At 42.2% G+C, this 72,089-nt stretch overlaps 2 protein-coding genes across 2 annotated transcripts; one reads left to right on the top strand and one right to left on the bottom strand.

The window, feature by feature from the left end:
• Nucleotides 1-1,179: 1,179 nt before the first annotated feature.
• On the bottom strand, nucleotides 1,180-10,573 carry LOC310860871 (pre-rRNA 2'-O-ribose RNA methyltransferase FTSJ3-like; the record flags this gene model as incomplete). The annotated part of the gene is made up of 15 exons (XM_083768060.1): nucleotides 1,180-1,578; nucleotides 2,157-2,251; nucleotides 3,131-3,314; nucleotides 4,781-4,883; nucleotides 5,117-5,205; nucleotides 5,706-5,832; nucleotides 6,188-6,272; nucleotides 6,759-6,879; nucleotides 7,933-8,132; nucleotides 8,270-8,405; nucleotides 8,913-9,098; nucleotides 9,601-9,687; nucleotides 9,851-9,951; nucleotides 10,237-10,341; nucleotides 10,562-10,573. The coding sequence occupies 15 exons, from the start codon at nucleotides 10,571-10,573 to the stop codon at nucleotides 1,305-1,307; spliced, it is 1,905 nt and encodes a 634-aa protein (XP_083624186.1). The 3' UTR covers nucleotides 1,180-1,304.
• Nucleotides 10,574-10,624: 51 nt separating this feature from the next.
• LOC310860872 (vitellogenin-like) lies at nucleotides 10,625-38,084 on the top strand (the record flags this gene model as incomplete). Its single annotated transcript, XM_083768061.1, has 23 exons — nucleotides 10,625-10,846; nucleotides 13,491-13,745; nucleotides 14,372-14,557; nucleotides 14,767-14,915; nucleotides 15,286-15,439; nucleotides 19,312-19,469; nucleotides 22,012-22,177; nucleotides 22,758-22,907; nucleotides 25,973-26,191; nucleotides 26,848-27,065; nucleotides 28,376-28,473; nucleotides 28,590-28,714; nucleotides 28,816-28,917; nucleotides 30,270-30,480; nucleotides 30,575-30,662; nucleotides 31,429-31,614; nucleotides 31,971-32,103; nucleotides 32,236-32,404; nucleotides 32,822-32,952; nucleotides 35,834-36,046; nucleotides 36,844-36,992; nucleotides 37,509-37,653; nucleotides 38,034-38,084. 23 exons carry the CDS (start codon nucleotides 10,625-10,627, stop codon nucleotides 38,082-38,084), a joined length of 3,678 nt encoding a protein of 1,225 aa, XP_083624187.1.
• Nucleotides 38,085-72,089: the final 34,005 nt, after the last annotated feature.

The raw sequence follows: 72,089 nt of genomic DNA on the forward strand, positions 1-72,089 counted from the left end.
AACAATATTATACCATAATATATCATGGTGTAGCACAGCACAGTAGATTCATATTTCAATCGATCTGGGATGTTAAAATTGTGCAAAACTCTGTTCAATGAATTGTCCGTGTGTGTCTGTGACGTTAATGAGCACGAGAATGAGTACCAGTAGGGGGCGGGGCGCTGTTGTGCCAGAAACGGAGAGAGAGAGAGAGAGAGAGAGAGAGAGAGAGAGAGGGAGGGAGGGAGGGAGGGAGGGAGGGAGGGAGGGAGGGAGGGAGGGAGGGAGGGAGGGAGAGAGAGAGAGAGAGAGAGAGAGAGAGAGAGAGAGAGAGAGAGAGAGAGAGAGAGAGAGAGCTGCACTGTTGCCTGCCAATGAGAGAGAGAGGAGGGGGTTGCACCACTCGGTTCACACGGGTGTGATTTTAATTAAACATTTAACAAAGAGAACATTATTTTAAACATATTCCCATGGACCACACTTTAGTATGCCACAGACTGGACCACTGGTTGAGAAACGTGTATGACCTAGAAATGACTGTCACACTTATAAAATGAAGAAAGAAAGTCACAACAAAATGCATTTATTAACAACAAAATGCATTTATTAACAAACATGCAGCTGATATATGTTCAAGGTGAATTAGCATTTCTAGAAAAAAGAAATGGATGACAGAAGTAGTTACAGTATATACTGTATTACTGCTGGGGTTAAATGCATATTGCATTAGTTAAATGCATATTGCATCTTGCATCTGCACAAGACTATGAATACCCAGGGTCTTGCACACAGTGAAGCTGAGCAGAGCCACTACACACCAACAACGTGCCGACTGGAAAAGCTTTATTTGAGAATAGCGAAAAGGGCAAATTGTACAAGAGACAAACCGACTAAGAGAAGATTCAACTTTCCAAGAAGATACTCCTGAAGTATGCATGGTTGTAGGACAGTTCAGGGACCATCATCCATGAATGATACAAGGGGGGAAATCAATGAACCTCCCTCATATTCACACCCCTGGCCTGTTCCAACGATGGCAGGTGACATTCACCGCTTTGACGGAAGGGCAGGGATGTATCGCTAGAAGTTCTTACACTTAAGGCCTATTCATAGTCTGGATTTTCGGTGGTGAGGTGACCACCGCTCCGGTGGTGAGCTGACCACCGGAGCTGAAATAACGTTGAGCGGTGGTGAGTAAAAACAGAGAGAAGGGCTGGAGCGGTGGCGGTGGTTTGCTCTTCACAGCGGCTCGTGACGTCATGTTGTAGTTCGGTGGTCACCCCACCACCGTAAATCCAGACTATGTATGAGCCTTTATTCATTTATGTCCTTTTATGCCCTTTTCCGCCCTTCATGGTCCCTTTCCCGGCCGGCCGGCCTTTCCCCCCCTTCTTCCCACCTTTTCCTTTACCTCCCTTCTTCTTCTTCTGTTCTTTCCTTGCACTGGCACGGACTTCTTTCTTCATGCGGTTGTCCACCACCTTGAAGATACCCTTCACCCCGGGGGGGCGGCGCACCTTCTTCCCAGCACCCCTCTTGGACACCACGTAGGTCACCTCCCTCTTCTCCTTACCCACACCTGCTTTTTTGTAGATGCTGCAAGAAGAGACAGAGGAAGACACAAGGGATTCAAACGCCTAGACTCTGCGGTGGTTGGCAGGTACTGTACCCATGTACAAGCAGTCCCAAAATAGCTGTCGACAGTGTTAAATGATTTAGCATTATGCCACTACAAATCCTACAAAATGTATGGCAAATAAATGTGTTCAGTAAACTGAATTCCATTTGGACAATGGGAGTCAGAAAAAAAGTTAACCAAACTTTGCAAGCAACATGCAAAACAAGCTACGAGTTATAAGACATGTTATAAAACAGGCAAAATAAATTTGATCCCAGATCCGTGTCTGTAATTGAAATCAACCTGAAAATGTATCACACGGTTAAAGAGCCGATTTCTATCTTGCTGTGACTCCAGTTATAGTGATATGGCTCCATAAACTTGGACACTCAAGCATGAAGGAAGCATGAGTTAAGTCCGTTGCTCTCCCTAGGTTGGCGGAGGGTGTGCAGAGCCCAGGATCACATCACAGGATGATTGACACAGGGGTGAAAAATGAGTTACAAAATCGTGGGACAAAAAAATATAAATTATAAAAAATGATATGGCTCCATACCTCCTGAGCTGAACCATCTTCTCTCTCTCAGAGATGTCTACAGTGTTGACCACTGCCTCTGCCTTCTTCTTCGCCTGCTCCATCTTCTTCATTGACTGACGGAAGACACGGCAAAAACACAACAAATCAATATGCAACCAATTTAGTCATTGCCCTTCCCTGTGAGTACTGTGGTCCCCGTTGCTGCACCACACGCCTCCTCTGACAAATTAATTCACAACTCTTCTTTTCAACAGACAACAAAGTTTATCTGGGACGTTAACGCGAGCAGGGGTGCATGCAATCTCCCCCAGATCCCCTCCCTGCTAAACAGGTACTCCAATCAATCAGCAGGTGTCTGCAGCTACAAGGTTATGATGAGCCCTTGCAGACGTCCCACCAGCAAACATGATGTTTTGTTGGAGCGCCCAGGCAAGCCAAAGAGGCACAGTTTCAGGGAATTTAACCAAGGCCTCTGTGGTGGTGGTGGTGGCCGAGCATTTTACTTCTAGACCGCTCAACCTTTATTTTCTTTGTTTTCACTTTGATGTGACAGCCTAAAAATAAGTCACCTTTAGTTGAATTCTTCCAATTTGTCTTAAGTCTCTCTAACATCATACCCCAAACCCTCAACTCACACCTCAATCTCCCTCTCTCTTACTTTACTCTACTTCCTGGCTTTGGGCAAGGACTGTCTAAAGAGGACGGGACGCGGAGACCGTAAGGGCGCCGCCATGTTGCTCACATGGTGCTCCATGGAAGGAAAGAAACATGCGCAATGGGCAGCCATCACTTCCTCGTTCAGCTTCCTTGGTCTCAACTGCGCATGTTTCTTTCCTTCCATGGAGCACCATGTGAGCAACATGGCGGCGCCCTTACGGTCTTCGCTTCTTGTCCTCTTTAGACAGTCCTTGGCTTTGGGCCCTCTCTTTCTAACCAACTCCTTTCTCCATACTTTATGCCTCCCCTACATCACACTATCCAGTGCCTCTCACCCTCCTCTTCTTCCTGGCTCGGGCCTCGGCCACTCTCTTGATGGGTCGAGCGTTAATTTCCTTCCATTTCTGCTTGTACTCCTCCACCATTTCCTTGGTGACAGGAATAGGCTTCTTGCGGTTCTTCTGCTCGTCGTTAACGAACCACTCGGGGACGTCCCAATGCTCCTCAGAGTTGGAGTACCTGCAAGCATGTGACAGAGTCCATGACATCATGCAGCTGTAACGTAGCCTATTCTGTATATTTTCAATTCAAACACTTGTAAAGTGCATCTGTAAGAAAGAACGTTTTAATTTTCCAGCAATTTCAATAAATATCCATTCAGTTTGAAAGCCACACCTCTATGTAGATTAGTGGTTCCACACATTCGGCTCCTCGAGACCACTTTAATGCTAATGCTGTTTTTTGATCCAATCAGGACATACATTTCACCAGGTGTGCTTGTATTTCTAGCCGTCTAATCAGCCGTCCAATCAGCTAGAACTACTACTATGATGTTTTATTTTATTTTATGGAAAGTACTTTGGGTAAACTTCTGTTATTTTTAAATGTGCTATACAAAATAAGGTGACTTAACTAATCAGGGACTAGTTAGATAAAGTAATAAACGAAATCACACTCGTGTGACGTGAGGGGTGCTCTTATCAAGTAGTAGAGGAGAAAAAACAAGCACATCCAAGTGCCTACTAGGCAGGGTGCTGGATTAAACAAAGTCACATCCAAGTGCCTACTAGGCAGGGTGCTGGATTAAACAAAGTCACATCCAAGTGCCTACTAGGCAGGGTGCTGGATTAAACAAAGTCACAAGTAAAGAAATGAAAAGAATCCGCACATTTTACTTTGCTTAAAGTAAAATTAGGAAAGAAAGTTCTGGCAGCAGAAAATGGTGTGCGGATTCTTTTCATTTCTGCGCTCTTATGATCATACATCATCATACATCACATTCCGTGCTCAGCCAATCAAATCATCACAATTGTCATTCCGGCCCATCACTTTTGGTGTCTTTACTTTTCTGCCCTTTTTTTTGCCCCTCCCATGTCTGAACACAAACATTAAATGCCATTGACAATGTATGGAGAACTTACGTCATATGTGTCTGAGCAAATCGGCATATGTGTGTCGGTGGGAAAGCCTTGGCCAATAAGGGACTTCCATTATTGATGATGTACAATGATTAGAGCGCCACTCACTTCACACGGGTGTGATATTTATATTCAATATGTACTTTTCTCAGCCAATCAATCATCAGCCAATGTTTATGTTCACACAGAGTCACAGACCCACAATGCTGGGCATAGGAGGGCCTCAAAAAAGTAAAATTATAAAATAAAATAAATTCAATATGGACAGGCAACAGTTTTTTGGAATTTTCTGTGTGGAAAACCTCAACACAGTCAGACACAAAGTAAAACCATCAGTGTTAATGTAACTGAGTGGATCCATCCATCCATCCATCTTCAACCGCTTATCCGTAGTCGGGTCGCGGGGGCAACAGCTCCACCAGAGAGCTCCAGACTTCCCTCTCCCGAGCAACATTAGTGACTTCCTCCTGGGGGATTCCGAGACGTTCCAAGGCCAGAGAGTCGATGTATTTCCTGCGTAACTGAGTGGATGTGTAACCAAATGGACATTCAAATTAACACAATTACCTGTGGAAGGAGTCATCGACCAGGTCTCTGGCTCTCTTCTTTGAAGTAGCGATCTGACAGCCCAGAGCCATGCCTTCTGCATCCAGGATCCTTCTACGCTTACCTGGATAGATACAGAACACACACACACACACACACACACACACACACACACACACACTGAATTACCTGAAGTATTACCGTTATGTCTAATGGAGAGGACAAACAACCAGATACTGATTTCACAACAATCAGTACAAAACACAGGTACCACAAAGAAATAATGTGAATACAAGTCTGGCTAGACAATAGTCAAGACTAGGTAGATGTTAAAGTACAGTGTTTTGCTGTACTCACTGATGCTCTCTACAGGAACCACCTGGAAGTCATCGTCTTCGTCTGGAAGGCCACCGGCTCCCCGGCCATTCTTCATCTTGGCAATTTCCCTAGTATAGGCAGAATCAGAATTGATTATTATTATTCTTTTACTTGATGTAATAAATACTAATTGTGTCTTAGTAATGCATGGCAATTAAAAGTTTTCTTCATTGAATTTCCAAACCGGTCCTCATTAGTAAAAGTTTGCCAGTCACAGCTGACCAATAAACTAAATTCAGAGCAAATATTTATTTAGCCCATTCTGACCGGGCACCCATTTTGGTGTCAGTATCATGTTATGCTTTAGCTATTGAAAAATAGCAGATCTACAAGCTCATATCGCGCCACCGAGTGGCGCGATACGAGCTTGTAGGTCTGCTATTTTTGAAAAATCGAAGACACTTTTAGAATCTGATCTCAGGTCAGAATGGGTTAATAATGAAACTGTCAGGATGTAATAGACATTTTTAGAATCTGATCTCAGGTCAGAATGGGTTCATTAAGGTATGCATTATTGTAGAGAAAAGAGCAATTATCTTGTTGAAATATAACAGCAGTGCAGACTCACTTCTCATCGTCGGTGTCATCAGAGTCACCGCTCTCTTCCTTGGCTTCCCCTGAAGCTCCTGCCTCTTCCTCCTGTGGTGCGGCAGGTTCCTGCTCCTCTGCTACCTTCCCAGCCTTCCTCTTCTTGCCTTTTGTGGTCAACACAAGCATGAGTAGAAGGAGCAGTCTTGCCTTTACTTACATACATTTATTTCTTCCTAAATTATGGGCCCCATATTCAACAAGCACATCAAAATCCATACTAGAAATGCACCCTAGTTTAACTAGTACAAAACAATTATCCTACTGTACATGATTTAACCTGTGATTTTTCTGCATAGAAATCTACATAAAAGCCTGAAACCTGTACGTACTACATTTAAAAAAAGGTCCTTAACATGACCTGATGACATGGCCTCTTTTGAGGCCTTTTATTTTCATCTCATGTGTATAATAATGATTTCTTGTTTAAACATAAAACTTGTAAGGGAGTAGATGTTTTACCCATTTTGGATTTGTTCTGGAGTTTCTCAGTCTGCCTGAGTTCATTGTCTGCATCTCCATCCAGGTCGATCTCAGAGAAGATGCCCTGAAAGAAAAACATCATCATTGGTATGATTTACCAGAAGAAACAATTAAGCTGATAATCAAATGACTGCGTTATAAAATTAACACACATGTATCTGTGGCCAAATTGATAAAGTGAGCTACTAGGGGTTACAGGTTCAATTCCCTACCGATGTGGGATGAGATTCAGCTTGGTGACTTCATTAAAGCTGAATTGGGCCTGGGCCGTGGCTCAGCGGTCCAGGCACCTTGGCTGGTAATCCAGTCTGGCAGTGTGCCGCGGGTTCGACTCCTAATCCCAACGATCTTTAACTGCATGTCACCCCACCCCCAAATATCTCTCCCCACTTCCTGTCAGATCTACTGTCTATCCCTCCATATAAGAATACATATATATATATATAAAAAATAAAGGCGAAAGCCACAACAAAAAAAAACATAAAAATAAAAAAGCTGAATTGGACTGGTGTCTAAAACCATCCTGAAAATAGATGAGAAGCAGACAAACCTTGCTGAACCAGAGGTCGGCCTCCCGCTCTTTCTTCTCATCCTTTCCCTCGAAGTCCACCACAAGGCCACTCTCTTCTCCTCCATCGTCCTCCTCTTCAGCATTGGCACTGAAGGACACCCTGGAATAATCATACAAACAAGACTGTGGGTTTTTACGATTTTATAGTAAAAGGGATGCATATCAACCACATTAAAGGAGAATTCCATACTAAAAGGCTTTCTTACCTTTCTTTGTAGTTGTTACGTCCCCATCAAAGAGGTCCAGGTGTTATTTTGTGCAAAAGCTCCTTATTGGCTATTTCCCCTACCATAAGCCCTAAATTAATTGCATTGAATTGAATGGGGCTATGGGGTGTTGTGCTAATTCGCTTATTTCCATCGCTCAAAATTATAAATTTTTTGTATATATCCTCTCTTCATAATGTAAATAATAACCCAAGCGGCACAGTTTACTACTTATTTCGATGGAAATAAGTGAATTAGCACAACACCCCATACATCCCATTCAATGCAATTCATTTAGGGCTTATGGTAGGGGAAATAGCCAATAAGGAGCTTTTGCACAAAATAACACCTGGACCTCTTTGATGGGGACGTAACAACTACAAAGAAAGGTAAGGTTAGTATGGAATTCTCCTTTAAGGATCAATTAATTGTATTAATCTTTTCTCATGTTGTATATTTCAACACTGTATTACAATGGTTACAATGAACACATCATCTTTTCACTTATGGTAGTGATAGTTAAATGGCGCCCTCCTGTGCTGGAAATGTAAAAAGTTCTTACATTAAGCGAGTAATAGCTTGCAGATTAATCATTTACATTACTTCCTGTGAGTAAATTCAATCATTTCAAATCAACCCGACTCAAGGAAGTCAATTTTAATATTATAAAAATAAAAATGAATCACTCAACACAGATAACTTATTTCAACCCAACCTCACCAGATTTACACTTAGTTGTGCACACCAAATACTAGCAGATCTACAAGCTCACAGGCTGAAAAATAAAAATAAAAATTAAAAAGAAATTTAAAAAAATATTTAAAATATTTAAAAAAAGAGAAATCGATTTTTGGAAAATGAGAATCGATTCTGAATCGGACGGCATTAGAATCGCGATTCTAACTCGAATCGATTTTTTTTGACAGCCCTGGAAACAAGCCCCTTACTTCTTCTTCTTAGTTGTGTCTTTCTTCTTCAGCTCTCTCTCTCTGTTCTCCACCTCCTCCAAGTCTTCATCGTCCAGGTCGGAGGCCAAAGACATTGCGTCCTCATCGTCCTCATCGTCGGAGGACAGGTGGAAGTCTCCGTGTTCGTCCCCCAGGTTGTCTGCTCCCAGCATGTCCCCCCTGGAGATCTCAGTCAGCGCCTGGCACAAGATTAACCAGAAGGGGAGGCGCCGAGGCGGTGGACATAAAGATTAGAGGGACGATAGATGGAGAATTCGGGGGAGAGATAAAGATAAACGGATGATGGAAGTGAGGAGGGTGTGTGTGTGTCCCTCACCTTAGCCTTGTTGACAGTTTTGAGGGAGAACATGCTGCTATCACCGGTGTCAGCGATGGAGGTGGATGGCAGGTCCATCTTCAGCTCCACCCTCTCCCTCTGCTTTCTCTTCTCCTTCAGAAGCTTCTTCTTCTTCCTGACAGACAGTTCATAATACACAGTATAAAGACAAACTGGTCCTGCTGTTTTCCCACCCAAATAGATCCAACTAAACCCTTAGACCAAGGGTTGCCAAACCTTTCAGGCCACGACCCCCCCCCCCCCCCCCCACCATGACAAGCAGTTGGAATTGTAGGCATTAGATTTAGTTGACTCTGTTCCACAGATAAACATTGTGAAAATAGCCAAAACAGAAGCTCACAAGGCCTCGCAGCGCGAAGGGTTGTGATATTTGGCATAAAAAGGTCTCTAGGTGATTAAAATGTCACTTTAGAAATGTGTAGATACCCTGGCCTGTATACACTTACATCCTGCATGTTTGTTTGTTGACTTTTGAGTGAGAAAACAATGTTGCACATTAAGCTAATGTCATGAGGACCCACGTTTTTCTGCTCATTTCTAATTTATAACTAACGTGAATTCTTTGCTGATGAGAAACAATTAAAGCTAAAGGATGAGTTACATGAGCAACACAGTGTCCTACCGTCTGAGTTCAGCCACCTCTTCAGATTTTAACTGTGCCAACATCTTCTCCATCTCCTCCTCGTCCTCTTTGTCCTCTTTGTCTTTGTCAACATCTCCAACCGTTGTCTTCTTGTCTGGCTTCTCCACAGAAACGCCCTCTTCTTTTTCATCATCATCATCATCATCATCATCATCGGAATTCAGCCTGAGGAAAAAGCAAAGATGACACTTGATGTACCGTAATTTTTGTTTTGTTTTTTAAGATATTTTTTTGCGGCTTACGCCTTTTATTGATTTTTTGAAGGGACAGACAGTAGGCTGACAGGAAACGGGAGAGAGATGGGGGGATGACATGCAGTAACGGCCGTGTCGGGTCCGGGAGTCGAACCCGCGGCACACTGCGACTGGATTACCAGTCCGGTGCCCAGACCGTTACGCTACGGCCTGGGCCGATGTACCGTAATTATGTCCCTATACAGCACCGCCTGTTGTATGTATGACTATTGTTGTCATTTTTATCCTCCGGTAGGGGCGGGGGATCCATCCAAAACTTTGATGTAAAAAAAACATATCTCCAAAACTTACTGTGCACATTTCATGCTTCCTGGAAGGTGAACCGTACGATTTGTTAACTGGGCTTTTAGACTCTTACCGATAGATGCAATCTTGCTTAATTGATAATAACTTTATAATGTCAAGGACCTTACTTTATCTCTGTGTCCGCCTGTTTGGCCTCCTCCTTCAGCTTCTTGGTTAGGAATCTCCTCAGCTGGGTCCTCCAGTTCAGCAGCATGCTGGAGAGGAGACAGACATGTGGATGGATACAGGTGAGCGCGCACACACACACACACACACACACACACACACACACCCACACCAAAAGATCCTTCATCTATAACCAACCCCTAGAGCAAGACATGACTCGTCGTCACTAGACGAGCGAGGGGATTGGCTTACCGAAGCTCTTTACGACCCAGGACCTTAATGTCAAGGCAGCATTCCTTTATTTCATCGGTGGTAGCCGGGTGAGCCTCCAGGACGGCATCATCACAGGTGATCTGAACGAGACGGCATTGTAGATCAGCTATTTGACGTCCAAATACGTATATAGGGTTTAACCCATTCTGACCGGGCACCCATTTTGGTGTTGGCATCATGTTATGCTTTAGCTATTGAAAAATAGCAGATCTACAAGCTCATATCGCGCCACCGAGTGGCGCGATACGAGCTTGTAGGTCTGCTATTTTTGAAAAATCGAAGACACTTTTAGAATCTGATCTCAGGTCAGAATGGGTTAAGCAGGGTACTACGAGTTAAGACTAGGAAGACTATGTAAACCTCACCGTGCTGGCTTTGCTCAGGAAATCTACAGGGTTGTCAGCTTTGAGGAAGGTTGTCACTGTAAAGCTGTGGTAAAGCGTCAGATCGCCATCTGTGTATCCTTCCGCCTGGAGAACAAGAGGTGCCCATAGTCAGCAATGGATCAGGATTTCTGTTTGTTTTGACTTTATAGTAATGAACAATGGTGAACAATAAAGGGATCCCTTCCAAATAATACAATACAACTTCATAGAAGTTTATACAATCACAGGAAGATTTTGCATAATAAGTTAAATATCTGTTCTGTCGTGACGTGCATGAAGCCATCTGAATTGTCCCGATTTCTACATTTCCGCCCATCCAGTACGCCAAGCTAATTTAAATAAATGCTTAAAATAATGTGTGGAAAACATGTATAGCCGTTATGAAATTCAACGGATAAATAATGATTCAATACTGTGCGAATGCATTTCAGACCTAGGCCTGAACCATCAGAAAACCTACGAGTACAAATATGAGGGATTGGTGAATTTTGGACAAGGCAGGCCAAACCTCGCTTCGTCTGGAGTGAGACTGATGTGTAAGGTCAGGATCATTGGTGTCTCTGCCAACGCACAGACCTTCATGCTTCAGGTAGGAGCTTCCTCATCATTCATACGATTGATTGATTGATTGATTGATTGATTGATTGAATCATGCTTCAGATAGGAGCTTCCTCATGATTCATACTAAAGCAGGGGTGGGCAACTGGTGGCCCGGGGGCCACATGCGGCCCCCACCTTCGCTTAATGTGGCCCTCAGGTTAAAGGAGAATTCCATACTAAAAGGCTTTCTTACCTTTCTTTGTAGTTGTTACGTCCCCACCAAAGAGGTCCAGGTGTTATTTTGTGCAAAAGCTCCTTATTGGCTATTTCCCCTACCATAAGCCCTAAATGAATTGCATTGAATTGAATGGTAATTGAATGGGGCTATGGGGTGTTGTGCTAATTCGCTTATTTCCATTGCTCAAAATTATTTAATTGTTGTATATATCCTCTCTTCATAATGTAAATAATATCCCAAGCGGCACACTTTACTACTTATTTTGATGGAAATAAGCAAATTAGCACAACACCCCATAGCCCCATTCAATTCACATTCAATTCAATGCAATTCATTGAGGCCTTATGGTAGGGAAAATAGCCAATAAGGAGTTTTTGCACAAAAAAACACCTGGACCTCTTTGGTGGGGACGTAACAACTACAAAGAAAGGTAAGGAAGGTAAAAAAGTATTCTAGCATGGAATTCTCCTTTAATGTCAGAATACTGATATAATATTGGTTTCAGTTGTTACTATTCCACAACATGCAAACATGACCCGCTTTTATTACTTCAGTCTAAATTAGTAGCTCATTGCTTCAACACAAGTATAATTAAAGGCATTTGAAATTAAATAAAAATGTTAATTTTCAGGATTCCAATTCAAAAATAGCAAAAATTCAATTCAAGATTTCAATTCGAATATAGCAAAAATAGCCGATCTACAAGTAGATCAGCTATGTTTGCTACGACAATAATAATATATGGCCCTAGGGATTAGGGAGTGAGTGTGGAAATATAGTGGCCCTCTCCATCGTCAAAGTTGCCCACCCCCCTGTACTAAAGCAATAGCTTTCAAAGTAATAAAGTTAAAGGGATATTTCACTTTCAACTTTTTGGTCACTTTATCGTCTACTCAGGCTTATGTGAACACCCCAGAAAGTTTTTAAGTTGCTCCAGACAGTATTTAGATATTTGATATTCATTTTAGCTGCCCCCGCCCCCTTCCTAGTCGCTCTGGATTAAGAGCGTCTGCTAAATGCCTAAATTGTAAATTGTAAATTGTTCCTATACAAACCCATTATAACTTAAAACTCCATTTTAACCATGATAGATTCATGGAGAACACCCAACCTATTTTCTGGTGACTGATATTATTGTCCTTCTAATACGATTTTAGATTTTGTGAGCGGCACTGGAAGAGGTTCTTTTCCAAAATAATAATAATTAGAAATAAATGAAAACAGTAAATGAAAAAACAACGCCCTCGTGTACGTATTAGAAGGACAATATCAGTCAACAGAAAAAAAGGTTGTGTGTTTTTCGATGAATCTATCATGGTTAAAATGGAGTTTTAAGTTATAATGGGTTTGTATAGGAAGGGGGCGGGGCAGCTAAAATTAATATCAAATATCTAATTACTGAATCAAGCAACTTAACCCATTCTGACCGGGCAGTGGCACCCATTTTGGTGTCAGCATCATGTTATGCTTTAGCTATTTAAAAATAGCAGATCTACAAGCTCATATCGCGCCACCGAGTGGCGCGATACGAGCTTGTAGGTCTGCTATTTTTGAAAAATCGAAGAACGACTGACATTTTTAGAATCTGATCTCAGGTCAGAATGGGTTCATCAGACCAGTGTGTGTCCAGTGGAAACCTCGTATTAATCTGATCTCAGGTCAGAATGGGTTAAGAACTGCTCGGGGGGTTCACATTATGCCTGAGTAGTCGTTAAAATGACCAAAAGTTTTTTTTTTTTAAGTGAAATATCCCTTTAACATTTCATACTTTTGTGATTTGTTTTTAAACTTTTAATATTGAATTTACATGGGCCAAATAATAAACCCGTAACTCGTAATGTATTGACGTTTCGAGTCAAGGCTCTTCATCTGGTCAAACTTGGGAAGTGTGTACCTCATTCACTTTTATAAAGCTGCTTTTAACGCCTAAATGTTTTCTAAACATCCCTTAATGTTCTAATGTCCTACTGCATTTATGTATAGTTTTTATTCTTTGTGAAGCACGTTGTAAACCTGTTTTGAAAGGTGCTATATAAATAAAGGTTTATTTTTATTAATATTATTATTATTAATTTTATTATTATTATTATTAAATAGACACTTCCCAAGTTTGATCCGATGAAGAGTCTTGGCTCGAAACGTTGTCAATAAATGACCCTGGAGCAGATGAGTGTGAGGGTTTTTTAATTTCTTATGTAATTTTCCAACCCAGCACCTCAACTAAGTGATGTGCGTATTCTATTACTTTACATGGGCAACATACAGTACAATTTGGTCTGGGGATTTGATTTAGTACTAAACCTTCTAGTCAACATATCTAACTAATAAATAAAATAGAAATGTACCAGTTACTGCATATCTAAATGATGCGTTTATTTTCAACTACAGTAGATCATCGTTTAAACACGTCAGTTATGTGTATATAATGTGGAATATCATGTCCCCTGTTTAACAGGTTTCAGATGTAGCCTTCGAGGAGTTCAATGGCTACTTCCCTAAGAAGAAGGCCTTCGTGGCCTCTCCAAAGCTCACAAAACGCCTGGCCGCCCAGCTCGTCAAGCCCTTCGTGTTCCAGTATGACCACGGACATGTCGACAACATCCGCGCTCCTGCTGATGTCTCTGACACCATTGTCAACATTGTGAGAGGCATACTTGGCTTCTTCCAAGTCACTGTCAAGACCACCCAAAGAGTCTATGAGTTGGAGGAGGTACAGTACAGCATGTGATAAAGTTCCTATATTAGACATGTGACCAAAGTTGACTGAGGGACCGCCATTGTATTTTTTTTTATTTTAGTTTTTCTTCATGTCATATTAAAGCAGGGAATCATAGCCTCAAATTGGCATATTGGTTGTTCAGTTTGACCCATAGATATGGAGATATGGCTTATAGAGTAATGTCTTGCAGAGTTGAGAAAACAGACTTGAAAGGTTCACTTCTGTGGTCTCTAACATTACACCTATAGCTACATGTTTAGGCATTTATTTCATATTTACATGTCTTCTGTGGTCTCTAACATTACACCTAGCTACATGTTTAGGCATTTATTTCATATTTACATGTCGATTTCAGCCCTGACACTTATTTCAGACATGCTCTAGTATGTGAAGAGTCTGCCTGTGCTATTAACTCATTAAAAAAAGTTTTTCTCCTGGCTGGAATTTGCGCGATGGCAGGCTCTCAGTCAAATCTGGTCACACAATTAAATAAGTTTTTTACAGATATTACAGAAAATACCAAATACAATATACCGGTAACAAAAGATGCAATTCTATTATACTGTAATCAGTGTACTGTATAATCCTAACCCTGTAGGATATGTCTGTGTCTGCAGATTAGCATCCATGGAATATGCCAGAGTAACTACATAGTTGAGGAGGACGACAACATGGCAACAAAAGACAAGAAAACACCAAAGGACATGACCATCACTCAAGTTGTCGACGTCAGTCACTGCCGCGAGAAGGCAGCGATCTACAGAGGAATGGCCTATGCAGAAGTTGACAAACTATCCAGTGAGGTCAGTCTATTTCACCCCATTATAGTTATAATGTAATACGCCTGTGAGGCACGATTTATACTGTTATACAGATCTACAAGCTTGTGAGTTGTGAGCCTATTCGGCGCACGACATCATGCGCACAAAATATACACATCGGGCATGATTCTGTGAATGAGGCAAAAAGGGAAAGGGCCAATTGTCCTAGTTGCTTATGTCTCCCATAACAGAGAGGTGAATCAATCATTTCCACTGTAAGATATATCCACACAGTCAAACCCACGGCAGATGGAGGACTTATCACCAAGGCCAACGCCCTGGAGCAACAGCACTTCACCCCCTTCAACGTGAAGGGTGGCACCTTCAAGATGCAAGCAACGTACGTATAGGACAAACAAAATGTGTGCATACAGTATTGTTTCTATTGGGGCGGGGTGGCTCAGCAGTAGAGTGCCTGGATGGTAACCATAAGGTTGCCAGTTCGAACCCGGGCTCCCCCAGAGTTACTGTCGAAGTGTCCTTGAGCAAGACACTGAACCCCTAATTGCTCCCGATGTGCTAGTCGGTGCCTTGCATGGTTTCCGCTGCCATCGGTGTATGAATGTGTCTGTGAATGGGTGAATGTAATGCACAATCTCTGTAAAGCGCCTTGGATAAAGGTGCTATATAAATGCACCATTTACCATTTCTTTATAGTTTTCTACAAAATGGCAAACTGTGTGTGGTTGATGTGCTTTAATATCTCACAGGAAGGAACTAGAGCTGCTTGGTGTGAACAACACCGTGGGTCACTTCCCTGACGGTGCAGTCCTGGTGAACAGGGGCAACCTGGTTTACAAGTTTGCCCTCAGTGATGCCAATATCCCCATCGTGATGCAGAACATGACAGACCCTGCTCTGAAGGTACGCATGATATGTTGGCTTTGTTTACAATGGTAATTGCGTACACTGTAAATCCCTGGAACATGTGACGCGTTTAAACCTAAACACCATGTGTGTAATAATAAAATGCCAAGTGTTTATTAATGGTCATAAAATACAGTAGAACACGAGTTCACTCAAACACCTCACGAGAACACCTAGGGGTCGATTTAGGACTTCTATTTTACTTACTTCTATATTACTAATCTAATTACAGTATTATGATCTGGGGGCGTGTAGTATGTCATATTGCAATTTTGGGCATGTTAAGAAGCGCTTTTGACACCCCGCGGAGTGCGCAAAACGGCCTTGAATTAGTCATGGGTGTGTTTAAGGCGTGTTTGAGACGTACCCAATCAACATGTCCGTACTATTCTCTTTACCAGTCAGCTGATGTCACATACGGAATGCGCACTTTGGGGATCGTGGTATGACATTTCTTCAGGCTGGCACCATAGAAGACATGACATGCCTTTGTCACATTTGGGTTAATTATTCCTATTGCACTGCATGCTGTCACCTTTATGCCTCAAAAGAACAGACCCATCTTTCAGATCGGAATGGAATTGCGAGTAGATAGCAGCATATTGGCAAATTGGCAATTAATTAATTAATTCGATAACGATAGAACCATGTACCATACAGCGAATGAAAGCAAGATTCCTAAGGAATATGGAGATTTTTACATTTAATAAAACGGTTGAGAAATGAGAGAACCATGAGTGTTTATAGGCTAATATCAACGTTTTTTTATGAAAGACCAAACGGGCTGTGAACTTGAAGAGCTCAATCACCATCCCGACACGGAAGAAATATAGCCTAGTGCATGCATGTATATGCACTGTTGCACTTGCACACAGTAGCCTACACACGCTCTTTATTTGTTTCTATTGAAAAACACCAGTAAAATAACGTTTATTATATTTTATTTCATTCAAGTCACGACGAAGGAATGAGTTGAATGCGTGCTGCGTAATGCTGTGGCCCCAATGGTATGGTCTTCGCTGAGTTCGCTCGTAGCATTTTATTGAAGGAGACTTGAATCGGGTGTGATACAGCATATGAAAGCACATTTCCCACGGATTATGGAGATGTTTTTATTTATTTTTAAGGTTGAGAAATGAAAGAATTATGGCCGTTTCTAATCTCAACTTTTTTTTTAAAAAGACGCAAAACTGCCATGTCTCATAGAAACAAGTAATTAGGTCTATAAAAATAAGCGCATATAACAGGGGTCTGTAACCTATTTTAAATGAAGTGCCATGTTTTTATTTTCTAAATAGTGAGTCTGCCATATCCAGATTAATTTGAATGACACCACATTAAAATAAAAAAACATATTTTGATTGTCCACAAATATAAAGTTCTTCCTTCTTTTTAAATATGTTCTTGCACATTGTTATAATGATCATTATATATCCCCCTGCAGTCAGAGTTCATAGTTTTAATGAATGAATGTGATGCATTGTGAGCTGGTATAGATCTGCTATTTTCAAAAGTAATCTTTTTATTTAATTTTTGGATTAGCTGTCCTTAGTTGGGCAAATGCATTCATCTGGGGATCATTGACATCGGAATGTGCTGTGTGAGGATCACTGGTTTAAACAACATTAGGAGAAAAGCCCAAATAACCACTTTAGAAACAAGAAAAACAACTACACAGAAAGCAACTTTACAGAAAAATAAGCCGCTTATAATAAACAGACATGGCAACACTCTACCAGCTTCCCAGAGCCGCTCAAGTGTCAAATCAAACAGTGCTTTTTGCGTTTATGAGGTGGTCAGACCCACGTCTAATCGTTATGCGCTGAGTGTCTTTAGGTCAAGGGGCTTAATAGCAAATTGCGCAAAGCGAAAATAATTAACATATGGACACTCCCACAATGCTAAAATATTCAGGACCGCGGTAAGCCATAATGTGTGTGCGTTCAACACGGGTCAGTGCGTTCAACACGGGCCGATATGCCTTTCATAATACGAATGTGCGCAGAGCGAGGCCAATTTATGTATTTCCATTGGTAAAACGCACCTTCAAAATCTACCCACTAGTGTTCAAATTCTAAACACCTATATGACTGACTTTGATTGTAAAAACTAAACACGTTTATGTGTTTAAAAAGTGTTACAGGGATTAAACATGTTCTTCTGTTTATAATCTAAACACTGACACGTTTAAAAAGTGTTACAAATATGTGTTTAAAACTGTTTATAACCTAAACGCTTGGGTTTAGTGTGTAGTACTAGGAATTGAGTAAGGACTCAAGTCCTCTGTCAGCTCAACATTATAATAAAGAGGTAGCATGTTGAATAATCTTGAGTGCCAAAAATAAAATAATACTTTCAATGAAGCAGGACATAAAATGCAAGAAGAAAATGCTGTGTAAACTGTAAATATATATATAGGTCTGGGCAATATCTATGTATAAATGCATGCTCTGTCTGTGTGTGTGTGTGTGTAATCCACGTAACTCGAGAACCTCTATCCTGTTCTACAATCAGTCACTATAAGAGCACGATGATGCTAATTACCCTTTAAGCTTTAATTCAGGACCACAAGACAGAAGACAGGAAGACAAGATGTATTCCTATCAATACAGTATCATTCACACCACAACTATCCCACATACAGTACCCATGTACAGTATGTTAACCTCGGAAACCCAGACGTTTCTATGTCATACGTGACCCCAAGAACAGCCACTGTCTGTGACTACTGGGCACAAATCGAAATGGTCCATTTCACCTGGCTCCAAAACTGACAACAACTTGCTTGTTAATTGTCTGTGTCCGGCCTGTGACATACAGAGACAGACATTATGAATCAACACAGCTGACTCATGGTCAATACATAAGCAGTGTTGATCAGTTTACAGTACCAACAGAAAACACAGAGGCTTTTATCCACGTTGTTGCTTCAGTGTGAAAGGCTATAGTTCGTTCTTACCTTGATTTTCTTCGGGTGCAGATTTCGGGTGCAGATTTGTCTAACATCTCGTCATGGCCCTAGAGAATTGTTTTTATTTTAGTCAAAATAAGATGTGTACTCTATTCTGAACGGGAACCCGTTTTGGTGTTAGTATCATGTCGTGCTTTACCTATTGAAAAATAGCAGATCTACAAGCTTGTAGGTCTGCTATTTTTTTTTTAAATCGAAGAACGACTGACATTTTTAGAATCTGATCTCAGGTCAGAATGGGTTAATCAGACCAGTGTGTGTCCAGTGGAAACCTCGTATGAATCTGATCTCAAAAATATTTTCTTTACAGCTGCTGTGCCTTCTAGCCAAGTAGCCATGCGTTTTCTCCATATTGTAATGGATAACTTGTTACTAATAAATATTATGTTAGCTAGATTGTATAATGCCAATTTTAGTACGTGCACAAGCAGAGCACGCAAGTACTGTAATCGGCTGGGTATGTCGGTGGTGTCCACCGGCCAATAGGGGACCACCATTCTTAATGACGTACCGGTAACTAAGGTACGTTTGGTGATCGTCTGGGTATGTGTGTGTGTGTGTGTGTGTGTGTGTGTGTGTGTGTGTGTGTGTGTGTGTGTGTGTGTGTGTGTGTGTGTCTATGTATGCATGTATGGTATGTATGTCGGCGTAAGAATGGTGGTCCATTATTGGCTGTTGATGGTTGGTATAAGGTCAATAACAGGTCTAAAGGATTTAGAACAGCAGTTGTAATAGACATTAGTTAGTAGCAGTACTTGCGCGCTCTACTTGTGTGCAAGGCACAAGTTGGCACCTCGACAGAGCGCATTTCTGGTTGATGTTTTTTACTTTATTTTATTTTAACACATGGTAATGTGAGATTAAAATGAATAAAAATGTGTCATATTTCTTCCCACAGGCTGTAGAAATGATCAAGCATCTGGCTGAAGCTAATATTTACCAGGTTGACGGTATGGCGACAGAGGACACCATTAGACTGATTCAGCTCCTACGCATGGTCCCCATTGAGGGCCTGGAGGGCATGTGGCAGCAGCTGAAAGGACATGATGAACACAGGTGAGCTCAATTCATCCTCAATTTAACCCATTCTGACCTGAGATCAGATTCTATAAACGTCTTATACATCCTGACAGTTTTCTGATAAAGCCATGTTTCTATGTCAGTCGTTCTTCGATTTTTCTAAAATAGCAGGCCTACAAGCTCATATCGCGCCACTCAGTCATTCTTCGATTTTTCAAAAATAGCAGACCTACAAGCTCATATCGCGCCACTCAGTCGTTCTTCGATTTTTCAAAAATAGCAGACCTACAAGCTCGTATCGCGCCACTCGGTGGCGCGATATGAGCTTGTAGATCTGCTATTTTTAAATAGCTAAAGCACGACATGATGCCAACACCAAAATGTGTGCCCGGTCAGAATGGGTTAAGATCACTTATACCTCCTAGACAACGTGCCACTCTAAATGTTTTTACACACCAGCGAATTGGCGATGCGAATAAACAACCCGAAATATATGTGAAATATCCTCCTGCTTCTTCTTTATAATGGGTCATTTGTGGTCCACCCATATAGGCCCACCCATGGCATCTAAAATAGAATTATACATGCAGAGATGCAATGCAGTTGAGTTGACCAAAGTTTGGCGGAGCCCGTTGGTGGCTCCTGCTGGCACACAAGTGCAAGTGCACCAACAGGTGCGAAAACATTGTGTCACTAATTTGCTGGTGTGTAAAGACCTTAATGCTGCATATGCCCAGCAACAAATTTGATTTTACAAGTGAAACAAAATACTTTTTTGGGGGATTCACATAACTCAGTCTAAGTCGTCCCAGCCTGAGTTGTACACTACCCTTGATGAAAAAAACAACAATCAGGGCGTCGAATTGGTCCTGATCTGTGTGTACTGTGTACAGTGTTTGACATGAGGAGCCAGATACATGTCCAGCTGAAGGTTATCCTTCATTTCATCCAGTAGTTTGAGACAAGAAGGGCAGGCATACTTTGTATATTTTGTAGAATGTAAAGATGATGTCACAGACCTGTGGTTCCAACTCTAAAAATAACTTGGTGCTGCTGGAAATGACATTTTGTTGGAGCTCCCGTGTGCCAAATGTTGCCAGTGCACAGAAACCTCCGTACACGCCACAGCTACGTTACTGGCAGACAGAAGCTCTGGAAAATCACTGTGGTCGAAGGAGGCTACTAGTAGGAAGCACGCAAGCCTGGCTCTGCCAGGCCTGAATTATACACTACTGTATAGTATATTGCATTGTTGGCTTGGCTTTGAGCACATAATGAGCCATTCGACTGTGCAATTGGTCAGTCTAAGGGTCTAACGATTCATACTCGTATTTTACCGCTATTTCGGCGCTGTCGTGCCGAAATGATTTCGGCTCGTCAGAAATTTTCAGTAGCACCGAAGAGCCGACTTTAGGACGGTACCCCCCCCCCCCCGAACCTCAAATGACGTCACGTTGTAGGCTCTACAGCGCCGAACCCACTTTTATTCGGCTCTAAAATAGGAGTATGAATCGGCCCTTATCTTCAGCTCACTACAATGCTAACTGTAACTAATGTAGTGACTACAATACAGTGACTACATTAGTGACTACATTACAGTTAATTAATGTCCTCATTTAAATCATAATGCCAATTGCGTGAATACTAAGGGATGCTTTCATTGCTCATGGTGTGCAACTGTGCACATTGAACCAATCAATGAGTTAACCAATGTAGAAGAGTAATAGACCAATGAATTAATTACCCATGTATTTCACACAGTACAGGAGTAATATGCTGTAATTCCGTACAGTATATTACAAGTGTTTGACTTGTTTTTTTAGTTTTTTTTAGATTGCTTGCTCTTTTTGGGGGTTTGTATGCATATAGAGCGTCGCAGTCCCGCCCCCTTTCATGACAACGCCAGGCCCAGGAAATTAATCCCAATGCATTTTTCCCATAAACATTTCAAAACGTATTTATTTAAAGACCTTTTAAGCGTCGTACGAAGCCAACTCTTGTCGTGACAAATCATGACAACACACACAATATTTTGGACCAAACAAATAATTAATTAATTAATTCTAATTCTTTGTTTGGCCCGAAAAATTGTGTTTGTTGTCATGATTTGTCACGACAAGAGTTGGCTTTGTCCAGCGGCGTAAACGACTTTAAATAAATACTTTCTGAAAAGTCTATGAGGAAAATGAACGGGGATTTATTTTCCGGGTCTCTCGAGCGGGCGGGACTGCGACACTCTATCCCGAGTCAAGATTTAACCAATTCTGACCTGAGATCAGATTCATACTGTACGAGGTTTCCGCCGGACACACACTGGTCTGATGAACCCATTCTGACCTGAGATCAGATTCTAAAAATGTCAGTCGCTCTTCGATTTTTTCAGAAAATAGCAGACCTACAAGCTCGTATCGCGCCACTCGGTGGCGCGATATGAGCTTGTAGATCTGCTATTTTTCAATAGCTAAAGCATAACATGATGCCAACACCAAAATGGGTGCCCGGTCAGAATGGGTTAAATCTGTGCAAGCATTTCTAATACAATCCATGGCATTTACCTTTTCCCTGTGGTTGGTTTTAGGCGCTGGTTTCTAGACATGGTCGCTGAGGTCAACGACGACAGAATCGTGGCGTTCCTGGAGCTGCGCTTCAAGGCTGGAGACTTGACCCCCGCTGAAGCCGGACAGACCATTCTGGTAGCGTTCAACCATCTGCAGGCAACCCCCAGCTCGGTTGAGAAGGCCATGGTGAGCTCTAAGAAGAAGACATTTTGCACAGTATAAGAAACATGTTACCAATACCATGTCCCAAGACATTTTGCACAGTATAAGAAACACGTTACCAATACCATGTCCCAAACCGCCCCCTAAGGTCTTCCACCGCCGGCTTGCTCGCTTTGCCCCAAAAAATGGCAACTAAAAAATACGGGGAAGCAGCTTTTTGCTTCTACGGGCCGTCGGCATGGAACAAGCTCCCTCTGTACCTTCGTCAGGCAGCCTCTGTAGACATTTTTAAAGCTCAGCTCAAGACCCACTTCTACAACATTGCCTTTAATTGATCTTTTATTTTTTATTTTTTCATGTCCTCACTGTACTGCATTACTGCTTGTTTTTTAATGTCATTGCCTTGCTTTTCTTTTATTCTCCATTGTTCTGTAAAGCACTTTGAGCTGCATTTCATGTCATGAAAGGTGCTATACAAATAAAGTTTTATTATTATTATTATTATTATTATTAATATTGCCATAGTTCTTTTTTTTCTCCCCCAGATAGAAAGAAAGAAGTGACAAAATAGTTTGATACAGATATCTTTGTGTCTTTCTTTTAGAACCTCCTTTGGCGCGTCCCCTTCAACAAGGCCCACGCATGGCATGACTGGCACGACTGGCCTTTGTGGACCACGGCGGTGCTTTCATACGGTTCTCTGGTGAACAAACTCTGTGCCGATTCTGCACCATGCCAACCGCCCGCTCTCCTGGTAATTAAACCCATTTTGGGGGCGGCCGGGAACCCCTTTTGGTGTTTTAAACATTATGTTATAATTTAGCTGTTGAAAAATAGCAGATCTACAAGCTCATAGCGCGCCACCGAGTGGCGCGCTACGAGCTTGTAGGTCTGCTATTTTTTGAGAAGTCGTGAAAATGTGTCACAAATCTTTGAATATATATTTCAGAGCGAACATTTTTAACTAAAATGTAGTTCCAGGGTCCCTGGAACTACATATTTTGAGATGGGGGTCCGTGGCCCAATAGAGATAATTCTGGGGGTCCTTGACATGAAAAAGGTTGAGCACCACTGACATAGAAACATGGGTTTATCAGAAAAATGTTAGGATTTTGAAGCCTTTTTTTTATCGACCTCAGTCCAAAATGGGTTAAGCAAATACATTTCTTTCAATCAGGCTGTCTGAAATACTGTTCATGAATGATGAACCATGATGAATGACATTAAGTTATAAACATGTTTTTTGGATTTGGTTGGAAGGTTATACTCACTGTAGAGGTCGAGTATATATAAGCTTAAACGCTACTGTACTGGTGAACTACTAGCCCTCCAAGCAGAACCCAATGCTACTGAAGTTTCTGACATTTGTTAGACCCAGTGCATTGGGTCCTGTTGCATCAGTATCCTGCCACCTGGTACGCAGACATTCATAAAACATAAACAACGTGGATAACGCCTGTCTGCGCTCTTTGACGAATTTTTTTCATGTGAGGGTTTCTGAATATGTAGTATAAGTACCCATACATGCCGCTGCGAATATCTCCTGTGGCGCGGAAGCCGTTAAGTATTTTTAATCTTTGTTTGACCGATTTGGTCGCTTTGATTCTTCTCTTCCTTCCTTGTTTATTGACACCTCATTGTACCGCCTATCTGGCTAGCTAGTGGCGCTATAGCTATGACAGAGCAGATCAGAGGCAGGGACGTCGCCGCACAAGCCAACCGCACACCGGGAGGCGGTACAATAAACGGTAAACAAACAAGAAGAAATAAAGCGACCAAATCGGTCAAACAACATTAAAAATACTTAACGGCTTCCGCGCCACAGGAGATATTCGCAGCGGAATGTATAGGTACTTAAAGTTCCCGAATTCAGAATAACGCAAACAAAAAAAGGCAGTCAAACGCCGCAGATTCAATCTTAGAGAGCATGTTTATGTCCGCGTTCGAGAATTCCCATACGGAAATATAGTCATGAACAGGGACCCTACATAAAACTCATCAAAATTTCAGAAAAGCTTTATGTAGGGTTTCGAGAGGGGCTAGTGAACTACTAACTACACTAGTACTGGACTAGGTTTGGCCTCCCCTTTCAGTGTACACTTTGAGATTCCATGGGATGTAAAGTGCATTATAAATAAAATCCATTATTATTATTATTATTATTATTATAATTATTAAGTAGGCCTACATTCTTTTAAGTATTTTTACTTTATTCAGTAGCCAATTTTCCATGTTACTTCTACCCCACTGCATCTCAGAGAAAATGTTGTATTTTGACTCTTTGACTACAATTATATGAAAACTTTAGTTAATACTACTGTAGACTTTAAGTATCATTCCAAAACACACCACTTATATTTCTGCCAATTGAAAATAGCAGAACTAAATAAGCTCACTGCAGTGTCACGAATTGTGAGCAATTGTTACTGTATCTTGTATATGACACCAGCTCTATAATCTTTAGTGGCAACAAATCAAAACAATTATTGTAACTGAACGCGCACACACTAACACTAATGTTCCTAACTGCTAGAGCAAATTAAGCAACCTGTCTTATTATAGTTAATAATTATTCGAAACTGGCCTCTGTAAAATCTGAATCCCCCCCCCCCCCCCCCCCCCCCCATTTCCCCTCACTGTATATTGTATCTTTTCCATTTTTTGCTTCCCATATGATGAATTCCTGTTCTGTTCTTTAGCTACATAGAAATGTCTATTTGTATGTCTCTAAATGTTTGTATGTCTCTAAATGTTTTGATGAATTGAACAATGTGGACCCTGTTGTAAACAAGTGTAATGCTTAATTGGGTCGTCCACTCACAGTTAACAGTCTTTGTATTGAGTTTGTGCTTAAAATGTACTGTAAATTCTACAAACTGTTAATAAATATTTCAATCAATCAAAATAGCTGCCACCTGGCCAGACCTTTTCAGTGGGAGGAACTTAGGAAGAAAAGTGTAGGACTAGTAATAATTAGCCCTGTTCTGGAAATATACTTCAACAGTCTTGAAGACAATACAAATAAATATTAATTAAACTCACGTTACTCACCTCTTGCGGCCGCTACTATATCTCGGCGGTTCTGCATTATTCAGGAAATGTGTATTTTAAAGTGGCGCGATTCTGATCGACGAGTTCTCTGGTCCACACAGCTGTGAGCTGTCCCATAATATCACTCCGCCTCAGGCATAGCCATTAGCCTCAGGTAGTTCTCAGGTTTAAAAAAAAAACCCTCCACTGGAGGAAATAGTCTTTTCTTGTTTACCACAGCACAGTTTCTGTACTGTACTATCTGCAGTAGGCTATATAGTATAGTGTCCGTTTTATTTGGAATTTTAACATTATGATTCCATTGCATTTATTTTTGAGTAGGCTACCTGTAATATATCGGGTTCTGTGGTATTTATGAATGGACACGGACACAGTGCTATTTACTGGGAGCAATATACATGGGTTAGTGCACATGCGCAGTTGTGCTGGAATGCACCATCAACAGTTGTCAACAGGGGGAGCCCTGGTATAGCATAATATGTATTAAAGCCAAGTTTCTCTCAAACTCAAAAGCATGTGGGATGTTCTGGGAAATCTACACATATGTAAAATAAGTCCTAAAATAAATGTAAATCCTATCAAATGTAAAAAATATAATAATATAATTAGTATTACAAAATATGGGCCTGGTGGCTGCAGGCTGCGTCCATTGAGTTCAATGGAGAAGTGGCGCCATGTGGTTCCTAAAGCAAATTGGAATTAAATGACAGTGACGAATTGTTATTATCTGCTTATACTGTCCATGCATATGCTATTGTGATTGTATAGCCTCTGTTGGACATGGCCGTGACTAGCCTGAAGGCCCGCTCGGAGGACGGCATGGTCCTTGCTCTCAAGGCCATAGGGAACGCAGGTCACCCAGCCAGCCTTAAGACTATCATGCTCTTCCTCCCTGGAGTGGCGGCCAACCCCGTGGAACTCCCTCCTCGCGTGCTGAGTGCTGCGGTGCAGTCTATGAGGCTCGTAGCTACCAGAGACCCTCACAGGGTAAGAACACTGTAAAACTGTCATCATTAACTTTATTATGCCATCACTTTTCATTTCAATGTGCATGGTGCAAGATCACAAGATAAGATACACAAAGATAAGAAAAAGTGCTGAAAATGTTGTTTAATATAGCGGTTTAGTTGACTAGTACTGTATGTCAACCTGTGGATAATTACTAGAAATAATTTCTATAGTCAATAATAATGCCATAGTCCCATTCTTCCATAATATAATGTGTTATGAACTTTTGATGATTTGGTCTAGGCCTATAGTCTGAAAAATGTTAGGTTAGTGTAAAGTTAGAATTAGATTTAGGCTTACTTATCCCATTCTGACCGGGCACCCATTTTGGTGTTGGCATCATGTTATGCTTTAGCTATTGAAAAATAGCAGATCTACAAGCTCATATCGCGCCACCGAGTGGCGCGATACGAGCTTGTAGGTCTGCTATTTTTGAAAAATCGAAGACACTTTTAGAATCTGATCTCAGGTCAGAATGGGTTAATAATTAAACTGTCAGGATGTAATAGACATTTTTTGAATCTGATCTCAGGTCAGAATGGGTTAATATAATGTGCAGACCAAAGGCCCATGCACCACACAATGACGATCTAGTTGTGCTGGATTTCTTCTCATGACTGTGCTCTTGTTTCCAGGTCCAGGATATCACCTTGAGCCTGTTTGTGCAGTCCCAGCTTCCTGCTGAGATACGCACGCTTGCGTTGATGATCCTGTTTGAGACCAAGCCCCCGCTGGCCCTGGTGTCCACAGTGACGGCACTCTTACAGGAGGAGAAAGACCTCCAAGTTGCTAGTTTTGCGTATTCTCTCATGAGGGGCATTGCACAATCAAGCACTCCTGACAATCACTTCCTGTAAGCTTGAAAATGCAACTGATATTTTACATTCTTTTCATGAGTGATTTAACCCATTCTGACCTGAGATCAGATTCATACGAGGTTTCCACTGGACACACACTGGTCTGATTAATCCATTCTGACCTGAGATCAGATTCTAAAAATGTCAGTGTTCTTCGATAAAAAAAAAAATAGCAGACCTACAAGCTCGTATCGCGCCACTCGGTGGCGCGATATGAGCTTGTAGATCTGCTATTTTTCAATAGGTAAAGCATAACATGATGCCAACACCAAAATGGGTGCCCGGTCAGAATGGGAGGATGGGTTAATACTATCACAGTGCTAATCAGGAGAACTGGACCCAAAACATTCAACAAGAAGCAGAGGAGGCAGCAGGGCCAACACTGGACATAAAGTCACTCTAAAGTCCCATGAAGGCTTGCTTGAAGGGCTGTATTTTTGCGTGTCTTAAGTACTAGGTCTTATTACTTAACTTAAGACCTGGAGGCGTGGTCAATGCTCTTTGGCCACTCAGAATAGCCAAATGGCATTGATCACACCTCCAGGTCTTAAGTTAAGTAATAAGACCTGGTACTTAAGACACACCAAATACAGCTCGTGCGTAGCCAAAACATAGCACACCTCGCATACAACGGACTGACAAGGAACAGAAACACAAGGGTGCATAGACAGACACAAGGCAAGTTAACAGGACACTAGTGAACATTGGGCAACAGCGTAGGTTAGAACTGCAGTTCTCAAATGTTCTTCCAAATGACCCTTAGGGCTGTATTTTGCGTGTCTTAAGTACCAGCTCTTATTCCCTAACTTGAGTAAACTAAAGACCTGGAGGCGTGATCAATGCCATTTGGCTATTCTGAGTGGTCAAAGAGCATTGATCACGCCTCCAGGTCTTTAGTTTACTCAAGTTAGGGAATAAGACCTGGTACTTAAGACACGCAAAATACAGCCCTTAGGCCTACAGTGTGAGTGTGTAGACATGGAACCAAACAGCAAACGGTCCATGCATGGCATGCAGGTCCATTTACTCTCAGAATTATGGGGATCCTTGAAATTAAAAGTTTTGAGAACCACTAGGTTAGAGGGAATGAGCTGAGGTGGACAGGAATGTGCAAGTGGCTGAAAGAGAGATAGCACAGAGGCAGAGGTTTCTATGGAATACGTTTCCACTGGCTGGAGCACATGGCCAGAATTGTCAGGAGATCATGGGGAAGGAGGGCTGGAGCAGGAAGAAGAGCAGACGATGACAGTTACTGTATGAGTCTGGGTACAAATCTTTGTCATTAACTTTTCTTTTTTGCCCTCAGCTCAACAGCCTGCAATGTAGCTGTGAAGATCCTGGCCCCTAAATTTGGCCGTCTCAGCTATCGGTTCAGCAAAGCTGTTCATCTGGATTGGTTTAACGGTCTGTTCAAATGAATGAACCATAGAGTGGAGCATAATATGCTATACTAGTTCAAGTCAGTTTCAGGATTTCTCATAAGTCATTTTATGACCATTTAAATGTCTTTTTCAATCAAGACAACTTCTTAGTTGGCACAACCACAGAGATCTTCATGTTGAGGAGTGTCACAAGCAACTTACCAACAGAGATCATGATGAAAGGAAAATTCCATTTCCTTGGAAGAATTTTGCAGCTTTTGGAGGTACAGTAGAGCTCAGTAACCATAATATACAGTAACATTATGTAAGTTATGTCTAAGTGAATGTGTCTACCATCTGTGACATATGACTTATCAATTTAAAGGTTGGTATCCGTGCTGAAGGAATCAAAGAACTGTTTGATGGCCTCATGGCCGGAGTCAAAGGAGATCTCAGCTTCAGTGGTCTGCAACATCTTCTCCATCTGGTATGCAATTCTACACAAAACATTTTTATAAATATAATTATAAAAGTGCTATTTTATAAGTGCTATAACACATTTTCAAAGCAAGAAAAGAAATCTATCTGAAACACGTATTTGCTTTATATAACTATTTGATTGCAGAGTTGATCATTTTTTGTTTGGGTGACTGATAACGTTGTGCCATTTTCAGCTACAAGCATGGGAGCAGTTTCCAGAAGACAAGCATCTCCTGTCTGTCTTTGTACGGGCCTTTGGACAAGAGATGTTATTTGCTGATTTGAACAAAAGGTCCATTGACAATGTCATTAAGGTGAGACAAAGGTTTGCTCTCACAATGGATCTGAGACCGTACTCATCCCAGTTATTTTGTTGTATTGAGACTTGGAACTAATTGAACAAAACGTAACCCCTATGACACATGCTACACACTTTCCAATGTGGTTAGCTATAACCTGCTGTCTATAGGCACTAAGGCTGGGTGGTATCAATATCGTGACCCGACTTTAGGAGATAATGTTGTAAAATATCCTAAATATTTTTCTAAAGGCCTTAATTAAAAGGCTGCATACAGTAATGACATAATTGTTCATGATGAGTGAAATGAACAATGAATGCCTCTACATGTTTGGTCATCATATTCAATCCTCATGACTAATTATCGTAAATATTGGAGGTATTAATTTGGTCAATAGCAGCTGCAGCTCGCCGAATGCGAAAGAAAATAAAATCTTGGGCACCGAGGCTACTGCAGCAATAGGATCCATACTTCCAGTCCACTTGTTATAAGTGACACAAATATTGGTACTGTAGTTACAAGTTGTGTTGTGTTATTATTATAATTTTGCTTGATTCTCTGCTGAAATCGAGCAGCTCTGATAGGAACGGAAGATGATAAGTAGGCTATATCGTGTATTAGAAATAGAAAACAGGACAGTTACTAATAATGGTCAATTTCTACAGTGAGGTCAGTTCTGAAAGGTCAATATGTATTATGTTTAAGTGTTTAAAATGTTTAAATTCAGCCTTCAGTAAGTCACGCTGCTCAAACAACACACAATGTTGATTATTGGAAAAACATTAAGACAATTACAATTTTAGGAACAGAACATGAATACACATTCATGTGAATATGAAGTCTATGGCCAGTGGTTTCAACCTGTGATTCGGACCCCAGGGGGGTCCTCACTCCTCACATGATTTTTGGGGGATCCCCCCCCCCAGATGACAGTGAACACAATATCACAATTTCTAATATTATTTTGGTGGGTCACAGCCAAAAAAAGATTGAGCCACATCATGTCTGTAAGGTCACATGTTTTATTGATCCTGACATGTCATTGATCAACTGTTTGCAGGCTTACAATACAAATTATGCTGCAGTCAAAGGACTGCAGAATGGGGTACCCCCAGTATGGGGTCTGATCGAAGACCTACAGAGGGGCATTTCATGGCACAAGACCAAGGCATTGCTGATCCTGGAGACTAGATATATCCAAGCCACCACCCTGGGTTTCCCACTGGAGATCAGTAAATACCTGGAGTCTGTCAATGCCATCACAGTCAAAGGTAATGCTTCAAATTCCAAGACAAGAAACAATTAAATCCCCAAAGATATTGTGTAGAATCAATATTAACTGATTTGGGATCTGTTTCTGTATAGCCAAGGCCGCAATCAATCCTCCGGTGAAAGAGAATCTGGGTCAGCTTATGGATTCAGAAATTAGTTTGGAGACAGACGGTTTCATTGGGTAATTATATTCAATGTTCTGTCACTGTGTTGTGTGGCATTTTTTTGTATTGTGTCATATTATGTGAAAGCAGTGCTCTTAACCCATTCTGACCGGGCACCCATTTTGGTGTCAGCATCATGTTATGCTTTAGCTATTGAAAAATAGCAGATCTACAAGCTCATATCGCGCCACCGAGTGGCGCGATACGAGCTTGTAGGTCTGCTATTTTTTAAAAATCGAAGAACGACTGACATAGAAACATAGCTTTTTCAGAAAACTGTCAGGATGTAGAAGACGTTTTTAGAATCTGATCTCAGGTCAGAATGGAAAACTGTCAGGATGTAGAAGACGTTTTTAGAATCTGATCTCAGGTCAGAATTGGTTAAACCATGTTTTGTGTAGCGGCTAATTACTTGTAGGGTAATTATTTTGTGCCTGATGTAGTGCCCGGCTAACCACATCCATCTCCCTTTGAGGTCCAAGGCCGTAGAGATCCACATTTATGATGTGGTCCACCCATTTGGTCCACCCATTTGTCACCTGTAGTGCCCTTCGTAGCATTCTTGTTGTGTAGACTCCATCCAGGGCCCTTTCCTGTTGTGCGGTGGTATGGATTTATGCCTGAGGAATATGCCATATAGCTGTATGCTATGGATGACGTGCTATGCTATGGATGTATTCCTGAGGACCTGACCCTGTGCTTGTCTTCTGTCTTATCTGAACTCACGTGTACAGTATGTCTCTCATTAATGTTCTGTTTAACATGCATCCATTTTCTTTACAGTTCCACACTGGAATTCTGGGGCTTCCATGGAATCAACACAGAGCTCTTCCAGTGTGGCACGGAGATGAAGAGCAAATTGCCAGTCGCTGTTCCATGGAAGTTTGTAACCAAGATCAACATTAGAGAAAAGAAGTTTGTACTTGACTTTCCCCCTGTCAAAGAAATACTTGAGATCATCTCACTCAGGTATGATGTGCAATTGACAGGTTTTATATTCTTATGCTATATCATATATAGTTTCCTTAAATGCAAAATTGAAACTAACTCTTTAAACTAAGCCATAGCCTCTGGCTGTGAAATGGCTTAAAAAATGGAAAGTGTGACCTAAATTTGGTCTCCCCTGTGGACTAGGCAGGACAGACAGACAGACAGACAGACAGACAGACAGACAGACAGACAGACAGACAGACAGACAGACAGACAGACAGACAGGATTAAAATTGTTTACTTATGGTACAGTATGGTTAATTATGGTGCAGTGATAAGCAAACAAACTAAAATACAGCCATGTTGACTTGCTGCCTTCTCTTTCCACCCCTCAGCTCCAATGTGTTTGCAGTGTCTAGGAACATTGAAGATACTGCTATGGCCAAAATGACTCCAATGATGTACAATCCCATTGACACTAAGGTTGCAGCAGCGCCTCATGCAGTTGTAACATCCAAGTCAGAAACGGTACCATTATACTTATCAGCTTATCCATAAAAATAATAGAACATACAAATCACATCAAGGTGTGTATATATAGGGAAATGTGAGGAATGTGATAAGAACATACAGTATGCTCTGGTGCTTGTCCTTTATCAGATTGCTGTATCACATGCCGGCTGGAACCATAATAAGGCGATGTGTGCTGAGAGTAACATCTACGGTGCAGGCGTCTGTGTGGAGTCTACGCTCAAGCGAGACTTTGACGATGGGTTCCCCCTGTGCTACTTCCTGGGATACACGCACCTTGTGTTTAAACTTTTCCCAGGTAGGAATAGAATGAACAGTGAACAGTGTGAGCAATCTTGGTATCAAGACAATATACACACAGCAAAGTCAAATAACAGATACAATGTTGGCGGCAGTCGTTCAGTAAAATAGCGTCCGTCTTGGAATCTGAAGTTCACCGGCTCATTGTAGCACACATGTACAGTACATGTGTAACGGTGTTCAGCTGTTGCTGTGTGTATGAATGAATAGATATATAAATGCAGTCCATTGACCTATAATGTACAATGTGAGAGACAAGAGAGCTGCAGTACATGAAACCCAATGAAACAAACTGTACATACATTTTATGTTCACTGTGACCCAGCCAGCAGCAGCAGCACTCGAATACCAGCACAATTATGTGATTACATTTTTAACTTTTTAACTTGTTCCATTATCCTCTTTCAAACATCAGCCCGTGCGATCAAACCTGTTAACCTAATCCACATCGAGGCAAACGCTAGACCGAACAACACACATCCAGTGAGTACGCCATCTAAGCAGTCTACGCACCAACTGCTGAACACGCTGAGGAGGCTTTCCGAGGTATTCATGGCTGCACTCGCATGGCTATTATCACCAGCACACCTCTTCAACCACAACTAATCACTATTATCACCAGCACACCTCTTCAACCACAACTAATCACTATTATCACCAGCACACCTCTTCAACCACAACTAATCACTATTATCACCAGCACACCTCTTCAACCACAACTAATCACTATTATCACCAGCACACCTCTTCAGCCACAACTAATCACTATTATCACCAGCACACCTCTTCAACCACAACTAATCACTATTATCACCAGCACACCTCTTCAACCACAACTAATCACTATTATCACCAGCACACCTCTTCAACCACAACTAATCACTATTATCACCAGCACACCTCTTCAACCACAACTAATCACTATTATCACCAGCACACCTCTTCAACCACAACTAATCACTATTATCACCAGCACACCTCTTCAACCACAACTAATCACTATTATCACCAGCACACCTCTTCAACCACAACTAATCACTATTATCACCAGCACACCTCTTCAGCCACAACTAATCACTATTATCACCAGCACACCTCTTCAGCCACAACTAATCACTATTATCACCAGCACACCTCTTCGACCACAACTAATCACTATTATCACCAGCACACCTCTTCAACCACAACTAATCACTATTATCACCAGCACACCTCTTCAGCCACAACTAATCACTATTATCACCAGCACACCTCTTCAGCCACAGCTAATCACTATTATCACCAGCACACCTCTTCGACCACAACTAATCACTATTATCACCAGCACACCTCTTCGACCACAACTAATCACTATTATCACCAGCACACCTCTTCAACCACAACTAATCACTATTATCACCAGCACACCTCTTCGACCACAACTAATCACTATTATCACCAGCACACCTCTTCAACCACAACTAATCACTATTATCACCAGCACACCTCTTCGACCACAGCTAATCACTATTATCACCAGCACACCTCTTCAGCCACAGCTAATCACTATTATCACCAGCACACCTCTTCGACCACAACTAATCACTATTATCACCAGCACACCTCTTCGACCACAACTAATCACTATTATCACCAGCACACCTCTTCAACCACAACTAATCACTATTATCACCAGCACACCTCTTCGGCCACAACTAATCACTATTATCACCAGCACACCTCTTCAGCCACAACTAATCACTATTATCACCAGCACACCTCTTCAGCCACAACTAATCACTATTATCACCAGCACACCTCTTCAGCCACAACTAATCACTATTATCACCAGCACACCTCTTCAGCCACAACTAATCACTATTATCACCAGCACACCTCTTCAGCCACAACTAATCACTATTATCACCAGCACACCTCTTCGACCACAACTAATCACTATTATCACCAGCACACCTCTTCGACCACAACTAATCACTATTATCACCAGCACACCTCTTCGACCACAACTAATCACTATTATCACCAGCACACCTCTTCAGCCACAACTAATCACTATTATCACCAGCACACCTCTTCAGCCACAACTAATCACTATTATCACCAGCACACCTCTTCGACCACAACTAATCACTATTATCACCAGCACACCTCTTCAACCACAACTAATCACTATTATCACCAGCACACCTCTTCGACCACAGCTAATCACTATTATCAACAGCACACATCTTCGACCACAACTAATCACTATTATCACCAGCACACCTCTTCGACCACAACTAATCACTTTTATCACCAGCACACCTCTTCAACCACAACTAATCACTATTATCACCAGCACACCTCTTCAACCACAACTAATCACTATTATCAGCAGGCAGCACACCTCTTCAACCACAACTAATCAATGTCTGTGTACTTTTACCACCACTGGATCCACAGGAAGCCATGAGGAAGATAAGTGTCTCATCTAGCATGAACCACACAAGCAGGATCACGTCTCATCAAAGCCAACACGTCATAAGAGAAGTAAATTATTCCTTTAAAATGCTTGGCAAAGGATATTAATCTGTCGGCTGTGGATTTACTTAAGATGTTATGTCTGGCAATAAGTATCAGTAGTTTATTCACCAAGAAAAAGCTTGAACGCCTTAATCAACAATATTACAAGGGGAGACTTATTTGACTGAGACTAAAGTATAGTTTCAACCGAGCAGCTTAATTATCCGGACTAGGGATGTTAATAGTTAATCGTTAATGGATTAATCGCAGTCAAGACATTTGTCGGTAGTCGTTAACAATTTATAACTAATCGTAATTAAGCGAAAATTATTGAATCCTTATGGAAGGAATATTATATGCCTTTGTATTATTGCTGTATATCAGCAAAATGTATGTTTGTTCGACATTGAGGGAAATTAAGATTCTCAGATGTTTTACAACAACGCAGCTTATCAACTAACCGGTTAATGGATCGATAACCTTATAAAAACATATCAATTGGCCCAGGCCGTAGCGTAACGGTCTGGGCACCGGACTGGTAATCCAGTCGCAGTGTGCCGCGGGTTCGACTCCCGGACCCGACACGGCCTTTACTGCATGTCATCCCCCCATCTCTCTCCCGTTTCCTGTCAGCCTACTGTCTGTCCCTTTAAAAAAAAATCAATAAAAGGCGTAAGCCGCAAAAAAAATATCTATAAAAAACATATCAATTAACTAGGTCTATTAATGCATTAATCGATAATCCACATCCCTAATCCAGACACATATTCCAATTATACCGGATCATTGCTGTAGCAAAATTGAAGTATTATGCCAGATGTCACTCCAGTCAATTTACTGCAGTTCCGAAGCAAAGTTATGACAAACATTAACCCTATGCCAGAACAACTCAGTGACCTGTTTGATATTTAATACTCCATCAAAGGGTATGGACGGTGTGGAGTCAACATCTGAAGCTGTGGTCGACATCAAAGCCATGGCTTTCAGTGGCAACGCCAAGCCTGATGGCTACCACGCAGTGGTCTACTACATGCCCCAGGCCCAGGCTCCGGTGGTTCAGCTGATCGTCTCCCAGGTGGCAGATGAGGCCAACTGGAAGATGTGCACAGATGCAACAGTGGATACATGCCGGGCCAAAGTAACGGTAAATAATACAGGACAGTGAGTTCGGGGGGGGATTTTATTTATTTAGAAATAATGGGTAGGTAATAGGTATGTCTTTTTGACAACGCTTACCGTAGCTTAGATTATAGGATTCAACATTGCTCTTGCTCTATTTTATCTGTAACCCCTAACAGCTGACCACAAACCCATGATGAGGGTCCTTCTGAAAGGATAAGGATAATAAGAGTCTTGCCATTGCCAAAACTAATATAGTTCATATCAAATTAAATATATCATTCAAATATACAGTATGTTAAAACATGTCCCAGAGCCATACTGTTGCTTTGGGATATAACATATAGGGCTCCATTTTCGTCACCCTTATCCCTTATCCCTAAACTACTTTGCCTATTTTGAAAAACTATTTTTGAATTGTTCAACTAGCCAATCTACATTGACACGTTGTGAGCTTGTAGACTTTTTTAACTATTCAAAAATGTTTTGCAAAATAGTAAAAAAAAAAGGCAAAGAAGTTTAGGGATAAGGGGTTTAGCGGTGAGGAAAATGGAGCCCATATGGTCTTGGAAGTGTTATAGGCTATGCTAACAATAAGAAAGAAATCTAATGAAATTCATTTCATTCAACCAACACCATAAACAGTATACTTTGTCAAATTGTACAACGAATGGCAACAAATGGCGATCTATTAGCTCAAGCTACAATTCTTTCTGTTTTATATGCAATTTTTGATTCACCTTGTGCCCAAAACAGGGTTAATTCACAAACTCTAAGCGCAGGCTCTCATCCATGATGTTCTCTTGTGTCCAACAGGCCCACATGAGATGGGGAGCCGAATGCCAGACCTACAACTTGACTATGCAAGCAGGCAGGGCTGCACCGCTGCCAGGCTCCAAGCCAACGGTCCAGGCCACTGTCCACTGGGCCAGGATCCCAGATGCCATGGTCGAAATGCTACGGAGGTGAAGAGTAAATAGGGTTAAGGGAATTGCGGCTGGTGAGAAGGAGGACGGATGTGGAACGCACACGTCATTCTGGATGATTGTGCTGTGACCTATCCCACTGTCACCTATCCCACTCTGTCCGATAGAAACCCCGTCTTAAAAGTTAAACAATGAAAATGTAACTCATGTAACTCCTTATTTGGGAGGGAAGCTGCGTAATTCGAACCCCGAAACGAAACCTCAAAATGTCTCATCCTATTCCTAAACCAACCTGAATCTTTTCCAAATTGTAAGCCCATAACTTCCCAAATAGTTTTTAACCATAAAACAACAATTTATCCAGGAATCTTGTCCTCACAATGCCTATTTCTCAAATTCTACCATACTCTTGGCCCCAGTATAGTTAGTACACACACACACACACACACACACACACACACACACACACACACACACACACACTCAGAGTTAACATTCCTGACAGAAAAATGCACATGCATTTTATGGCTAAATGAGCTTTCTGTCTTTCTCCAGGATTGAGCGATACATCCCAGGCATGGCATTCCTCCTCGGCTTCTACGAGCAAGACGTCGCAAACCCCAAGCAGGAGGTCTCTGCACGCGTCGTGGCTTCCTCGGCAGACAGCATAGATATGAAGATCACATTACCAGAGGTGCGGGTCGGAGTATACAGTATATTCTCTATCTCAATTTTTATGCATAAATCCATGTGCTTGGCATCGAATTGATAGTGACAGCGGTATTTACATTTCTACCCCTGTCTTGTCATTAGTATACACTGCAGCGCCATGCTGTGCCCATGCCATTGGCAGTTGCCAACTTCCAGGAGGATCAGCAGTTCCTCACTACCACAGCATCGGATGATGAGGAATATGCAAAAATGCACTGTATTGATTTGTTATAATGACCAAAATAAATAAACTCTACTCTCTACTCCAATATAATTATGAAGAATATGACTTTGACTTTGACACATCTACAGTATGAGTTTAGCACGGATGCATTTGTCTCTTGTTCTTGTTCTTTACTACTCCCTCAGGTTTTCTCTGTTAATAATGACCTCAAGTCAGGTAGCTTAGGTTCTTTCTGAGTTCTTAATTAAATACTTTATAACTGTTAGTCTATTTGCTGAATACTTCAGTATCTCCATACAGCACACAGTTGTGAATGATGAAATTCCTGGAAATCATCAGAGGCTTGTTTCAAATAACAATCATGTACGGTAATCTTATTCAATAAATGTGTTACTATTACAACATAACACAGATTCACTTTTTTGATGTACAGTATAATGCAGAGGAAGTTTATAACATATCTATGACAATTTAAGTTAATTAACGTTAGATTATCTCCAGAATAACACACCAGCTATACTTTTGGGGACTTTTGGGCTCTCCGTTCTTTAAAGTCACTGCTTGCTATAACCTTTTTCTGCTGCCTTTTGAGGTTTCTTTAATTATTCTAATGCATTAGTCAGATTTTGTATTTTTTGTTTTAATTAACTTTTTTTGTATTCAAATGTCTAGAATAGGTATTTCCTATCAAGAAGATAGGCGTTTTAATGTATTCTTTCCTCCCCATTTTCAATTCAAAAGTCCTATTATGAATTTCCTTTGCTTAATGTTTTATTTAAAGCACATTGAATTGCCTTGTGGTTGAAATGTGCTCAGATATACAAATACAAATTGACGTGAGTTGCTTTGCCTTGCTTTATTGAAAGTATACCCTTCGAATGGTAAGATTGTCAAAGTCATTGATGACATGAAAAATGCCATCTGTCACCAACCGTATCCTGTCATGTGGTTGAATGTGTGTACCAAAACCAGTAGTGTTGTCAGATCTTGTGAGAAAAATAAGCAACCAGGTATATGAAAACAAGCCCAAAATAAGCGAGTATAGGACACAAACGTTAATCCTATATACTGTACATTGGATATTTGAAAATAACCCATCTGCTATTTTCAGATGGGGGGGGGGGGGGTCCATGGACATAATAACAGCACAAGGAAGCAAGCTGAAATAAGCAACTACACTTTTGACACATGCCCAAAAGACTACCAATATTTACAAGCAACTTTACAGAAAAACAAGCCCAAAGTCGCTTCTAATAAGCGGACATGGCAACACTGAGCGAACAGGCTCATGTGTACAAAGTCTGGATGACCTCTGTGTGTGTGTGTGTGTGTGTGTGTGTGTGTGTGTGTGTGTGTGTGTGTGTGTGTGTGTGTGTGTGTGTGTGTGTGTGTGTGTGTGTGTGTGTGTGTTTGTTTGTTTGTTAAACTGATTTAACAAGAGAGATTGCCAATAGGAAGGTGGAAATGTCACAACGTTAACTGCTGTCGCCACACATAGCCTATAGCCTTCAATAAAAGTGTCTGATTCTTCATGGGATGAGAGGGCAATGTTTTAACTGTAGTTTATGTACGTTTTATGCAAATCTCATCTTGCTATAGTCTACACAGTAAAACCTACACAGACTCTACACAGTAAAAACCCTGAGTGTCAATTTAACTATGAGAGAGGTATTTTTGCAAAATGAACCCATATAAGTCCATTTGATTTACTGTGTGCTGCATACAAATGATCTAACTGTGACTTGACTCAAATAATTTGGCACTCAAAAGCCAAACCCTGCCAAACCATATTAGACGTTTGTGTCAACGCAAATGCATTGTGTCACTCACTGGCCACAAGATAATGACTGCACCCCAACTGAAACTGTTATAGCCTACTGAAGTACTCGCTATCCTGCCAATGCTGATTTAGCCAGATGGAGTGAAGAGGCATTCTCAGAACATGATGGGCACAATTATAATGGCACCATTATGTTCTATTTACATCTCAAGTGTCCCGCGGCCTTTCCTTTCCCCACTGCCACTCGGTGAACTTGAATACCAGTCTGCTATACAGTTCAATGCCAAGAACAACAGAGGAGAATGTGGATTCAGGATCACCCTGACCTCGTGCCAACAACGTGACGTGGTCAGGTGAAACCAACTGGTGAGAGAAGCATTAGACTAATGCAAGAGAGGAGGGCGATCTACAAATGACCTGATCCCTCTAATGATTAGAGGGATCAGGTCCTTTGTAGATTGCCCTCCTCTCTTCATTGTTGCATTTTGTCTGATAGCTGCAGCCTCGTTAAGGGAGACTGTCAGCCGAGCTAAAAGCCATCAGAAGATTGCCGCTAATTAAAGCATGGATGCAGACATTTATGTCTAATTGGAGCTATTATGCTATATCTTTCTGCACAGCACACTATGACTGGAAGCCACTTATTTCACTGGAACATCATGAGTGAAAAGCTTTATTCCAGAATGAGGAATATCTAATTATAATTTGAAATAAAGTGGCTTTTGGAAACCAAAACAATGTATGATGGTGATGAAAGGTAAAGCAAGGACAATTTGTGATTGTTGTGTTGTTGCACGAAATAATTTTGAACTCTCTGCTGCCGAAATGTAATAACAATTTGGATAGGACTACACATTAAACTACAAATATATACTGTTGTTGGAACAAGTCATAAAGAATACCTAATACTCATTGTCAGTGTTCAATTTAGCTCTGTATACTGTATGTATGTATTGCAGTTTGAGCACTAGAGGACAGTGTTCATTGTTTATTCAGTTCACAGGGCCATGCAGGGGATATTGATGTTTACAAGGAAAGTAAATATCACACTTTGGTGGAAAACATGAACCACTGGACTGTAGCTTGGCCAAGTAGTGGACTGTCTGGGTGACTGGCTTGTAAACTGAAGGTCATAAATGTGATCCCCGTATCAGTTTCTGACAATTCATAGGATAGGAAAATGTATCACAATGTTGATGTGCTTTATTATAAGAACAGCTGGGCAGAGATGGCACAGCGCAACATCTATATTAATCCTTATGTGATTAGAGTGTGCGAGGGATGGAAATAACCTTGTCTAACTATAATACCACTGGAGTTCAATTATGGTTTTATGTCCAAAATAGTCACATTCAGAGGATATGCAAATGTGTGTACACAAGAACAAGGCTCCTCTGGGAACTATGCCCAGCATGGGAGCTGTTATTTGTGTCAAATCTCAGCTGGCGCATATATTCGCTGATCGGAAGGCAACTTTTGGTTATGTTTTAGGTGAAGTTTGTGCAGTGTGCACACTAACTCAGGGAAATGTAATGCTTCTTAACATTTTGATACACATGTTGGAGATTGTTGGGAGTTATAATGTAGATTAAGAAGACCTTGTTGGAGGTATAACCAGGTATATCATGGATGGATTTATTTTACCAAGCCACAAGCTCTGATGTAGAAACCTAATTGTGGGACATAAGAAATGTGGGTGAGTGGTAGCACTTCTAGAAGGCTCAGGGCTGTATTTTGCGTGTCTTAAGTACCAGGTCTTATTCCCTAACTTGAGTAAACTAAAGACCTGGAGGCGTGATCAATGCTCTTTGGCTATTCTGAGTGGCCAAAGAGCATTGATCACACCTCCAGGTCTTTAGTTTACTCAAGTTAGGGAATAAGACCTGATACTTAAGACACGCAAAATACAGCCCTCAGAGTCATCAAACCACATCACACCTGCTCATAACACTATACTCAACAACACAACACCATCACTACATGCCACTGCACCAAGCAGTGGTTCCCAAAGTGGGGTCTGGGGACCCCTAGGGATCCTTGAGAGAGTTCCAGGGGGTCCCCAGCTAAATGATATAGTTAGGAACCAAATGGACCCTTATGGGTCAGTAAGTAACTCAGACAGTGTACAAATAAATGGAACACTCTGAGATTTAAATTAACTTTGATTTTACAATATAAATTGGGGTCCCAGAGATGCCATTAACCCATTCTGACCGGGCACCCATTTTGGTGTCAGCATCATGTTATGCTTTAGCTATTGAAAAATAGCAGATCTACAAGCTCATATCGTGCCACCGAGTGGCGCGATATGAGCTTGTAGGTCTGCTATTTTTCTAGATCTACAAGCTCATATCGCGCCACCGAGTGGCGCGATATGAGCTTGTAGGTCTGCTATTTTTCTGGGGACCCCTAGGGATCCTTGAGAGAGTTCCATGGGGTCCCCAGCTAAATGATATAGTTAGGAACCAAATGGACCCTTATGGGTCAGTAAGTAACTCAGACAGTGTACAAATAAATGGAACACTCTGAGATTTAAATTAACTTTGATTTTACAATATAAATTGGGGTCCCAGAGATGCCATTAACGCATTCTGAACGGGAACCCATTTTGGTGTTAGCATCGTGTCGTGCTTTAGCTATTTAAAAATAGCAGATCTACAAGCTCGTATCGCGCCACCGAGTGGCGCGATACGAGCTTGTAGGTCTGCTATTTTTGAAAAAAATCGAAGAACAACTGACATTTTTAGAATCTGATCTCAGGTCAGAATGGGTTCATCAGACCAGTGTGTGTCCGGCGGAAACCTCGTATGAATCTGATATCAGGTCAGAATGGGTTAAATAAAAAGGTTTGGGAACCACTGCTATAGAGCGTCGCAGTCTCGCCCCCTACCAGTGCCCAGGAAATGATTCTCCGTTCATTTTCCTCATAGACATTTCAAAAAGTATTTATTTAAAGACGTTTACGCCGCGGACAAAGCCAACTCTTGTCGTCGTGACAAATCATGACAACAAACACAATTTTTTTGGGCCGAACAGATAATTAGAAAGAAGAAAAAAACGGCAGGTTACACAACACTTTTGTTGTTGTTTTTCTTCTTTGTAATTATTTGTTTGGTCCAAAATATTGTGTTTGTTGTCATGAGTTGTCACGACTCGAGTTGGCTTTGTCCGCGGCGTAACCGTCTTTAACCCATTCTGACCGGGCACCCATTTTGGTGTTGGCATCATGTTACGCTTTAGCTATTGAAAAATAGCAGATCTACAAGCTCATATCGCGCCACCGAGTGGCGCGATACGAGCTTGTAGGTCTGCTATTTTTTGAAAAATCGAAGAACGACTGACATTTTTAGAATCTGATCTCAGGTCAGAATGGGTTCATCAGACCAGTGTGTGTCCGGCGGAAACCTCGTATGAATCTGATCTCAGGTCAGAATGGGTTGAATAAATACCTTTTGAAATGTCTATGGGAAAAATGCATTGGGAATCATTTCCTGGGCCTGGCGTCGTCATGAAAGGGGGCGGGACTGCGACGCTCTATATAGAACCAACGAGGCCCTCAACCAACCCTCATTAGGCACATCCTAAGTGAAATTAAGTGATGCATAACCTCCTAATAAAACCGCTTGACTGTATTATTTAGTTAGTTTATGATGTTTTTTTTAATTATACTGCTACGGAGTCCACAGTCGGGTATCCCTTAATTAATTCACCCTGTGTCAATTTGAATTCATTTTAAATCGTAAAGAACACGTCCATGTCTGTTTCAACCCGAGTTGAAAATACAATGTGTGAAAACGCCTTGTCCTTGTAAGATTAAGTGTAAAGCCAGCAGGGATATATAGGGTTTACACTCATTGGTCCTGATTCTTCAAAAACGAAATGCGCCAGAGTGTAACGGTGGCGGAAACAGATATCGTATTTATCCGTCCGATCAAGCTACGTTGAGATGACGTGTTATTCAGAGAGTGGCGTGTACCACAGGTGCGCAGGTGTATCGCAGGTGTATGTCATACTGAATGCAGCGGGTGCAAAGTGATCGGAAAAGCACCCGACAACCTCATCTGCATTGATCCACGCCCAATTTCATACCATAAAAGGCTTCAAGCATGACTCAGCAGACAGCAGTTTGTCTGAGATCACAGCCGGTCACTGCTATCGAAGCTTGCAACGGTGCGTGCTCCGCTGAAGCAATATAATTATAATTTATTTAATTAAGTTCGGGACCAAGGCGGGTGCTCTCTCACACCTATGCAGAGGTAAAACATATCCGATATATGTCAATGCAAAAGTCGTCTTTTCAGAGAGAGCGAGAGAGAGAGAGAGACGAGAGAGGGAGGGGGGCTGCATGGGCCCTCGACACTGTTGCGCGATAAAGAACAGTAGCCCATACATGCATAAGTAAATATATTATAGGCCTGGGATCCTCTTGTCTGAAGAAATTATAATCCAGTGAGTTTATCCAGTGAGTTAAACTATTCTGTGTGTGGCATCCATGTGATCAATATCAATATACATTATTATAAATTCTGTCTGTCTGTCTGTCATGTTCACGAGTGGAGGTGAGCTGGTTTAAAACTGATATGACTGGCCGACTTTCAAACACGCTGCATTCATTAGGCTATAAATGTGGTCTTCTATTTTTTATATATAGGGCAGCACGCTGCTGTCTGCCCCCCCCCCCCCCACACACACACACACACACACACACACACACACACACACACACACCGAAACAACGTTAGATTCGTACAGTGCAAAATGCAGATAAGTGTAGGCCTATGTTCTTATTATAATTGTGAGTTTGTTTTTTAACATGCAGTCCGCGAGAGCCGATCTACAAGCTCACAACGCGTTGCACTGCGAGTAGCCTAGAGAAGGCTGTCCAGTGAGCAGCGCAATCGCGCATGGCATGCTATAGAAATATCCTAATAAATAAATAAAAAGGTGTCGGGGCTTGCAGGGGCAGTTTCCTTATGGGACTCTATAGGCTAACTTGCCTCTAGAATGCATGCATTTAGGCATACAAGTGCACTCGGCTTTTATATATATATATATATATATATATATATATATATATATAGGCTATCTTTTTTTTATGTGCTGATCGACCAATATGTTGGGGACACATGCCTACATATTTTATCTGAGATTTGGGAACAATTTATTGATTCAGCATGAAGACTAAAGCCTTCTGAATAAATCTATACGCATGTGTATGCTTCCGAAAATTTCTCCGCCACCTAAAGAGGTGGCGGAGGATTTAGCGGAATTTCCGACAAACCAAAGTGAGCGTCAAGTTCACGGCCATTTTCATGAATTCCAAATTAATGTGGGAAATCCACGTAAATGCCTTTCCGCTAGCGTCACGTCAATATATAAGCGGAAGCGCGTTGAAGAATCAGGCCCATTGGGCTGGAGTCAGAACGTGATTTCACCAGTAGGAGGCAGGACAGGACAGGCACACACTATCTTAGAACACCAGCAGAGGTTTAGTTAGTGAGGACACATTCATTGCAGTGAGGTATAAAGATGTGCTCTGCAAGCACAATTCTGACTGAGTAACGACTATACTAATGATGGTGATAATTTGTGGCATGGGCTGTGCCTCACTCGATGCCCGTTTCTTTTATCAGGCTGACTGAGGCATAACCGGCCTAAACAATATCATTTTGTAAAAGAGAAAAAGACAAAAGAGACATAAAGCAAGACAGTTAATTGTGACAGATGTTCATGATACATACCCTGTCTTTCCCCATGCAGTCTGCCTCTGCCCAGGGAGGTGACCTTTCTATTTTCCGTCCCCGTTTATATGCACACTACTGGTGATAGGCCTACTTATTATTTGAAAGGCCCTATAGTCTTAATAGAACACATTTAAGTCACACTGTCGATTTTCAGCTTGTTGGACCATGTCTGCAACATAAACAGCTGAGTTTCCTTCACATTTGGCTGATTGGACAAACACCAGCTGAAATGAATGACCATTACCGTCTGTCTCGAAAACCAAGTCTTTCAGGCTGACATGACAGCACAGCAAGGCGAGCAAGCTCAACACAGTAGCCTAGTTATATTTCTTCAAAACCTACTGCAGCGACCCCCCCCACACACACACACACACACACACACACACACACACACACACACACACACACACACACACACACACACACACACACACACACACACACACACACACACACACACACACACACACACACACACACACACACACACACACACACACACACACCCTACAAATGATTCTCTAATTGCTTAAGAGAACAATAAATAAATATTTTTAGTGCCATAAATTCAATGTTACCCTTACCCATCCACCCAGAATATATCCGACCAATTTTGGAGGGAGGGTTGGTCTGAAGGAAAAGAAGATGATGCAGTATGCTAAATTGTCAAGAGGGGGCAATGTTGCTCTTACCATTTGATAATGGGTGAATTATAATTCACTTCTGTGCACTCCAGATTTACTTCGTGTGAATATTGCATGTAGTAGGCTACTGTATGGATCAGTGCCATGATCTGGTGTTCCCACTTGACCTAGATATTTAGATATGCAACCTACAACGTACTGTAGCATCACTGACATCATGTACAGCATACATACAACTTACTCCATCTAAAATGTGAATCCAAATGTCATGTATCTTATGAGTGATCATGGTCTCCGGCACACTGTTCATTTCATTACGCCAATTTCTGTCAGGTTTTTTTGCAAAGGCAATTCCGTCGGTCGCATCTGTTCAAACGACCTCATTCCAGATGGGCCCGGGCTATATTGGCAACAGAAAAAAGACAAAAGAAAAGAAGAAACACAAAATATGAAGTAAGAGGATGAAAAAAAAATAACTTAAACCATTCTGACCGGGCACCCATTTTGGTGTCGGCATCATGTTATGCTTTAGCTATTGAAAAATAGCAGATCTACAAGCTCATATCGCGCCACCGAGTGGCGCGATACGAGCTTGTAGGTCTGCTATTTTTGAAAAATCGAAGAACCACTGACATAGAAACATAGCTTTTTCAGAAAACTGTCAGGATGTAGAAGACATTTTTAGAATCTGATCTCAGGTCAGAATGGAAAACTGTCAGGATGTAGAAGACATTTTTAGAATCTGATCTCAGGTCAGAATGGGTTAAAAAGGAGTCTGCAAGCACTGGATGGCCATACATGGTATAACTAGGTTTATCTTTTTTCTTCCCAAAGTGCCAGGGGAGAGGTGATAATGGAGCAGAGGAGAGGCTGCACACGGCTCTGGGCTGAACAGAGAAACAGCCTCCATACGATGCTGTGATGATGCGTCGTCTCCTTCGTGTGCAGTCGTCTTTACAGGGTCTATACAGTCTTTACAGTCAGGCTCCCTGTCGCTTCAAAAAGATAAAAAAGGGAGGGGCGAGGGGGGATCCTTCTGCTTGTAAAGAACCGTTGCTATAGCAACCGCACTGTTCATCATTGATTCTAACAATAAAGGGGACTGGAGTCAGTCTCTCCACTGTATAGTGTGTGTACGTACATGCATGCGCACGCACAGTCGCACGCACGCACACACACACACACACACACACACACACACACACACACACACAATCTGTACACGTGCAAGCAATCATCCAATCCTCATCCAATCATCATCTGTAAATGCCATCAGATTTGCTATATGGTACGTGTCAAGGGGAAATGATTCAGACCTCCGTATGTTTCGTCATATTATAAGTAAACCCCCCGTCAGGCGTATAGCCTATTACAAGGAAATAAACATCCACGCAGAGTTGTAAGCAGCAGCGGGTGACAAGGCAGCATGATGTGGCCGATTAGAGCCATAGATAGTGTGTGAGTGGAAGGTCACAGGTTTGATTCCTCTCAAAGGTCAAGGAAATCCATCCCGGTTGACACGTCCTTGAGGACGACGCTGAGGCCCCCACTGTACCTGCTATAGGGGGGGAACACTCCCTCTGTGTCCTGACCCCTTCTTCTCCACATACAGTACAGTACGGTACCGTACAGTACAGACAGGTGGGCCACTCTTTGGGCATGCGTGCGGATCTCAGAGACATAAGGCCGGCTGAAAATAGAACTGCAATTTCTCCATGTGCCACATGGTGAGTTGTGAACCAGATTCTGAATGAATGAATGAATGAATGAATGCAGACTATACCTAAAGGGATTGAGGGAAAGGTAATTGAGTGGAAAATTCAAAGTCACTATTTTGTTCAGTGATATGCTGTGTAGCTCTGCCATTCATTCCACCATTTCCTGTGACAACATTCAGTCAAATATTCATAGGCATCTGCACTCAAGTGAATACCATATAGTGCTGAGCACTCTTGTTGTGTATAAAAATGAGGGATATGCCCCGATTTTCAAGTGTCGACCCTTTACCCCTGTGTCGGATCGCTGGTTGGACTGGCATATTCACCGATACCGATATGACCCGATATGACCAACACGGGCCGATCCGATACTTTTCCCGATACCGATACAGTATCGGGATTCGGGACATCTCTAATAGAAATGTTTGTGTCTCTCACACTCTTCCCCCCCCCCACCTCCACACAACCAGAGATGGGCAGTATTTGAAATACATGTATTTGAAATACGTATTTGAAATACTTTTTTGTATTTTGTAATTTGTATTTAGCTGGGATGGAAGAAATTAGATGTATTTTGTATTTAGATACATTTTTTGACCCAGTATTTGTATTTTGTATCAAATAGTGCTGAGCACTATAATACTGCCCATCAGAGATGGGCAGTATTTGAAATACATGTATTTGAAATACGTATTTGAAATACTTTTTTGTATTTTGTCATTTGTATTTAGCTGGGATGGAAGATGTATTTTGTATTTTGTATTTAGATACATTTTTTGACCCAGTATTTGTATTTTGTATCTCTGCACACAAATACACACTCACTCATTCACTCACATGCACACACACTTCAGTATATATATATATTATTTTCTTTTTGGATAAAATAACGACCCCTTGTTTTCTCACTCTTGTTTCTCCCCAAAAATGCAGGACAGAAGGGCGGCCATCATTAGAGGACTGTGCTGTGTATTTCATGTGTCATTGTTCACTTTCACATAATGGCCCAAATGGTATAGTGCTACAGTGCAGTGCTTTCAGCCCCACCAAAATGCTTTAAAGGGATATTTCACTTTGAAACATGTTGACGTCTACAGTACTCTGATTCTTGTGAGCATCCTCAGACAGATAGAAACAAACTCAAACTTCAAACTCCGATCTTAACCACAATAACATTTAAATTAATTTAAAACACCCGTCCTTGGTTCTGGTGGTTGTCCTATTTTTTTTATTTTCCATAAAAAACACGGCACCCTCATGCATTTTTAAGGACAATATCAGTCACCAGAACCAATTACGGGTGTTTTAAATTCATCTACCATGGTTAAAATTGAGTTTGAACTTACATTGGGTTTGTATAGGAGGAAGGGGGCATGTCTGATAAAATATGTAAATAAATACTGAACCAAGCAACTTAACCACTAGTCTGGGGTGTTCACAAAAGCCAGAGTAGTTCAAATGAACCCAGACATGTGTGAAGTGAAATATCCCTACCCATTTTGGGTGGGAACCCCTTTTGGTGTTAGCATTATGACTATATGTTATGCTTCAGCTATTGAAAAATAGCAGATCTATACAAGCTCATAGCTCATGAGCTTGTAGGTCTGCTATTTTAGAAAAATAAAAGAAACATTGACATAGAAACATAGCTTTTTCAGAAAAATGCGCCTGTCGTAGACATGCACAGAGCAAGTTCAGTCAGGGAACCTCAGTCAGCGCGCCGGCCGTTAATTGGGCCACCGCAGCATCAGGCTCTCATCCACATGATTCACTCAGCCAATCACACGCTCACCCCATCTCATACCGGCTACTTTAACTGAAGGTTTTGCATTCATCCTCCTGCTTGCTTGCTTGCTTGCTGCTGCTTATTGTATACTGTGCTGTATACAAAGTGCTCACCCACCTCCACCCCAGCTACCACCTGTCGTTTTGGATCTACTGTTTAGGTACGGGGGGATTCAGAGTCCCTATGGCCGGGACTGATGCGCTTGACCTGAGTACCAAAAAAGCAGATCCAATACATCGCCATACCATAATAAATATATTGCATTGATTATCTTACATCAATAAATATATATATTACATCCTCCTTGAGTTGTCTGACTGAACTGTCAGGATGTAGAAGACATTTTTAGAATCTGATCTCAGGTCAAAATGGGTTAATGCTTTGTTGTTGTCACGGGAAGGATCATCAGTGTTGGGCAAGTTACTTTGAAAGCGTAGCTTGTAAAGCTACAAGTAGCTCACCATGGCAGTAGCTTGATCAAGCTACATAGCTACCCCTGGAGAGATGTAGCTTGTAAAGCTACAGCTACATGGAAAAAGTAGCTCAAAGTAGCTCAGCTACTTTTTATTTTTCAGTGTTAAATTGAGAATGTACATGCGGGAGACCCCTCCTCACCCTGCTCCCCTCTGGGAGACCCCTCCCAGCCTGCTCCCCTCTGGGAGACCCCTCCTCACCCTGCTCCCCTCTGGGAGACCCCTCCTCCCCTCTGGGAGACCCCTCCCACCCTGCTCCCCTCGGGGAGACCCCTCCTCCCCCTGCTCCCCTCTGGGAGACCCCCCCACCCTGCTCCCCTCTGGGAGACCCCTCCTCCCCCTGCTCCCCTCTGGGAGACCCCTCCTCCCCTCTAGGAGACCCCTGCTCCCCCCTGGGAGACCCCTCCCACCCTGTGATACCAGGGCCAATCAGAGGCCAATTAGAGGCAGCTGTCAAGTGCTGATATGCCCTCAAAGCAATCAGAAAAAGGAACAGTCCTTGATTTTTCAAAGGGGGTTCTAGTACAAGAATTAACACAGCAACCAATGGTCAAAATTAATATATTTCTTTCATGTTATTGCCCAAAATTGTAGCTTGTAACTTGAGTAGCTAAGCTACAAAAAATGACCCAAAAGGTAGCTGAGCTACTTGACGAGGTACACAAATATGAATGTAGCTAAAATACCACAAGCTACAGCAAAATGTAGCTCAGCTACGTAGCTCAGCTACATGTAGCTTAATACTCCCCAACACTGAGGATCATGCTGATGTTAACACCTCACGACAAGTCGACAACGTCTTCAACGTTTTCCGTGCGTGACACACAGTGGCATGACAGGCGTTAATATAGCTTGGCTCCTCAACATAATGACTCAATTTTCTTGACAAACGTTCGGAATGCAAATGATGCAATACCTTGCAACTTACAAAATCTGACTCAAGCTGGATCCAATATTGTGATGTTAGGAAGACACAGACACGTGTAACCAGTCAACTTCATACACCGTCAGTGAAAGGTAGCATCATTAATTATTATGCCATCATTTAAAATGAATGAGAACATTTTAATTGTGATATATTAAGCAAATACTGTACGACACCCTGAGAGTTGTGTAATCTGTTACGAAGATACTTTAAATTTCTTGGTATTGCTATGGCAAAGTAGTTGTGATTTAACCACTTAAGCCAGCCAGCCAAGCTTTTAATGATAAAATAACATTAATATAAAATAAATAAAAATGTAAAGCAAAGGTCAAACTATGAAAAATTTGTTTTCATTGTGATACTGATAAATAGCAGCTTTACTACATTAGTTCCATTGATCCAAGCTGAACGCAATTGATTGAACACATGCACACACACGCACACACACACGCACACACGCACGCATGTGTAGGCGATAAATATCATAATCAGTCATTATTGCTTTGACAAGCTTTTTTTGTCACTCTGCACGCAAAGTGAGCCAATTCAGGCTGCCACTGCCAGTGTGAATTTATCACACTAAATGGACAAAACCTGCATTGTTCATTATTAGCCAGAGATAGCCACCGTCCAAAGAGCTGCTTTGCTCCGCTAATAGACTATGGTTCCACTGCCCTGGACAAGGGCAACAAAGACGAGCAGACTGCATGTTTTCAAGGTGAGTTGAAATGATTAAAAAAAAAAAAACACTCTACCGACAAAGGTGAGGCTAATAGAATGACTCAACTGTATCTTCAAGATTGGTCACAAGAGACATTTAACAGGCTCGTGACTGCTCTCTCTCTCTCTCTCTCTCTCTCTCTCCCCCCCCCCCCCCCCCCCTCTGGCCCTCTATATATCTGGGTATTGTGTCGACTGTCTACTCTTGTTTATAGTAGCACAATCATCAAAAGAGAAAGGCAATGAACACAATTGGCTATTGTTCATGGGTGGGAGAAGCCAGCAGGGCATTGTGTCCTTGACAATGCACCAGTGACTCCTATACTATATGGTTGATTGGCATCTGTTCAGCGGGGAGTGGAGCTGGGAGCAAAAGCACGATCGTCTGTGTGCACACTACTACGGTCTTCACTACGGTAGTGAAGTATATTTTCTAGCAACTTAAAGAGAGAAGAGAACGGACGACGGACAGTCAGATGAAAGTTTCTAAGTCCATTTTATTGCAGAGAGTACAAAAACAGCATCGCACAGCCATGAGGCTGGAGCCCCATGGACAAGCTCCTTCAGCCTGCCGGCTTCCAGAGGACTAACCCACTCTAGATACATTTCAATAGGCTCTTATACAGGTCAGAACAAAGAGATCAAAGGGAAAATGGCAAAAGGTGGTTCCCTAACCCCCACTGTCCCAAATGGTCTAAAGTGGTCACTCATGTCCAAATAAGGTAGTGGTCACCAGGAAGCCCAGTGCTTCTATCAGCAGCTAATCTATTTAGCATACCTATTTACCATAGAGTGCCAGCTGTGAATGGTGACTATATGCGTCTGTCCTGTTGTCTCTCTCCCCATGCATGAGGCAAGAGAGAGAGAGAGACCAGGGTACACTTTGGGTTTAGACATGGTTATTTAAGCTATTATTAATGTGAATTGTGATTTCCATATACATCAGTAGCCTACTACACTACTAGGTCTTCCAGTGAAAACCCTCATCACTGTCAGGCTTCGTACACACATATCAGACGAACATGCTCTGTGCTGTCAGTGTTTGATCCGTGTTTCTCCGTGTGTGATGGGGGGAGGGGGGAGCAATCAAACACAAGTGTTTGGTCAAACCACGTGACTTCCATTGGAAAAGCATTGGGGCGGCCATGAAACACAGGCAGAGCACAGCACAGTTTTTCTTTATGTGTGTACGAAGCCTCAGCCTCAGCAGCGGCTGGTGACTCCATGTGTATTGGAGAAAGCATGTGGTTGTCACCCTCTCTAGGCCCAACAGTGGTTGTGGGTTGGCAGTTGCAGGGACCACAGGCCAGGGCACAAAAACATAAGAAAGACAGGGTATATAATGACGGTGTGGCTCCAATTTGACATCAGTCTGCCTTGACATAACCATGACATACTGTCAGCCCTACTGGCAGTGTGCACAAGAAATTACTCTTATTGGTTCCATGGCATGCAATAACAATAACAAGCAAACAAAAAGACCTATGAATGTCTAGCCTCCTGCAGATCAACTCTGTACAAAGAGAGAGAATTGAAGTTATGTTATTTTGAATAGTTGCATGACTTGGCATAGTCAGGAGCACTGCCAGGCATTTGAAATAGCACGAGGGCATTCTGTTCACTGTGCTGAAGCCATTATTGGAACCTATGTAAAACCAATTTGTCGCTGACTTGTTAAGAATGACTTTATTTGAAAAGAGACGGCACAGTATAGTCAAGTCTGTCAGAGAATAGGCAATCTTCAGCAATAGCCTTTTCAGCATTTCTTTCAAATTATTCAGTTTTTGTAATTCTTTTTCATTTATTTTTTTATTGAGAAATGGAAGCAAGGATATAAGAACTGGAGGGCGTATGACCTCAGCCACATTTCCACTATAGAGTGGAACGAGAACCAGAACTTTCCAGAACCCAGAACTTTCAAGAACCCTTATTATCGGTATCAGCTGATCTGTCTCTGTTACAGTGTGCTAGACCCCTGGGAGATGGATTGATGCACCTCATCAATCCACACCTACCATCAGCACCACACCTACCATCAGCACCACACCTACCATCAGCTCCAGTACTTACCGCACGACTTAAGCACCGAAGCCGTGCTACTCTCATATACGCCGAGTTTGCAGTGCCCAGGGTCAAGCAATGCATGACCTTGTGGGCCAATTAAAGGCACACGCCTGAGCTACCCGGACAATATCATTAGCCGTGAACAAGTAACCAACATACATCATAGTATAACACGCATATATATCTCACAAAAATAGGCAATAAGTAGTGTAAAAGCATGATAGGAGATGAGGTACAGTATAGTCAGACTGTGGTGGAAAATGCCATGGCATTCTAGATCAGTTGAAGGGGTTTGAGAGTGAGCATCAGACCAGCAAGAAGGGAGTTGCAGTAGTCAAGCCTGGAGATGACTGACTGAGGCTTGGATACGCAGCTGGGCAGCCTTCTTCTGATCCTCCAGATTATGTTGTAGCCTTCGTTGTTATGAGGGTCACTTTGGCGTATGGCGTGGGAAACTGCCCATAGATCCGAAGTCCCGTTAGTCCGAACATGCACTGCTCCCGTGCTTGCGGTTAGGTTTAGGTTTGCTCCCGTGCTTGCGGTTAGGTTTAGGTTTGCTCCCGTGCTTGCGGTTAGGTTTAGGTTTAGGTTAGGGTTAGAGATAGGGATAGTAATTTCGATGAACCTTCTGACTAATGACACGGAACCATGGCGTGCTGCAACAAACTGAACCCAGACAGCCTAAAGAGTTCCTGTGAGACTACATTTATTTCACGCCACTTCTTGCCAGTCAAAATGGAGCAAAAATGGAGCCTATACCATACACACAATTTGAAATTCAGGCATTTAGCAGACCTCTTAATCCAGAGCGATTTACGGTAACCAACAACACCACAAGGTAATGCATCAAATGCAAAGAAATGGTCATCTAGAATCATAAGTAAACCGTCTAACAATAGTATATCCGTACATAAACTAACCTAAACTAAACACTATAGAATGCCAGATCAATAGTTTTTACCAGTTTTCAGACTACGGCGGAAGATTGGGAGTGAATCTGCACTTCTAATTGAGGATTGGGAGTGATTCTTCACTTATAATTGAAGATTGGGAGTGAATCTGCAGTTCTAATTGAGGATTGGGAGTGAATCTGCACTTCTAATTGAGGATTGGGAGTGATTCTGCACTTCTAATTGAAGATTGGGAGTGAATCTGCAGTTCTAATTGAATATTGGGAGTGAATCTGCAGTTCTAATTGAAGATTGGGAGTGAATCTGCACTTCTAATTGAAGATTGGGAGTGAATCTGCAGTTCCAATTGAAGATTGGGAGTGATTCTGCAGTTCCAATTGAAGATTGAGAGTGATTCTGCAGTTCTAATTGAAGATTGGGAGTGATTCTGCAGTTCCAATTGAAGATTGAGAGTGATTCTGCAGTTCTAATTGAAGATTGGGAGTGAATCTGCACTTCTAATTGAAGATTGGGAGTGAATCTGCACTTCTAATTGAAGATTGGGAGTGATTCTGCACTTCTAATTGAAGATTGGGAGTGATTCTGCACTTCTAATTGAAGATTGGGAGTGAATCTGTAGTTCTAATTGAAGATTGGGAGTGAATCTGTAGTTCTAATTGAAGATTGGGAGTGATTCTGCACTTCTAATTGAAGATTGGGAGTGAATCTGCACTTCTAATTGAAGATTGGGAGTGATTCTGCACTTCTAATTGAAGATTGGGAGTGATTCTGCACTTCTAATTGAAGATTGGGAGTGAATCTGTAGTTCTAATTGAAGATCGAGAGTGAATATGCAGTTCTAATTGAAGATTGAGAGTGAATATGCAGTTCTAATTGAAGATTGGGAGTGAATCTGCACTTCTAATTGAAGATTGGGAGTGAATCTGGAGTTCTAATTGAAGATTGGGAGTGATTCTGCACTTCTAATTGAAGATTGAGAGTGAATCTGCACTTCTAATTGCAATGGGGAGTTAATTCCATAGTTTAGGGGGAAGAAGGGAGAAGATTAGTCTGGGGGATGTGTGATCGAGTGTTGTTCCATACAGATACATAACATCATGCTTTTGTCTCCGCTACAAATTGTACAAAACACTTACTGGATCAGGAGCACCAATATTGACACACAGTGTAATAATATAATAAGTATATAATTAGAGAGGAATGGAAGGGTCAAACGCTGCACTCAAGTAGAACAAAAGAAGTATGGAACAGTGGAGCAGTTCCAGTTCAGTACTGTAATGTATTGAACATGACTACATAATTTGTGGATTGGGCCAAAGTCAGAGAAAGTAAGGCAAGGCAGTATTTCCTCTGCCATTTGTTGTACATTGTGTGTGTGTGTGTGTGTGTGTGTGTGTGTGTGTGTGTGTGTGTGTGTGTGTGTGTGTGTGTGTGTGTGTGTGTGTGTGTGTGTGTGTGTGTGTGTGTGTGTGACTGTGCGCGTGTGTGCGTGCGCGCGTGCCGTGCGTGTGAATGGGTGAATGTAATGCAAATTGTCAAGTGCTTTGGGCTGTACTGCTGTATAATCAAATAAAAAAATGCATACTCTCACCCCATTATGTAAAAAAAACGAAATCTACCGGACCCAAGAAACCCAAGTTTCACGTGATAAAACTAGCCGGTGATATCATAGGGCGCTTGGGTGGCGCAGTGGTAAACTAGCCGGTGATAGGGCGCTTGGGCGGCGCAGTGGTAAAGTCGCTGCCTAGCGCCACGGTGGATGTTGTGTGGAGGGTGATGATTGTCACTACGTGCATTCCTACGGGACGCGGCGGCACCTGTCAGATCCTGGTGCTGGTGGGGGCTTCTCACTGGCAGATGAAATGTGTGTGGCGAGGAATTAATTGGCATTACGACTAAATTGGGGAGAAAATTAATAATAAAATAATAAAAATAATTGGCTACTCTATAAATGTATATATACATAAAAAGTGATATTTAAATATTTAGAGAGAGATCTATATAAATATTAAAACCACCACTCCACTATGAATAATTAACTAACTAGGATATTATTAACAACTTAAACTTCTGGGCAAACTTACTATTACTTACAGATTTGATTACTTGCTCTGAGGGTGTACTTATACTCTGATGTACTGAACATGACTATAGGAACTATACATCATTTGGTGGATTAATTGGGCCAACAACACTTTGTGAAGTGAGAAAAGCAGCATCCGATTTGGATAGAGATTCCCTGAGGGTGGATGGCTGGAGGTGGAGGGACTGAAAGGGAGCCAGCATAGACTCATCTCTGGGTGGATGGCTGGAGGTGGAGGGACTGAAAGGGATCCAGCATAGACTCATCTCTGGGTGGATGGCTGGAGGTGGAGGGACTGAAAGGGATCCAGCATAGACTCATCTCTGGTAGGTAATTGCGTTCGCCGTGGTGTCATGTCTGACTTACATTATAGTCATTCTGGGTTCGCAGAAAAGGGAGTCGAGGACAATTGCAGCAGTGGATAGCAAGCCAAATTGGGAACCCCATTTTGTGTTATACTTTAGCTATTGAAAAATAGCAGATCTACAAGCTCATGCCGCGCTATGAGCTTGTAGATCTGCTATTTTTGAAAAATCGTGAAAATGTGGCGCAAATCTTTTAATGTAGCCTATAGGCTTTCAGAGCAAACATATTTGTTTATTTGGGGTCCCTGGCTGGAACAACATATTTTCAGATGGGGGTCCGCAGTCAAGTACATATAATTTCCGAGGTCCTTGACATGAAATAGTTTGAGAATCACTGACATAGAAACATGGGTTTTTCAGAAATTAAAGGATCAGGAAATCAGGTCTAAATGGGTTAAAGGCTTCCTAGGGGCACATTAATGCAAAGGCTTGCTGAAGCTTACAGTTACATCCATCATGTATGAGATGTCAGATCACATCAATACATCACAATGTTGTCAGGGAACCAGAGATGTTCTGTATCCCTATATAAGAATGTAACAATATGACTCGGTATGGCTATTGATTCCCACACTTGATATGGGAATCAATGAACTAGCTAGGGGACAGCTTCTGTAAGCTGCTGTATAGGCATCATGAGTAAAGGTCTTTTCAACTTCAACTCTTTCTAGAACTTGAATGAATAAAAATAAAAAAATACTAATATAGAGAATGTTCACGGGGAGCATCTCAGCTGACAATTAATATGATTAATTTATGACAATCCGCCATCACAATTGGAGCCACTATAGAGACGAAATAGTACACAAATCCTACAAATAGTTTTCTCATTTCTAAGTGGGTGTCTGCGTCGTCTGGCGGAAATTCTCACAAACGTCCATTGTTTACTGGTGGTGGGTAGATCCCGCGAGAGCGTGCTGCTGCCTGGGACAGGTCGATAATAAAGTTTTAGTATGAAAATCTTGGGAATATTGTGTGGGTTGACTTGACGATTGGGTCCAATATTTACTTCTGTGACCATGGGGGCTAAAGAATCGTTCAAAAGCTGTGTTCAAGTTTTTAATTAATGGACGCCGGCCAACCTGCTTCCTCCTATGAGGCGGCCACCTACTCCACGCAGATACGGGAGTAAGGGAATAAGCCTTCACGTTGTCTGATCTGATGCCGTGCCAAAATGTCAATGAATGCAGTATTTAGCAGGAGTCACAGTTCAGATTGTAGATCCTTGAACAGGTTCACTGCAATACTAAAAGCCTAATTGTTTTTAATTAAGAGTTTTTCCATTAAATCTACAATAACCCCCACTTTGCCTTACTCATGCAAAATGGTGTCCTTGACTAAGTCAATTTCACTTCAGTAGAGGAATTCAATCATGCTCTCTTAACTTTAGGGTCAACGTCTTTGTGAGGCACAGAGAGAACAGTGTTAAGTTGAAACAGAAATTCCAAGGGGACTCATTGACTGTTGAATAAGTTTATCTCACTGGAAGCCTTTGAGGCTTTGAGTATCAGTTCTCACTTCACGCTGTACCTTCACACCACTTCTTAATGACCATGGGTCACTTCCCTTCGGGGGTTATGGAACTGCAGAGGAATGCCAAGTGCTGAAACACATTTATTTCCATATAATAATACCAGTATAGTGCTCCAAATTAAAACCATTTAAAGATAATTTTCCCTCTGAGTAAGTCTTGCCTCACCTATATGAGGTTTGTGCTGCATAGCAAAACCCCTCTGTTCCTAAATAATAGCGCTCTGGTACAAAGCTAATCGATTGAGAAAGATTAAGGGGAGGAAAAAAGGTTTCATTTGATCAGTGTTTTCATGATGCAACATGGACGTTTTTATGTGCAACTTCTCAGATCTGTCGATTCCATAACAGAAATATAGCCATGCAGGAGATTGGGACATTTTTGATTATTTGGTAAATGGTAAATGGTGCATTTATATAGCGCCTTTATCCAAAGCGCTTTACATAGATTGTGCATTACATTCACCCATTCACACACCGATTGCGGCTGAAGCCATGCAAGGTTAACCTGACGCTGCCAGACCCAAGAAGCTTGCTACACAAATTTGTTTCACAGCTTATTGGGATCTGGGATCGCGGAAGCAAATTCGATGACGGGGCTGTTCCTTTTTTTCAAGATACTTGGTAGATGATTGGATGGGACCGTCTGTCTATCACCGTGTGGGCGTGCAAACACAACCAATCATATTGACGTGTCTATATAGCTTCACATCCGGTTTCGCCCATGTCCCGCCCTTAGCTCACGCTGATTGGTCCGGTACGGAACGGATTTTTGTCAGCTCAACTGTCTGAGAGATCCCAGATGAATGCTGTGTTGGGATACATGGTTACCCAATACCGCCCTCATCTGGCAGCGTCAGGTTAATGCAAGGTACCAACCAGCACATCGGGAGCAATTTGGGGTTCAGTGTCTTGCCCAAGGACACTTCGACATGTAGACAGGAGGAGCCGGGATTCGAACCGCCGACCCATGGATCATTGGACGACCTGCTCTACCTCTTAAGGTTCTCTGTGATGGAATATAGAATGTGCTTGGAGGAAAGACAAGAATTTCTAATAGCGAGCTGTATATGGCACATTACATCACATCTCAATTAATGCAAGAAAAATAAGAAAAAGTCAACGCTCAGTAGAAGAGTGATATATTAATACCGCATCCATCATCAAAGACATCCAATCAAACACTATCTATAAGAAGATTAGCCTTTTGCGTCTGGCCTCTGAATCTCATGGATATTTTATGCATGCCAGACTTGCCAGTGTAACTTGATTGATACGTAGAAAAGACCTCAAATTGACCCCTCACATTAAACATCTCTATCCTTCACCAAAACATCAATACCATGACCTCCATTTAACATTGCCCCCATCACAGTCAACAATGTGCACACGCACGCACACACGCACGCACGCACACACACACACACACATACACACACCACTTTCCTCGCTCACTCTCTCTCCATCACCCAGCGCCTCAAGAAGAAGAAGAAAAGCCTGAAATGTATTTTGGGTGCTGTGCTCGTGCCCTTCAGTGTTACACCGTCTGCCCAGGAGGAGGCTCAATATTTGGACGATAAAGGAGCAGTGAAGGTGGATTAATTACCTCGGTCACATTCCCGCTCGCTGCCCCCCAGGGGACTGGCACTGCACTGGGACTGAGAGGCCTGCCCGCACCCCACTGCGTCCTCCATCTGTTGGTAACACCCGTGGTTCAACCGGTGCGTCTCCTTGAGCCTAAAGGGGCCACGGGGCCCTATTAACACATTCTGAACGGGCACCCATTTTGGTGTCGGCATCATGTTATGCTTTAGCTATTTAAAAATAGCAGATCTACAAGCTCATATCGCGCCACCGAGTGGCGCGATACGAGCTTGTAGGTCTGCTATTTTTTGAAAAATCGAAGAGCGACTGACATTTTTTTTAGAATCTGATCTCAGGTCAGAATGGGTTAATCAGACCCAGTGTGTGTCCGGCGGAAACCTCGTTATGAATCTGATCTCAGGTCAGAATGGGTTAAGAATACCTGGCCTGGATGGCACAGTGACTCTGGGGACAAAAACAATGGTGCTGTTGTGGTCCATGGCTAGGCTCAGACAGAGGGAGGGTGAGGTTAAAGTCCTCTGACAGCACAGTGTCAAAGCCCACAGACACGCTTCTCTCCCCTGTGAAAATGCCACGGGTCTCCTGCCACATCCTTGGCGTCCTCCTCCTCCTCCCCTCAAAAGTCAATGTCAGAGTGGCAATGAAATGTCCCTTTTTTTCCCCTCCTCAGACGCCTGTCATGCACAGACAGCCCCGTTTTTTTCCCCTCGTTTTTTTTTTTTTTTTTTTTTTTCTGAGGCACTTTTTCTCTCAGTCTAGTGTGATGACATACTTCTGTCTCTTGTGGTCCTACGGGGGCTTTCGGCGTGTTTTGAGTGAGTGAAGTGTTTTGATGGACGGCCTTTGAGTGTTTGAGCGAATGCTGGAGACAGTCGCCCTGATTTGAGAGCATTTGGCGTCCCCCGACAATAATACAGTATGTTGTTGTTGGCTCAACGCAGCCTCATCAGCTTGAGCCAAATATCAAGAGAACCCAATCAGCATTTTGTGAGCCATAAAATGTTCTGCATACAGTATACATAGTACATACTGTACAGTGTACACATACTTTCTAGCCTGATAGCAAAAGGGAGTTCCACACCGCGCCTCAAGCCTGTGGTAGGATTATGGGCTTACTAGGCTAATATAATTACGTACATTTTTCATGTACAAATTAGAGTACAAATTGCGTTTCATCAACGTTGTCAATTTTTACTTTCACCCTGTTGATTAAACTGGGCTTAAACTGTCTTAGTTGCTTAGTATTATTATTATTATTATTAGTTGCTCCAGTGCATTCCTTCCTCCAGTGTGGATAACCAAAAGGACTGTTTGAAAACCATAGTAAAATAGTACCTCTGGTTCATAGCTCTGTTCAGTTTGTTTTTTTCACAGGACACACTCCCTGGATGCCAACGACAAACCTCTGCCCCAAATATTCCTCAACGGCCTGTTATAGCGCCACCATGAGGCCGATTTAGGCAAAACACATTTCTGTAGATAACTCGTACACATTTTATCCATACATCACACAATTCGGTATACACTATGGTCCTGATTCTTCAAAAACGAAATGCGCCAGAGTGTAACGGTGACGGAAACAGATATCGTATTTATCCGTCCGATCAAGCTACGTTGAGATGACGTGTTATTCAGAGAGTGGTGTGTACCACAGGTGCGCTGGCGTATCGCAGGTGTATGTCATACTGAAAGCAGCGGGTGCAAAGTGATCGGAAAAGCAACCGACAACCTCATCTGCATTGATCCACGCCCAATTTCATACCATAAAAGGCTTCAAGCATGACTCAGCAGACAGCAGTTTGTCTGAGATCACAGCCGCGGTCACTGCTATCCAAGCTTGCAACGTTGCGTGCTCCGCTGAAGCAATATAATTATAATTTATTTAATTAAGTTCGGGACCAAGGCGGGTGCTCACTCACACCTTTGCAGAGGTAAAACATATCCGATATTTAAAATATCGGATATGTCAATGCAAAAGTCGTCTTTTCAGAGAGAGCGAGAGAGAGAGAGAGACGAGAGAGGGAGGGGGGCTGCATGGGCCCTCGACACTGTTGCGCGATAAAGAACAGTAGCCCATACATTCATAAGTAAATATATTATAGGCCTGGGATCCTCTTGTCTGAAGAAATTATAATCCAGTGAGTTTATCCAGTGAGTTAAACTATTCTGTGTGTGGCATCCATGTGATCAATATCAATATACATTATTATAAATTCTGTCTGTCTGTCCGTCATGTTCACGAGTGGAGGTGAGCTGGTTTAAAACTGATATGACTGGCCGACTTTCAAACACGCTGCATTCATTAGGCTATAAATGTGGTCTTCTATTTTTTTATATAGGGCTAATTAGCCCTATTCATTTTCCAATGTGAATCGGATCGGCAGCACGCTGCTGTCTGCCCCCCACACACACACACACACACACACACCGAAACAACGTTAGATTCGTACAGTGCAAAATGCAGATAAGTGTAGGCCTATGTTCTTATTATAATTGTGAGTTTGTTTTTTAACCCATTCTGACCTGAGATCAGATTCATACGAGGTTTCCACTGGACACACACTGATCTGATTAACCCATTCTGACCTGAGATCAGATTCTAAAAATGTCAGTCGTTCTTCGATTTTTTTCAAAAATAGCAGACCTACAAGCTCGTATCGCGCCACTCGGTGGCGCGATATGAGCTTGTAGATCTGCTATTTTTCAATAGCTAAAGCATGACATGATGCCAACACCAAAATGGGTGCCCGTTCAGAATGGGTTAACATGCAGTCCGCGAGAGCCGATCTACAAGCTCACAACGCGTTGCACTGCGAGTAGCCTAGAGAAGGCTGTCAAGTGAGCAGCGCAATCGCGCATGGCATGCTATAGAAATATCCTAATAAATAAAATAAAAAGGTGTCGGGGCTTAGTTTCCTTATGGGACTCTATAGGCTAACTTGCCTCTAGAATGCATGCATTTAGGCAAAGTGCACTCGGCTTTTATATATATATATATATATCGTTTTTTTATGTGCTGATCGACCAATATGTTGGGGACACATGCCTACATATTTTATCTGAGATTTGGGAACAATTTATTGATTCAGCATGAAGACTAAAGCCTTCTGAATAAATCTATACGCTAGTGTATGCTTCCGCAAATTTCTCCGCCACCTAAAGAGCTCCCGTAGCATTTAGCGGAATTTCCGACCAACCAAAGACAGCGTCAAGTTCACGGCCATTTCCATGAATTCCAAATTAATGTGGGAAATCCACGTAAATGCCTTTCCGCCAGCGTCACGGCAATATATCAGCGGAAACGCGTTAATGAATCAGGCCCAATATCTCCATAGTCATGTGATCAACACGGATCTGCACAATTTCCCATCTTCCATCCTGATTGGCTAAGATTGGCTTCCAAAGCTCACATGATTGGTCCGTTTCGAAACAAAATGTCACAAATCACAAACACAGTGTCCAATTTCCATGAAATTATACACGCACATTTCCACTAGGCCGAGGACCACTGTTTTATGTTTTCAGACTCCGGTGGAAGATTGGGAGTGAGTCTGCAGTTTATTGCAGTTCATTCCTTTAGTTTTGGATCCAGAAGGGAGAAGAGTTTGGGATGAGTCGAGCGGTGTCCCAGCTGTTTTAATCAGACCAGTGTGTGTCCAGTGGAAACCTCGTATGAATCTGATCTCAGGTCAGAATGGGTTAATGAAGGTTCTGCCAGCCTCCCTGTGTCGGCTGATCTGAGCGAGTTTGTAGGGTTGGATCAGACTTTGAAGATATGGGGGTTGGGTTGCTTTGTAGGCCAACATCAGTGGTTTGTTACTGTGCGGGTAGTGTTATAATCTGATCGCCCATGGCTGTGTATACTTGTACGTGAGATCACAGTGTACTTGATATGTATCGTGTACTGCCTGAACTGTAGCATACTTTATAGTTAGGCTATGAGAGACATCTCAGACAGCATGGTCAGCTTCCTGCAGTTATTATTATGTCTGATATCTTGTTGTCACGTCATTATGATCCATCTCTATACATGTTCCTGTGTGTGTAATAAACTGTGTGAACCTTTAGCGTGATACTGTCTCGTGTCGCGTTATTGTTCTCCCGGGCCCGCCGCCACAGTCGCCGTACCAAAGGAATACTTCAACCGGATTATCACACACCACAGAGGCTGCACACACTACCTGTCTGTCAGAACCAGACGAGGGTCCAGTACTTAGAGTTTACAACAGGTAGTAACAGGGAGCCAAAGGAGAGAGCGGAGGAGACCAGTGATTAAAAAGTAACAAAAGTACTAGACAGATTGGCCTCAGGTCTATCCTCAACAGTCAGCATACTGCCTCCATAGGTTAAGGTCCCACTGGACCGTACCAAACCTGAATTAAAGGTATATTCAGTGATTTCACTCAAAAAACCGTAGGTTTCGTTTTTGGCTGTGGGACCCAACCTTTCGTCCAATCAGGATAGAGAATCAAAAACGAAACCTAAGGTTTTTTGACCCCCAGGGGTTAAATGGGGACAGGAAGGAACTCCTTATATGGCCAGCACACTCTATAGTAGGGAGGATTATCACAACAAAACAAAAAAATAAGTGATATTTGAATTAAGTGAAATCACTGAATATACCTTTAACCATTTTATTCCCAATGTCCAAAGACATTACAATTCATATTTCCAAGTGTCACATTTACTCAAAAAGAATTACCCACATTAATAATAAATAATAATTAGAGTACCCAATTTTCCACTTTACACAAACCCACAGTTGGTATGCTCCCTACACTGGAGTCAACAATCAAACAATCAACAATCAAACAATCTATATCAAAACATATCAAACAAATATAATATAATACAATGTACACATTTTAACCACATTTGTGTGATATCATTTCTGTTATAGGCTAGTCTACAGTGTCATGTAGCAGGGTGAACTGCCACACAAATATATTACGCAGCTACTGTATGTGTGTCCCCATGTGATGTCTGTCCCTATGTGTATGCGTGTCTCTGTGTCCGTGTCACGGTATGAGACAGGTGTTGGACCGAAGTGCAGAACCACACAGAAATGAAGTTTAAATGAAGATGTTTTACCAACACAGGACATACATGGGCTGGACACACCATAACAGGGCCGCGACTCAGCGCCGCTGGGCGGGGGTGGCCGCGACTCGGCGCCGCTGGGCTCCTGGACTCTGGGCAGCCAGTTGCACTGGCGGGGGCGATGGCGACCCCTCCTTCTACTGGCAGACCCAAGACCAATGGCGTGCACAGATATACACTAGGGGGTGCTAGAGCACCCCCTGCCCTTTTGGCAATTTTTCCTCTTGAAAAAAAAAGAAAAAACAAAAGTTTTTTTTTTTTCAAATCTTGATAAAAAACGCTTCTACTATATTATTTAGCCCCCCACAATCTAAAGCTATGTTTCTATGTCAGTGGTTCTTCGATTAAAGAAAAATAGCAGACATACAAGCTCGTAGCGCGCCACTCGGTGGCGCGCTATGAGCTTGTAGATCTGCTATTTTTCAATAGCTAAAGCACCAAAATGGGTTCCCGCCGCAAAATGCGCTGCACAAGGTGCCCTTTTTTTCCACTTGAGCACCTACCCCTCTAAATGTCTGTGCACGCCACTGCCCAAGACAGGCAGGTTCAGAAAGCACCGGGCAGGCCAGGCTCATGAATCCAAGTCTTACAGCAGGAGCAGGCTGGTCACAAGCCAACTGGAGGCCAGTTGTGCCAACTGTGGATTCTTTTTCATAAACTGAAAAGTCTCTTTCAAGGCCAACCTGAGAGCCATCTCTTGCTGATTAACACAAGTCGTTGCTTTAACTGCATTTACGTAGCAGCTGTCTGATGACTCGCAGATCCTCATCAATCCCCTGGAGTTCTGCTGGGTCCATGTTGGCTAGTGTATACTGTCACGGACCACGGTATGAGACAGGTGTTGGACCGAAGTGCAGAACCACACAGGAAGGCAGGCAGATGACGTTTAAATGAAGATGTATTTACCAACACAGGACATACACGGGCTGGACACACCATAACATTAACTATACACTAGCAGGGAACACAAGGAACTGTGGGTTTAAATAGACACAGGGATAACAATACACAGGTGAACAGAACTAACAATCAACACAGGTATATAGGCTGGGAGACTAACAGGACACAGGTGGAGAAAACTGTAATCACAGGGAGGTGAGACAGCACAGGAAACAGTAACTAGGGAAAACAGGAAACACTGGGACATGACTACATAATAAAAGTATACAAAAGACAGATATCGTGACAGTCCGAGCACGGAAAGCTGCAACACGGTAACTCTGTCATTTCTTGACCGTTTCGGACGGGGGAAGGCTCGCCGGAACAGGGCCAGCCCCCTGGGCGTGTTCATGGGGGTCTGGATGTTCCGGGGACCCCCACACGGTAACTCTGTGATTTCTTAAAAGATTATTTCCAAAAATAATCAAAGTACAGTATACAGAGCACAGTACACTACAATGCAGTACACAGCACAGTACAGAACAGTAACTACACAGTATAACAATAAATGTATAGTTGCACCGCTCAGTTCACACAGGTGTGATGTTTACTTCTTCCAGCATCCAAGCACAAGAAATACATGCTTTGTCACTTTGTGACTTTCTGTTCTATGACAGAAACCCCTCGTTTTACCTACTGTAACCCTAGAAGACGGCTTTGGTCGTTACGAAGTCCTTTGAGTAGTTTTCTCCTAAGAAAGAACACTCTGTATCTATACAAATGACAAATAAACCTGAACCTGAACCTGAACCTGAACCTACGTACCAGCCACCTTTTGATCACCCCACCAAAAAGTACACAGTGTATCCAGGCAGTGCTGCTCTCTTGTTCTTTTTGTAGTATGCTTTGACCCAGATCAAAAACCCCTTAAATCCTATAAATCAGTGAAGTATATTTTCTAAGCAACTTAAAGAGAGAAGAGAACGGACGACGGACAGTCAGATGAAAGTTTACCAAGTCCATTTTATTGCAGAGTGTAGAGTACAGCAGATCACAGCCATGCAGGGGCTGGAGCCCCATGCATGCACCCAGCCAGCCTCACGGCTTCTGGGCCTGACACACACTAGATACATTTCAGTAGGGTTTAAATACAACTCAAGACAGAGACATCAAAGACAAAGAGATCAAAGGGACATGGCAAAAGGTGGTTCCCTTATATGGTGGTCACCAGGAAGGACAGTAATTGCTATCAGCAGCTGTGATCTATTTAGCTACAGGGACCCCTGTTCCTGTCCTGACATGTTTGTTCTCTCATTTGAACAGAGACAACTTAGAATAGTTATTTAATTGTGAATTGTAGTTCCATATACATCATCAGGACCCCCTGCAGAGCTCTATACTTGCTTGGTTGACTTGTTATTTCCTCTAAATGAGTGTTTTCTACAAGCTCACAACATGTCATGATGCGACGTGTTGTGAGCTTGTAGATCTGCTCACCCCAGAATATGGACACTGTCTGGAGGTGAACAGTGTGCTGGCCTTTTTACTTATACTACACCACGGTAAATCTCTCCATCATGTTCACTTTCTGTGAGACAAAATGCCCTCTCATATAAAGCCTCAAAATGGAGCCTGCATGAGGCAGTCCTCCACAGCAGGCAGAAATCAACTGTGACACTTACACTTACTTGCACAACAGGCTGCCTCCGTTCTCTATGAGAGCTCATGGCAGGGTTGGACAATAGCATACTGTACATACTGATAACACATATAGATAACACATACTGTGTAAGCTCTTGTGGACAGGTAGATATAGAGCACTGTTTGCCAAACACTGGGTCGGGAGTCGGGATCCATTTGTGGGTCGCAGACACACTTTTATGCGTTCCTTTTTTTTCCTTTTTTCTTTTTACATTTTGGTTTTGAATTATTGTTTCAAAACATTTTCAACAAACGCCCCCCCCAAAAAAGCTAAAACATTCATGAACTAAAAACAAATTCAAAGATTTTTTCAGTAATCTCATGAAGAAATAAAAGAAAAATCAAAGCGATAAATTAGAAGTAGTGAAAATGGCCGATCTACAAGCTCACAACGTGGTGTGAAGCGTAGCGATGTGAGCTTGTTGTATTGTGTAGATACAAGATATTGTAGCTATTTTCACTAGTTTGAGTACCGGGCAAACGTCTAATTTCTCTTTTGGGTCTTGAGCTAAAACAGTTGGGAACCACTGAATAGAGCATAATTATACATTATACATTACAATATAATGTGTACAGTAGGTTAGTACATGACTCACTTTTCAACATAATAGAAGTTCAGCCGTTATATGGTCAATTATCTAAAGGTGATATACTGCACGTGAACTGCAAATGAACAGATACAGTAGAGTCTGCCGGGGGGTCCAGCTTGCATTCCAAAAGGTTAATAATGGTCTACTGAGTAGACCATTCTTAACCTTTTGGAAATAAAGGACCCCTGTTTTGATATGCATTATCATGGTAACAGCTCCACGGCCGTAGCTTAGTGGGTAGAGACTTGGGGCTGTATTTTGCGTGTACCAGGTCTTATTACCTAACTTGAGTAAACTAAAGACCTGGAGGCGTGATTAATGCCATTTGGCTATTCTGAGTGGCCAAAGAGCATTGATCGGGCCCAGGTGCTCTCCAATGAGCAATCAAGACGTGCCCCACCCAGGCTCACCTATAGGGAGACAATTAGGCAGGTGCTCCCTAACCACTACACATACTGTGTGTCTATAATGTGTGTGGGGCATCACAGTAGAGACTAGAGGTTGTCTGGTAACAGCTCCACCCGACCATCACCATGACCATCAGAACAGCCATCAACTGGCTGATGAAGCTGAAACTGAAATTCCCTGATGCAGGATTAATAAACGTCTGGCATATTAGGCCATATGGACCCAAACGTGCATCCTTTGATTGAAATGTGCAGTGCTAATTTAACCCATTCTGAACGGGCACCCATTTTGGTGTTAGCATCATGTTATGCTTTATCTATTGAAAAATAGCAGATCTACAAGCTCATATCGCGCCACCGAGTGGCGCGATACGAGCTTGTAGGTCTGCTACTTTTGAAAAATCGAAGAACGACTGACATTTTTTTAATCTGATCTCAGGTCAGAATGGGTTTAATCAGACCAGTGTGTGTACAGCGGAAACCTCGTATGAATCTGATCTCAGGTCAGAATGGGATAAACATATGGGAGGGAGAGAGAGGGGGAGGGGCAGACACAATGAGAGCATGGGAATCAGAACAAGAAGAGAAGCAAAGAGGGGAGAGAGACATTGACATTGATAGGCAGAAAGAGGAGAGGGGGAGAGAGAGACAGAGACAGACAGCATCCCAGATGTCTCCGGGATGATAGTTTTTGACATCCATGTCATACTCATGAGGATCTTGGAGATAAAATGCCAAACAGCAGAGGTTTGACTTGTGCATAAACATAAAAATGACAAAATATGCTGTTCAGTACAGGTTGTTCCCTGAGAAAACAAGCAGATAACGCCACCACGTATCTCCAATTGCCTCCGTCTTCATTTGTACTCTTCAGATTGCTCCATTTCCAAAGTCGTGACAGCAAGAATATTCTTCAGTCATTATTAATGTACTTTCCCGTTAATGCACCACATGTCTTGTCAGTGTTAAATGTATAATGTTTCTGCTCTCGTTCATTGCCTCGGTAGGAGCGGATTGAAAATGTTCTTTTAAGAATATGGCCAGAACAAGAGCTTTAAGATCCCTCTCTTTAAAGTAGGACCACGCCTCACACAGAGCCCCTATCCCCAGGTAAATGATCACTGTGTTCCGGCCCTGTGCTTTCTGCATAGATACGGGACACTCGCTAGCCATTTTGTACACCCCCTTCTTGCACTTGTCAGCCTTGACACAGCTTGATTAAACTTGTCAACGCTCTTCGTCCTCCCAGGCGTCTGTCCGACTGCTGTGGGGAAAATGCAATCACCTCTGGATGCACCCACGGCTGGCGACCCCTCGCCACTCACCTCGGGTCACACTCATAGTGTGCCACTTTTATTCCTGCCTTGCCACGCTGCTAACCTCGGCAGCGTCTGTGGAAACACACTGTTATCATATTATTTATGAGGGCCAGCCTTCTCAGATGCAACTCAAGCAAGAATGCCAATTGAGCTCTCTCCTGCTGTCCTATAGCTTCCAGACAGGTGCTAGTATTCCCTGTTATCTCTAGCCTGAACGTAACGTTTTGTTTCGTATCATTACAAACAAATGTAAATAGCCATTTAAAAATGTAAATAGCCATTCCGCACACACCGCAGGTGCCCATTTGTCTTTCGAAAGCCCTGTATTTTGTAAACTCAGAAGGGAAACAAACTATAAACTTGATGTTTGTGTTTGAGAGTGTCTCAGATCTGTGGTTTGTTTGCATGAGTTGGAGGATTTAGACCATTCTGACCGGGCTCCCATTTTGGTGTCAGCATCATGTTATGCTTTAGCTATTGAAAAATAGCAGATCTACAAGCTCATATCGCGCCACCGAGTGGCGCGATACGAGCTTGTAGGTCTGCTATTTTTGAAAAATCAAAGACACTTTTAGAATCTGATCTCAGGTCAGAATGGGTTAATAATGAAACTGTCAGGATGTAATAGACATTTTTAGAATCTGATCTCAGGTCAGAATGGGTTAGCTAATACGTCTAAGCCCCTGCTGCAGTCCCCCTGCGGCAGCACAAGGATACGGTTCGTGGTCTACAGACAATCCACCGATCTGCTCTCTGGGATGTGAAACACTGCGCTTCGCTGCTTGTTTATTTTGGCAGATTAGCGTGTTAGTGGAGAGTCATAGACTCATTATTTCTGGAGAGCAAACTAATCTGACTGTCCAATAAAACGGAAACCTCAGACATTATTAAACCATTCTGACCTGAGATCAGATTCATACGAGGTTTTCCACTGGACACACACTGGTCTGATTAACCCATTCTGACCTGAGATCAGATTCTAAAAAAATGTCAGTCATTCTTCGATTTTTCAAAAATAGCAGACCTACAAGCTCGTATCGCGCCACTCGGTGGCGCGATATGAGCTTGTAGATCTGCTATTTTTAAATAGCTAAAGCATAACATGATGCTAACACCAAAATGGGTGCCCATTCAGAATGGGTTAATGACATTGAAACTAAATCAGAAGCCTATCCGGCATTATCTACTAAAGCGCCAAATCCCTTAACTTATTTCATTACATTGTGTACTAGTTAATAGTCATAGATAACAAGCGACAACTGTTCCTGCTTCCATTATTGTCTCCACCAGGCCGAAGGCATGGGGAGAGAGTTTGTTTTGCACTCCGTCCGTGTGTGTGTCTGTCTGTGTGTCCATCCGTCCATCCGTCCGTTACCAGCTAATCTCCCCAGTCAATGCCAAACTTTGCACACACACTCCCTGGATGCCAACGATGAACCTCTGCCCCACATTTTCCAGAACGACCTGTTATAGCGCCACCATGAGGCAGCTTTTATTATGTTTTTACCTATAACTGCACCGATCTGCGTGAAACGTTGCATGCACACTCCCTCGAGGCCAAGTGTAGCTATATGGAATGGAAAAGTATAAATTAAACCCATGTTTTTCTTTTTTTCTTCTTAAAGTTGCTAAATACAAGTACTTAGTATTGATTACATTTGTTTACAAAACGATTGCAAAACGATTCGACACCGATTATTTCAATTGCAAAATGACACGATACAAAGTGAAACGATATGATATGATATTTGTTGTTTACACATCGATATACTTCGATTTCTTTAATTAAAATCGATACAGTTACTATATCGTTACACCCCTACTACATACGCTGCATGCCGCTGGGATGGGAGGCAAAAACACATTTGTTTTGCATTGACAATAATGGTATGCTTGA

Source organism: Protomyctophum parallelum (genome assembly GCF_964188405.1).
Source record: "Protomyctophum parallelum genome assembly, chromosome: 6".
NCBI classification, from domain to species: Eukaryota; Metazoa; Chordata; class Actinopteri; order Myctophiformes; family Myctophidae; genus Protomyctophum; species Protomyctophum parallelum.